Consider the following 62,139-nt stretch of genomic DNA (forward strand, 5'->3'; position numbering starts at 1 on the left):
TTTTCCTTTTTCTGTCAAGCTATACCCTAATCTAGGCTTTTTCCACCTCTGCCTTCAGAAGGAAAGTGACCCCAAGACTCATAGTTTCCCATTAGATTAGAAAAGTCATGGGGCTGGAGAGATGACTCAGCGGTTAAGAACACTGGCTGCTCTTGCAGAAGACCTGGGTTCAAATCCCAGCACCCACATGGCAGCTAACAACTGTCGGTAACTCCAGTTCCAGGGGATCCGACAGCCTCTTCTGTCCTCTGCGGGCAGTGCACAACATGGTGTACTTACCTACATGCAGGCAATACACTAAAAGTTTTAAAGTCACAAGAATGCCTCAGTCACTTTGAGAGGTTGATAGGTTCATTGCACTCCAGTCCCTGCATCAGCTAAATACACCGTGGGAGTCAGGCTTTTTGTGGCTTTTGAAACCACAAATCTTGGTTTCAGCTGCACTCATTGCTGTCCCTGGTCCTTAATGGATGGTAAGCTGAAGGCAAAGGTGCACGTTCACCTGTGCAGTAGCAGACAGTAGACGTTCAGAAATTGTTTCTTCTTGGGGATTATGCAGAGAACAATGCAACTTCTTGTTCCAGCAGCTAAACATGTGTCTGTCCCCAGAACACCCCTGAGCTGGAGTGATACAGAGACTTATAGCTGGTGTGGATCCTGTTTGGGATAGCACAGGCGTCATTCTGGAGGCTTAGAGACTAGTGTGCTTTAAACTGGGGAGTGAGGAACAGTGGTGAGAATGGAACCCAAAGTCTTATATGAGCTAGATAGGTGTTCTACCATTAGCACACCTGATCCATGCTTTGCCTTTTTTTTTTTCTTTTTCTTTTTGCTGGTTGACAAAAAGTAGTTGTCCTTCCTTAAATCTCTTAGTCTGGGCATGGTGGCGCACGCCTTTAATCCCAGCACTTGGGAGGCAGAGGCAGGCAGATCTCTGTGAGTTCAAGGCCAGCCTGGTCTACATAGTGAGTTCCAGGACAGCTGGGGCTACAGGGAGACCCTGTCTCAAAAAGACAAAAAAAAAAAAAATCTCTTAATCAGGTGGGCAGTTCCGCAGGAGGTCTAGACATTTTTGTGTATTTAATCCACCTCTCCCACAATACTGTTTAGCTTTCCCATTTTACAGATGAGAAAACTGAGCCCCCTATAAAGAGTTGCACAAGCTTTCATAACAAGTAAACTCGCTGAGCCTGTCTTTCTGAGCTTGAAGCTTCTGTCATCCCCTGCCTGGTTGGGGAGATGTATAGGCAAAGAATGAACTGCAGAATTCAGTGGTCTAACAGTGTTGCTGAGAGCTGGAGGCTTATCCTAGTGCTTATTCTCCCCACTCCAGATTCTGCCTGATCAACGCAGGAGTCCTGTACCTCTACTTCAGCAACTACCTACAGATCGATGAGGAGGAATATGGTGGCACATGGGAGCTTACCAAAGAAGGATTTATGACATCTTTTGCCTTGTTCATGGTATGTGTCACTGGCAGTTGTATAGCAGCTCTGTTCATTTCTTGAGGTGCCACTAATGGACTTGTGCTATGTGGCTGGGGTGCTGTTCTTTTTTTTTTTTATGGTTTCTCTTGAGGGTCTCCAATGTCTGAGGTACTGTATAGTCCCTTGAAATATGCAAATCCAGGGCCCATTGTCAACTACATATTAGAAACTAGGAAAACATTTTTAAGTATATTTATGGAGCCAAATCTGGTAATGCACAACTATAATGCCAGCAGGCTTGCACATTTGAGTTCAACCTGAGGTCCCTAGGGAGACCCTGTCCCCCAAAGATAAACAAAAAATATGTGTGCACACATTATTCCTAAGAGGGGAAAAAGTACCCCCCCACACACGTGACTGTTATCTGATGAATAAAATGTCCAAAGTATATAAGTCCATTGAGACAGAAAGTAGGTCAGTGGTTCCCAGTGGCTGAGGGGAGGGAGAAAAAGACTTGATCATGGAGCAGACTTACTTTCTGGAGCAATGTTTTGAGGACCGGATGCTTATGCGATTTTATATGCTAAAAATGCCAGAATTCTGTACTTTTAAAAAGTATACACTTGAAGCCGGGTGTGGTGGCACACACCTTTAATCCCAGCACTTGGGACCTATGTCTGAGTCAAGGCCAGCCTGGTCTACAGGACAGCTGAGGCTATAGGGAGACCCTGTCTCAAAAAGACCAAAAAAAAAAAACTTTCTCAAAAACAAAAAAAAAAAAAAAAAAAAAAAGTATACGCTTTAGTGAATTATATCTCAGTTTTTAAGAATTTATGTACATACCTATGCGTCCAGACCCTAACCCAAACCAGTAAAATAGAGACGTGGCATCTGTGTATTTTATAGGTAACTCCTCTGGGTAGTCCAGTTGGAGAGTTTCTGCTTTGATAGAGAGCTGCCTAGGTGTGGTGGGGATTTGAGTTCACATTTGTTACTAACCCTAAGGCCTTCTAGCAGTGCAACTTGCATCAGTTCACAGCTACACCTCCCTTCCCCCCTTGGGCTCAGGGTGCTGTGTGGTAAGGGAAGGGCTAGTTTGGTGGTCCCTCTGGGAGCATAGGATTGGTTTAGGAGAAATTGCGTAGACTTCCTAGCAGATTATGTTGATATCCTTGGGGAGTGTACTATCTATATGTTCGTGTGTCTCGTTTTCATTTTGTGGACTTGGGGCCTCTGTTGATCCAGGTGACATCGTAAACATTGCTTGTCTCCCCACTAGGTCATTTGGATCATCTTCTACACTGCCATCCACTATGACTGATGGTGTCCGGCTTCCACCTGCTTCCTGTCCAGTCCAAAGGACCCTTTTAATTATAGCACAGAAACATGCTTGTTGGAACACCGCTGCCATGTGGAACCTAGAAGAACCATGTTTCCTGGACTGAGAATCAGCGTTTTCTGCAAGGGTTGTGATTGAAACTTTTCAAAGAACCATCACCTTTGGGGAGGAATTTCTGAATTTGTCCATTACCAACCATTTTTTCTTGGATACCATCATGTGACAGCTATTTGCCAACTGGAGCTGCTGTTTAATCTGATGCACCTCTGGATCCGGATGAAACATTGCCTTCCTTGGTTATCCATCAGGTGTACAGTTTTTTTAAACTATCAGTGGCATTTCAAGTCTTCTGAAAACAGCATGTGCGTGGTCCATAGCACAGTACAAGCAGCCATCCAATTAACAGTTTCCATTGTAGAATGTTTTCAGATACTTGAATAAATAAGTCTTTAACTGAAAATCTGTTGGCAGTACCTGGTAAAAGCCTTCCCCACCCCACCTGTGGCCTCAAAACCTAGTAGGGAGCATTAGGCATAGTGCCTCCCACCCCATCCCTCTTCCTTCCCCTCCTGCTCCCTTAGCAGCTTTAACCTAGGCCTTTCTCTTTTGGGGCATCAGGGAAATCAGGCTAGATTGGTGAAGGCATTGTAAAGAATCTACTACTTGATGCCCTTGGCCATGCACTGAGTGGTTACTAGCCTACAATGTGTTAGACTCAAAAGGTGTCATTTTGTATTTGGCCACCAGATGGCAAAACTAGGGTGTTGGGAGAGCTTGGCCATGTTTGAATATTACACTAAATGAGATAGAGAGCTCAGGCTGTCAAGAGAAGGGCCTTGATGGGAGGAGACATTCAAAGATCTGTATTGTCAGTGGTCCTTCTCTGCTTGGGTGAGGGGCAGGCTGGATAGCCAGGATCTGCCATGGTAAGCCACAGCTGCTTTGAGCTGTTGTCCTACCACTGAGGTGTGTGGATTTCTGAATGAAACTTGTAAATATTCCTAAAAATTTTCATTTTCTCCTTTGTGTTAGTAGGGCTGGGTAACTCTTGGGATGGGGGATGGGAATCAGCAAGCAGGGGACAGAGGCCATGCTGGAACTCACTCCCAGGAACTGACTCATGACACCCCCAGAAGACATTTACTGTGGAGACCTATCCCTACTTTGAACTGTGCCGCATGTGGGCTAGAGGTTGTAGGCAGGGTTAAAGCCTTGGGAGGAGGAAAGTGGCGCAGAGCCAAGAGAAGGCTGCACAGAGGGCCCGGGTGGGACCCTGCATATGTCCATGTCCCGGCTTTCCGTTCTGCATCCACAGCCTTGTTTCCAGAGTGTGCATTCAGGTTCAGCCGGATTGGAATTTTAGGTGCTACAGGCTTGGTTCCCCTTTCGTTTTCTGCCTTTAGACTGGTCATTCTCCAAGGAAAATTCTTCGGTCAGACTGATGTAGGAACTGAGGGACTCCCGGAGCCCCTCGCTAAGGAGAGATGCCTCCCCAGTGGCAGGTGCTTCCAGAAACAGGCTGCTGTGGATGGGGGAGAGCAGGTAAGGAAGCAACTTCCTCTGTGCTCACCACACAGTTCATGAAGCCCTTGGAACAGTGCCACACCACTCCCAACAAACTTGGGCCTCCAGTTTCTTGTCAGATCAAACCCCACCTTGACCTCCCTCAGGAATCTCCCGAACCCACTCTGACCCTCACACCCTGGGCTCTGTGCCTCTTTTCCCTGACAATACCTTGGCCTCCACTGCAGTGAGCTCTAGAGGGCATAGCTTTTTGGTTCCCAGGTATGCCTGGATGTGACAGGCCCATTCTGGGTTATAGGCTCCCTGAGTGGGTCCTTCCTATTTTCTGCCTTCATGTTTGCAGGGGTCCCCTCACCTGTCCAGCTCCTGCCAGTTGAGTGATGACCTCTGCACAGTCACAGGTGGTGGTATGTCCTCGCTAGGTAGTGGGCCAAGCCTCTCTGGGACACAGGGCTCCCTAAGCACGCAGCAGATGTCATCCGCTAGCTCTAAGGAAGAGAAGGGACCCAAATCCTTGATGTGGCACCTGCCCTGGCTGCTTTCCATACTTGGTATGTTGGGCATGGTTAGCAATGAGATATGGTTAAGAGTTCATTTCAGGCTAGGTTTTGTAATAGTTCACCGTGATATTGGGAAGAAAGCTAAGGAATGATCACCCTGTAGCCCTGTCAGGGTCTACTGTATAGGGCAATCTTGTAGAAACTCCTAGTCAATTTTCCCAAAAGAGGTTTTCCCTTTTATCCCCTTGATACTACCTTGGGTACAGGACAGGCACTAGAAAACACTAGGAGAGGACTACCTTGCACCCAGAAATAGCACAGTGTAGTTCCTGTGGAGAGGACTCTGGGAACTTAGATTCCAAACCACCACCATGGCAGGTGAGGTACTGGCCAAGCTCACAGTTGGCCTGTATCTCCTGTCAGCATGGGATAGAGAGGCCCAGCTCGTACCCTCACCCCCACCCCCATCTCAGCATGAGGATAGAGAGGGAAGCTGCTTCTGTTGGGATATACCCCTGCAGGTCAAGCATCTAAGGGCACAACTGGTTACCACCTAGGCCCCTCATCCAGTCCACTACAGAGAAAAAGCCATACCAGAGTAATAGTCCACCAGGGCCTGGAGCGAGGGGAAGGTAAGGCGAGGTGAGATGTACAGCCAGCCATTGTCAAGACGCTGTATCTTATAGTGCCTGATCCGGTCCCACGATGCAGGGCGGCTGAGTCGGACAGACAGGGAGTAACAGCCTGAGGAGGAAAGGGTAAGTGGTATCTCTGTAAAAGAAGAGTTGGTTCTGTGGCCCTTGTGAATGAACATTAAATGTTGGTTGTTAGAATAAAGACTTAGGTGGCAGAAGTGTTAGAATGAAAAGGCGTCAGGTAGATGTTGACATGGCCCTAGAGAAAGCCACTTTGGAAAGAGTTTATCATTAACCAGACAAGCATGTGTGCTTACCTCCAAACCCAGCAGCCCCCACCTTAGGCAAGCTACCTTTGATACATATGAAGAAAACTTCACAGCAGTACCCTATAAGTACCACACTTTCAAACAGCCTGTCTGAACTCAGTAGTGAACAAAGGGCTGGGAGGTAGCTCAGTGGTAGAGTATTTGCCTACCATGTACAGACCCCAGGCTCAGTCCCCAACCATACACAAAGAACGGTGGACTAGAGAATGCAGTGTTACTGTGTAGCACACTGATAACCACTACACACATAAGCATAAATAAAATCTGTAAACTAATGAGCAGAGAGCGGTGCACACCTGTAATTCCAGCACTTGGGAGGTGAAGGCAGGAGGATAAAGAGTTCAAGGCCAGCCTTGGCTACCGTAGTAAGTAGAAACAAGCTACAGAGCACACATTCAGAATGATTCTATTTAAAATTAAAGAACAGGAGAGATGCCTCGGTGGTTAAGTATGGGGGTGCGGGGAATCTCGGGGCGCCAGCTGCTAGCGTGGCACCGGTCTCCTGCGCGCACCTGGGAAGAGGCGGGTCCCGCAGTGCGTCTGCTCTGCGTTGCTGGTGGGTCTCTGCTACCGGGGCTGGCCCGGTCGAGTTCCGCCCCAATTTCACCCGTGCACACTCTCTAAATTCGGGACCCGTCAGCTGCCGGGTCTCGAGGAGAGGTGCGGGACGGCTCAAGCTGGATTTCCGTGAGTCGATATCGGAAGGATAGCGCCCCCCGGGGAAGCTGGATCGTAGGCATTAAGACACAGAACTCAGCTCAGTCAGTGGTACAGCCCCTTTATTCAGTGACTTAGCTTGGCTCCAGGTCTCGGTGATCCAGCTCCGATTATTGAGGAAAAACCAGGATACTTTATACTGTGGGGGTGGTAGTAAAAACCTTAGCTGATAGGTACTTTGTGGGATACCCTATTTACATGTAGAGGTGGGCTCCTGCCAGGCTGCCAGACTATCTGAAAATCACACAGGAAAGGCTGGCAGTTTCCAGAGCCGGAGGCCATGTTTCTGTGATGGCTGCTTCAAAAGATGAGTCAGGAAGATGCCAGAAAAGCATCCTGCTGGAAAAGGAGTCTCTGCATTTGAATCCAAGCCCGTGGGCTTTCCGGACATGGAGAAACTGCTACTTTACACAGCAGGAGTCCCCAACAGTTAAGAGCACTGGCTACTCCTGCAGAGGACCCAGGTTCAATTTCCAGGACCCAAATGGCAGTTAACAACTGTAACTCCAGTTCCAGGGGATCCAATGCCCTCTTCGGATCCCTGAGGGCATTGCACAGGTATACATTCCTGCACCAAGCTGCCAGGCTTTTATATGGGTGTTGGGGACTGGACTCAGGTCCTCATGCTTGCATTGCACACACTTTATCAACAGCTATTTCCCCAGCCCCCCTCCCCTTTTAAAAATGTGCTAGGGATCAAACCCAGAGCTTGGCATATGCTATAGTGAAGATGCTGTACCAAGAGTTGCCTCTGCAGCCTGGATTCATTTCTTGTGCCAAATGGGAAGAGGTGCTGAGTGAAGGGACAGCACTACTCTGTTATCCTGTTGTCTCTCTTGATCTAAAGCTGTCTTGCCTTTCCTTACTGAGTACTTACTATGGCCTTTCTATGGATTATCTCTTAAATATTCTGTGAGGTAGATTCAGTTATCCCTGCAGCGCAGATGAGAAAACTATGGCATCTACCAGAAGAGGGACTGACACTGTCAGTTTTTTCCTCTGGGACCAAAATAAGCTGGGGCGTGGTGGTGCACACCTTTAATCCTAGCACTCAGGAGGCAGAGGCAGTAGTAGGTGGACTTCTGTGAGTTCCAGGCCAGCAGAGGTAGCTCATACCAGTAATTTCAGTACTTGTGGGCCTGGGGCAGGAGGTTCATCCAAGAGTTGGAGACCAGCTTGGGCTACAGAGTAAAACTTCATCTAAAAACACAAGGTGGGGTCAGTGGGGATGTAAACAGTGTTTCTCAAACTAAAGATACTTCTCAGTTTCAGGAAGCACTTGCTTTAGGGAAGGGATCTACCAATTAAAAGGTAGAAGTTGGGGAAACTTGAGGGTATAGCCCAATGGTAAAGTGCTTGCTTGGCATGTGTGAGAGCCTGGGCTCCATCCCAAGCATGGCAAAAATAAAAAATAAATCACATATTTTCAAATGATTTTACAAAGCAAAACCTAACGAGATTATAAACACCACATATTAAACCATAGATGAAAGTAAAAAGACAGATCATAGAACCGGCCAGGAAAGTTGACTATATTAATAACTGATGGTAGAATTCATGACCAGAAATATAACCAAAGATAAAGAGGAACACAAAAAAAGATCAATTACAGTGACTAAAAGTACATATGAAGGAAAACTGACAGAACTGACCTGACATCCATAACTACTGGATACTATGACACTCTTCAGTAGTTGATAGAACAGAAAAGCAGCCAGGATGTAGAAGACTGGGGTGACACAGTCAACCAATTTGACTTGACATAGAACCCAACGTTTTCTTGCAATTACACATGGAATATTCAAAATAGATTGTAATTCTGGTCATAAAAACAAAAATTTAACAGGCTTGAGATCATCTGGACATGGTGGTACATGCCTGTAATCCCAGCATTTGGGGAAGCTGAGGCAGGAGGATTGCTGTAAGTTTAAGCCAGTCTGGCTATATAGAAAGTTCAAAGACAGACTCTTTCTCAAAAATTAACTGAAATCATTGAAACTATATTCTCTGACCACCACAGAAATAAATTCAAGACTAGTAACAAAAAGAAAATTGAACAGGTTTATGTATGACCTCTGATGAGGTACGTTCAAGGTACAAGGCTCATGGCTCAGGCCCCAACATAAGACAAGCAAACATTGGAAAGAATCCATATTATCAAAGGAGAGACCATCAGCAAATATAGAAAGTATTTCTCTTATTTGAGACAGGGTCTCACTATGTAGACCAGACCAGACTGGCCCTTCAACTCACAGAGATAGGCCTGCCTCTGCTGTGCTGTCAGAGTACTGGTACTAAAGGCATGTACTGCCTTTATTTTATTTTCTTTTTTTCCTTTTTTTTTTTTTTGAGAAAGGGTCTTCCTGTAGCCCTACCTGGCCTGAAACTCACTATGTAGACCAAGCTGGCCTCACAGAGCTCTGCCTACCTCTGCCTCCCAAGTTCTATCTGACCACGGTAAACAGCTGGTAGAACACTTACCTGTCATGCTGGTTCCCAATACCAAAAACAAACACCCAGCAGAGTATTTATCTCTCTGCTTCCTAACTGGGGATGCAATCTGGCCAGCTGCCTCAGATGCCTGCCTCCATGCCTTCCCGCAGTGATGGACTGCATCCTGGGACTTTGCAGCTACACAAGAAGAGGCATTGTCAGATCATTTGGGAACAGCAGAGGACCCATGTGGGACAGTGGGGAGCAGAGGCTTCTCAAGTACAGTCATTGAGGTCATTTCTGATGACTACAGTATCCTCGTGAAGCTGCTTTCCTCTGGCAGGTTGTTTGATCTTGGTTTAATGGCTAAAGGTTTATAAAATTACAAAGGACTCAGAAACGAGGTGGGGGGCACCAAATTTTCTGGGACTAGTGCCTAAAGGTACGTATGTGACTTTAAATCCTTACATTAGAAGAAAAAATTTTAATTATTTAAGTTTCAATTTTATAATAGAAAATAAATTTATGTAGAAGAAAGGAAATAAATAATTAGTACTTAAAAGACAGAAGACTGGAGTTTGAATCCCAGTACCCACATGGCAGCTAACAACTATCCTTAACTCCAGTTCCAGGGAATCTGAGACCCTCTTCTGTCCTCTGGGCATTGTATGACATGGTGCACTTATACACATGCAGGCATAACACTCATAAAATAAAAAAGTTTTAAGATTTATTTATTTTATTTGATCTTTTTGAGACAGGGTCTCCCTGTAGCCCCAACTGGCCTGGAACTCACTATGTAGACCAGGCTGGCCTTGAACTCACAGAGATCCGCCTGCCTCTGCCTCCCGAGTGCTGGGAATAAAGGTGTGTGCCACCACACCCAGCTAAGATTTATTTTTTTAAAAAAAGATTTATTTAAAAAAGAAAAGCCGCTGGATGTGGTGATGCACGCCTTTAACCCCAGCACTCAGGAGGCAGAGGCAGATGCAGATGGATCTCTGTGAGTTCAAGGCCAGCATGGTCTATGTAGCAAGTTCTAGACCAGTTGGGACTACAGAGAAACTGTCTCAAAAAGACAATAAAAATAAACATTAAAACAAAGGCAAGTGTGAGGACTGGAGAGATAGCTCAGCGGTTAGAGCACTGGCTGCTATTGCAGAGGACCTGGATTTGGTTCCCAGCACCTACATGATAGCTGACAACCATCTATAAATCCAGTTCTAGGGGATCTGACACCCTCTTCTGGCCTCTGCAGGCATTGTACCACACAGTTGCATGTATATAACATTCAGGCAAAACAAGAGAACCCTGGAGCTCACTAGCCAGCCATTCTAGCCAAAATGGAAAGCTCCAGAGTCAGTGAGAGACCATGTCTCAAAAACTGAGGAGAAGCCGAGGAAGATGGCTCAGTAGATAAGAGCTTACTGCTCAAACACGAGGACCTGAATTTGGACCCCTAGCACCCACATAAAAATCCAGTTGTGCTGGGTGTGGTGGCGCACGCCTTTAATCCCAGCACTCAGGAGGCAGAGTCAGGCGGATCTCTGTGAGTTCAAGTCCAGCCTGGTCTACATAGTTCCAGGCCAGCTGGGGCTACAGGGAGACCCTGTCTCAAAGACCAAAGAAAAAAAATTCCAGTTGTGGCTGCACTTGCCAATAATCCCAGAACTGGGGTAGAGAGAGACAGGAGGATTATTGGGGCTTACTGGCTAGCTAGCCTGGGTGAAAACCAAGTGAGCTCCAGATTCAGTGAATGATGTCTCATTATTCCATTTCCTTTATCACTTTTTTTTGGTCTTTAAGACAGGGTCTCCCTGTAGCCCCAGCTGGCCTGCAACTTGCTATGTAGACCAGGCTGGCCTAAACTCACAGAGATCCACCTGCCTCTGCTGAGATTAAAGGCATGTGCCACCACACCCGGCCCTCTTTATCACTTTAAGAGAACAGAGAACCACCAAGAGAAGGTGATTTTTGGCCTCTGCTCCCAGTTTGAGCCTGTCCAGTAGATCTATGGTGGGGTCAAGAGCTTGCACTGTCAACTACGTCCAGCACAACCTGATGATTCCTGTGCATTCAGGTCTGAGAATTGCCACTCTAATGTCACTCGGGTCCCTAGAGCTTTGGTGTCAATTTTGGTTGTTGTTTTTTTTTTTTTTTAACACAAACCACAGAATAAAAATAAACACTGTAAACCCAAGGCTTTAACCCAGATTTAAATATCTGAATCAGGTCTGGTGCACCAGTACCCCCAGTCACAGTCATGCCCTGGAGTTTCTGCTCAATTTCTGTACAAACGTGCCCCTTCCAGTGGGTCCCACCTGTGAGTGCTTTTTCAGATTCCAAAACCCAGAATTCCTGACCAATTAAATCAAACTGAGCTTGGGGTGCAGATATCTAGGGGTCATAAAGTTCCCCTAATGTGCAGCCAAGGTCTAGTTCTCAAAGCGAGCTTACAGGCCAGCAGCATTAGAAAGGAACAGGCTCAGCTCCTGCCCCAGACCTACTGAATCAGCATGCTGGGTATGCACCCAACTGCCCTTTGCTCACCAGTACTGCAGGTGATTGCACCCCTGACTGGAGAACCTCAGGTCTGTAAGCAGTGAACTAAAGTGATCTCTATGCTCAGGTTAGGGTATGCCCAACAGTTTAACCAGCACAGCCCCAAAAGAAGCCCTGAGGAGAGGTCACAGTCAGTGCCCAGGGAGATAGAAACCATTCTAGAAGGTTAGCATGAGAATTTTTTGGTGTGTGTGTGTGTGTGCATGCATGCGTGCAGATGCATATGTATGCATGTGTGTATGGAGGTCAACCTTAGGTGTCCTTACTCAGGAGCTGTCTATCTTGTGTTTGAGACAGGGTCTCTCACTGGGACCTGGGGCTCACTTAGGCTAGGCTGGCTGGATAGCAAGCCCTGGGGATCTGCCTGTCCTGCCTTCCCAGTGCTGAGATATACAAGTACACAACATGCTGGGCTTTTTACATGGGTGCTGGGGATTAAACTCAGGCCCTCATGCTTGCAACAAAAACAATTTATGGACAGAGCCATCACTCCATTTCACCCCTGTTTTTGAGGTGAGGGGCTTACTCTGTACCTTTAGCAGCTAGCCTGGAACTTACTACATAGCCTAGGTTGGCCTTGAACCTCTAGATAATCTTCCTGCCTCGACCTTTGAGTGTTGGAATTAGTGCACCACCATGCCCAGTTTTCTTGTTGTTTGAGACAGGGTCTCGTGCAGACCACACATACTCTGAGCTGTTTATGTATTTGAGAATGACGTTGAAATCTTGATCCTCCTGTCTCCACCTCCCAAGTGCTGAGGTTTCAGGTATGCACCACCACACCCTACTCAAGGTCTTCTCTCTCTCTTTTTTCTTTTTAAATCAGAATTGCCTTCTGATTGCTCCCTTTTGGTACTGGTGACAGGGACATTGGTCCCAGCGATTATGATGCCTATAGGTCCTTGATCTCTGTGGACCTTGTTGGCTTTCCCCTTCACTACTCGAGTTTCCCCACTATATGTGCACCTTCTTGGTAAAGGGGGATAGAATGATGACAGCAAGGGGTGCTTACTATATTCTTGGGGCAGCACCAGGCCAGAGAAGGGGTGGGGTGGGGCAGCTGAGCACAGAGCACTTGTGGCTTTCTAGCTCACAGCAAGTCATTCTGCAGGGTGCCTGTCCCAATCAGCAGCACCACTAAGGTTTCCTGTTTGCAGCTGCTGCACCGCAGCCAGCCCCCTCCCCCATCCAGCCCATGGATGTAAGTGAAGGTGAAGGACCAATATTGCTTGGAAATTAGTAGGAAAGGCAAGGGGAGAGGTCAAACCCACAGAGCTCTTGAGAGAAGGGGAGGAGAGGCAAAGGCATGCAGAATGTGGGTAGAGAACCTGGGCCACTATAGACTGTTACAGTAGGTTCAATTTAGGGCAAACATAGGCCTGCCCTCACGCCCATGTATCGCCTCCTTAGGCTGTGACTGACAAACTCTACATTATTTCCCCTTAGGTCTTTCTTGGGAGCCTTAATTGAGATGAATGTTTTGCCAAGAGATCAGATCATGCCATGACTTGTGAAGGAAGGCATCACTGCTGGTCAAAGTAAATCCCATTTGCCAAAGTGTTGGCTAAGCCTGGATCCCTATGAGTGAATGCTGGGACATTCAGTCTCACTTTGCCCTGTTAAAGGACTCTCATGGAAACAACGTGGCCCAACTCCAAGGCTAGATCCCCACACCACGAAGCCTCCCAGTTGTTCCAGGTAAACTGTCTTTCCTCTGCCCTCTTAGCCTGGCTTCACCTCAGGGCCCCTTACAGGCAAGACCTGCCTGGACTCAGAAAATGGATGACTGTGAGGAACCACTCTCCTCTAATAGGCTTCTGTCCTGAAGTCCCTCTGGGTGAGGACAGGGGCACCTACCTCTCCTGGTCTGGCTCTCCCGGATGAGGAAGGCCCCTCCAGGGTTCCCAGGCAACAGCAGCAGTTCCTCAGCTTTCTCCCGGCTCAGGCCCTCATATAGCCACCTGAGGGGACAAAGGACAAGGACCGGTAAGCCTGAAGGCTTTAATGGAATCCTTCCATCCCTCTATGTGACCTTGACAAGATCGTCCCTCCCTTGCTTCCTGGGCCCCAAAGTTCTCTTTATACCATGAAGAAAGAGCAGGTCTCAGGGGCTGAGATGCGCCCCCCAGGTCTGTCCTCAGGGTCCTGACTCCAGAGGTTTCAAGGGTCAGCTTCAGCTTTTCTGGAGACAGCATTCCCAAGTGGCCTTGGAGAGGCCTCTCTCCTTTCACTGCCCCGCCCCTAGAACCACTGTCTATCCTTTCCAAGCCTTCACTTTTCCAAGAATTGCCCCTCATTTTCCTACCTCAGGATGTTCACATAGACTATGCCCATCTCCTGTGGGTCCCCTTCAACATCCTCCACACTTGATTTTGGCCACCCTTCAAAGCCCACACCACGACACTGCCTCTGCAGGGCCTTCCCCAGGCTCCTCTTGGCTCCCAAGTCTCATGAGCCAAGCTGAGCAAGACATGACTGGTTGTGGTCTGCTTCTCTGGAGAGCAGGGCCCAGACTCTGAACAGCACATGGCTATCCATAAAGATAACACTTGTGGGGAGAGAGAGAGAGGGTTTGTATGAGAATATAGTAAGTCCAGAAGGCTGGCCTAGGCACTCACCCATGGGAGACTTTGGCCACATGCACACTGGGGATATGGTACTCTCTGCCTGAGACTTCTGATAGCACTGCCCACCAGTCTCCATCCCTGTGGAGAGATGCAGAAGGGCACCTCCTTCATTTGGGGCTTGCAGGAACCCTGTCTGGCTGGATCCTGCAGCACCTGTCTTACTCATTTCCCAGAATTCCTCACACTAGTTTGCCCAGGCCCCTCACTGGCCAGGGCCAGGCAGGTAGCAAATGCTCCAAGGCTTCCTGTTACAAGGCCTGACCTACAGCCTCTCCCTGTAAGTACATCAGGCTGCCTGGCACCTACCGCAGGGTCATGTTTACAATGGAATAAAAAATGGCCTGTGCTTTCCTGCTAGTAGTCGAGGGCCTCTTCTCCTGTAGTACAATCTCGGGTTCAGTGCCTTGGACTTACTCAGAGATGATGGTCAGTGGCTCCCCCAGTCTCAGAGACGGCTCAGCCTGCTCACCTGCCGGGAAACTGCCCAGGGCCACTGCTGTGACTATCTTCTTTTCTGGATGGAGGGATAGAGGCAGTTACTCTCTTGGCCAGTCCTCCCTTCAGAGGTCAGGTCTAGTGGAGTCTATGGGTCTGGCTCCCTTGTTCACCCTCCCACAGGCACCCTACAGGAGGCCACCCTGGAGTCTGAAATTCTTTCAGCAGGCTCTGAAGAATTTGGGAGAGCCCAGATTGCTTTTAGGGTCCCTATGGAGGCCTTAAGCTCATGTATCTACAGGAAGAGGCTCCTGGCTGTCTGTGCCCCTTGTATATAACCTTCACGAGATTTTGATGAAGGGATTCTGCAGTTGTGAAACTAGGAACCTACAGCTCTGGGCCTGGGGATGTGGCTCACTGGTATGGCACTCGCCTAGAATGTCGAAGGTTCTGGATTCCATCCCTGGTACTATGGCAAAACAAAAACCACCTAGACTATAAGCCCATATCAACATGGGCCTGAGTTGGCCTCTGGAATGTTCTGATGGACAGCATATTAGCTCTTGAAGCTAGGGAAGGAACTCAGGAAGGCTCACAGCTCAGCCCAGGGCCCCAGTGACTCAGTGCTAGGATGGATGTAACAGAGCACAAGTGTGCTGGACAGCGTCAGTGATCAACTTGACACACCTGGGAAGAGGGAACTAATTAAGAAATTTCCTTCCTCTATTGGATTGGCCTGTGCCATGTCTATAAGGCATTTTCTTGATTGCTAAGAGATGTGGGAGGGCCCAGCCCAATGTGAATGATGCCACCCCTGGGCAGGTGGTTCTGTATTATATTAGAAAGCAGGCTGAGCACAGGTCAGAGGAGTAAGCCAGTAAGTAGTTCCTCTATGATCTGTGCTTCAGTTCCTGCCCTGAACTCCTGCCCTGGCTCCCCTCCATGACGAACTGTAAACTGTAAGGTGAAATAAACCCTTTCCTCCCCAAGTTGGTTTTGGTCAGAGTAGTTTATCATAGCAATAGAAAGCAAACGAATACAACCAGCACCTGGAGCAGGTGCTGCATGGGTACACGTGACTAAGGGTCCTGCCAGCCCTGGATGTGCCTCTGCACATTGGGCCCTGCCTGAGATTTTATGCATCATCTTAGCCCTCACCACTCCCCCTCTCCAGGTGAGTGTCTCTATATCCTCACTGCAGAGGTCTCAAAGCCCTGATGGGGCACTTAGCAAGGGAAGAGGCATAAATCTTACATCATGCCACCCTGTCTCACAGGCCCAGGCTGTGGAAGAAGGTTGTGGGGAGGGGCTGGTGACAGCTGCACCTTGCAGGAAGGGCTCTGACTCCCTGGGAGGCTGAGGTTCCAATGGGGGAGTGACTGGCCTGGGTCATGGAGCCAGATGGAGGCTAACGCCCCAGACACAATAGAAACTCTCCAAAGGACTTGGTGGACATGAAGTCCAATTTGGAGGCTGGACAATCAGGACTTGCACCCCAGGTCATCCCACCCAGTCTTAAGAAGTCCTCCCAAGCCAGGCGTGGTGGCACATGCCTTTAATCCCAGCACTCGGGAGGCAGAGGCAGGCAGATCTCTGTGAGTTCAAGACCAGCCTGGTCTACATAGTTCCAGGACAGCTGGGGCTACAGAAAGACCCTGTCTCAAAAAGAACCCCCCCCAAAAAAAACCCTCCCTATGCCTTTGGGGCCTGCTAGTGGCTGCTGAAAACCATGCCACCTGCCCCATCTCCCTTTCCTTCCTTGTCATTTCCCTGAAAGAGATACTTACTACATGGAAGCAATAGGCCAGGAGTAGCAGCCAAAGCCAGTAAGAAAGGTTGTCTCCAAGGAGCTCCGAAATTAGCCAAGGCCCCACAGGACTCTGGGATGCCCTCCAGAGGGAGCTGAGAACCCCGTCCCTTACCCCCCACTCCAGGAATGAGGGTAGGGGAAGCAGCCAATGGACGAGGATCCATAGATTCCCTGGGGACTGAAGTCTTTGCTGTGGGTAGGAAGGAACCTGTTCCCACATGTTCAAGGAACTCCCTACAGTGGGCACTCCTCAGACCCCAGGGTCTGAGGCCTACCCAGAGCCCTCTGAAGCACAGCCCTGATGTGCCTGCAGCAGGGAATGCCCAATGCCTTTGGGGGAGGTTGCCCTCAATAAGGTGGAACGAAGAAGCAGGATGAGGCTCCTTCCCTTCTAAAGCTGTGGCTTTGCATGGCTAGAGGGCAAATCTCCCCAGTGGCTCCAGCTCAGCCTGGTGGCCCACCTTCGCTCTTCACTGTCTCAGAAAGTCTGCCGACTTGCCTCACCACATACATCCTCAGCATCCCTGAACACTGTCATCAAATCTAACACAATGGTCACTAATGATGGTTTATCTCCTGTCTCTGGGGCAGGCATTGCCTGTTTTGTCCATTTTGTGTCCTTGGCTCCTGTCACATGGCTTGGCACCCTCAGTAAGTTCAGTAAGCTTAAGATGGAGGCAAAGCTAGTGGACAAATGGTTCCCAGACTGGGCTACCAAAAACTCAAACTCCTGCTGAGATAAAGCAGTTCCACTGAGCAATGTCCTCCCTTCCTTGGCAACTGCATGGAGGGGAGAAAAAGGCTCCCTTGAGGCTGGGTACACTGCCAGGGGTCTTCACCACCCTCAGCAGCACCAGCATGACTTGGCAACTTGGGGCCAGCAGCTGGCTTAGAGTGAAAGGGGAGGTTGGCGTGCTTTCCAGGTCTCTTCCTGCGGGCTTCTCCCTGCAGATGAGGTGGCTCCAAGGACTCCTGTGAGGGTGTCATGATCCTGGGGAGTCTGGTATTAGGGAAGAGGCTGCCACCACGGTATGGGGAGGAGATCTGGGGGCTGAGGACAGCCCCTGGCCAAGCCTGGATGTGTAGACATCTTGGCTCAGCAGTCTTTAGCGTAGCCTATGGTCTATACTGTCCTAACTGCTGCTGAGTTTGGGTGACCTTATTATCTGTGATGGTTAATTTTCTGGATTCATCACAGTTGCACATAGCATTTTAAGTAACATAATATTTGGTTAAATACCAGTCTGGATATTTCTGCAAAGATATTTCTTTAATGAGATAGCTTTAACCTAAAATAATAAATCTAGGCTCTTCCAATGTAACCCAGGCTATCTGTAAACTCCCTCTGCCTTCTGGATGAGGGAATTAGAGGCTTAATTCTCTAATTAAGCTGTCACTGCAGCTAGCTTGATGCCCAACTTAAAAAAAAATTTATGCATGTGGTAGGAACAGAACCACAGCCTCCTTCTGCTTACCAGAAGCTCTGCCACTGAGTTCCACACCCAGCCCCCCATATTTCCTCATTTATTTGGTTCTTTAATGTGCTTACCACTACTGTAAACTCAGAAGCGGGGAGCCCTGTCTGGCTCACTGGAAGGGTATTCAGTAGACTTTCACTGGAGCTTTGTGCTATGTTGGGGTTGTTGGCCAAGAAGGCCAGTGGTGGTGAAGCCCAGGCTTGTGTAGTCTCATGATGGCTGGGAAGGGCCTGGTGGCCCCAGAGACATGACCTACCTCCTTGTGTGGACATATGTCCTTGGCCTGGACCAGAGGAGCTGGAACTAGAGCTTGTGTTGGCCAGGCTTCTCTCTCTGCTGGGCAGACTTCCCATTGTTCCTCAGCAGACTCTCAGAAACACACTGTAGAGAGAAACCTAAAAGGGATGTTGTGGGGCCAGGGCCCATGGCTCCCAGCCTGGATCCAGATACTCTGCCCTCACAGGAGAATAACCCCTCCCATCAGGACTAAGCCCTAGCTCTTGTCCGGGGACTGCTGATGAGCTGGAGGCTATTTTCCTGTATCCCACCCTTCAGAGGCTATGGCTGTGCTTTACTGGGTATTTGCCTGAGTCCCCTCCCACGGGATAGCCTGTCCTCCATTTCCGTTTCCTTTGGGCCTTACTGAGGAAGCTTCCTGGGAATCTTCAGCACGTGCTAATCCTCCCTTGAATTCCCGTGACCCACTTAGAACCATTCTTCAGACTGGAGCTCACATTCTGCCACTTGTGGCAGGGACAGTGACAATACACTGAGTGTCTACAGGCAGCTAGGAGTCATGACCAGGGTTAGATGGGTGAGGGAGGGTGGAGGGGGTTGGGAATGGAGTCACAGCAAAGGTGACACTCAACACAGGGTCAGATTGCTGGGGTCTAGGTCAGTTTGTCTGACATAGTGGTGACTTGCAAGGCTCTGAGGGACTGGTAGTGGTGCCACTTCCCTTCTTGGTGCCTCTTTTCCTCAACTGAGAAGTGGGGATAAGCACACCCAACATTTGGGTCTCACAGATAAGGCCCTGGAAAGCCAGGCCTGGGACTGCATTTCTGCTCTGGTCCCGAATGTCCCTAGTTACAAGTTCTCCCAGGATTTCCTCTTTTTTCATTTGCTGTTGTGTTCTTTCCAGTTTTAATTATGTATTCATTTCTTAAAGATTTTTTTTAATTATTATTTTTATTTTATGTAGATGAGTGTATTGCCTCCATGTGTGTAAGTGCACCTGTGTCATGCAATGTCCATGGAGGTCAGAAGAGGATGTTGGATTCCCCTGGAACTGGTGGTTGTTAGTCACCATGTGGGTGCTGGGAATCAAAGCCAAGTCCTCTTCAAGAGCAGTCAGTGCTCTTAACTGCTGAGCCATCTCTCCAGCCCCTCTTAAAGATTTTTTTTTTTAATGAGACTATGGACTTGAGGCTATATTCCTCAGGCTGTTCCCAAATTCCTGGGCTCAAGCCCTACCTCAGCCCTGTGACTACTACCATGCCCTGTTTGGTCCTGTGCCTCTGTCTTCAGCATTCAATGAAATCCCAAAAGACCCTTAACACACATTAACAGTGAACAGGTGTCCTTTTCTCAGACTAAATGAATCCTTAGGTTTCTAGAGTAAGGCTAATTGTCCCACATTGTAAAAGTACCATGGTGAAGGGTGTTGAGTATTTCTTTTCAGATGGTCTCATTGTTTTCAGTAGGGCAAGGAGTAATTTCACCTATTTGGTCCCATATGCCTGGTATTCAATGCATTCCTGCCCTGTGATAGACATTGTCAGGCAGGGGTCCAATGGAGGATGGTATGATGGGCGGACGTAGTGGGCACTTTGCTTCTCCTTGGGCCTCACACTACCTGGATAGATGTTGTCCGTCAATGCCATAGGATGCCGTTTATTGCCTCCTGGGTCAATCCCCTCTGAGTGGAGACCCATCCTAGCAGGATGGACCACCCTGTCCCAGGCCCTGTCCTTGCTGTTATGCAGCTCCATGTCATCAGTTGGAGAGATACAACCTGACTCTGTTGCCTCTATGTGAAGGCTCAGTATACACAGAGACAAAGTTGAGTAACCAACAGGTCTAGCCCTTGGTGTTGGCTCTCGTCAGGGACTTTCTGACTTTGGAGATCTGGCAGCCTTGGTGAAGGTGGTGCTGCTGCTTCCGAAGGGCTGGGATTTGTTCACTGCCAGGGTGGCTTCCAGTTCAGCTGGCTCACAGGCCTGATACCTCCAACCTTGCTGGCCCCTTTGAGTATGAGGTCCACGTTAAATGCTTGACTTTATGGCTGCCATAGGCCAGTTGTCTGACTTTAGGCAAAGCATGTAGCTTGCAGAGTGTTTCCTATGAATGAAGAATCATAATACTGGGGCAAAAGAGATGGCTCAGTGGTTAAGAGCAAACAGTGCTCTTGCAGAGGACTTGCTTTCAGTTCCTAGCACCCAAGTTGGGTGGCTTACAATCTTCTGCAACTACAGCTCCAGAAGATCAGATGCCCTCTTCTGGTTTCTGCAGGCATTTTCACTCACATGTACATACCCACACTCAGACACACTCAGACAGACAGACAGACACACACACACACACAGTTAAAAATTATGGGGCTGGAGAGATGGCTCAGTGCTTAAGAGCACTGACTGCTCTTGCAGAGGACCTGGATTTGATTCCCAGCACCCACATGGCGGCTACAAACCGTCCTTAATTCCAGTTTCAGGGGAATCTGAAACCCTCTTCTGACCTCTGCGGCATTGTATGACCTGGGTGCATTTATCTACACAGGCAATACACGCATACACATAAAAATAATAAAATATTTTTTAAAAATACCAAAAAAAATCATAATACTGATTCCACAGGGTTGACAGAACTGGAGGAGCTTGGACAGGGATAAGGCTTGTCTAACAAGGCCACAGCCTCCAGGGCCCAGGGCCACAGGGGACCTGCTCGCTCCAGCACTCTGCAACCTTCACTTCCTGGTGTGTTCAAGGCTAGGAAACTCTTAGGGAAGATGAGGCCCAAGCAGTGGCACAGAGGTCTAGGACAGGCAGGAGTTGGCCAGATTTTCAGAAGATCAAATCATTTTGCACATCTGTCTGAGTAACTATGTGCTAGGCACTGTGTGTAGTATCTGGGTAAGGAGGTGGAAAGAGTGCTGGCAAAGGCCCGAAGACACTGCACACTGCCCAGGCTGTTTTGTTTCAGCTGAATTCCATTTTCAACGCAATGATCAAATCCACAAATGACATCCTTGTGCTTTACATCTGAGAACAGAGCTCAGGAGCCCAGTGAACTCCACCCATAGCCTTACTCCCTTTTCAAATTTACAATCTCACCCTGTAAGAGCAACCGTAGATGCTACAGCTGACTGTCTTTGAGGAAAAGCCAGAGTCTTCTTCAGTGACCTAAGACTGTGACCCAGACAGAGGCCAATAGTCCACATGGCCAAGTAGACAGATTGGAAGGGGCCAGCAGGCACAGGAGCACATGCTGGAAAGAATGCAAGTCTCTTGGAGGCAGTCAGGAGGGGAAAGCAGCCTGTTTCTATGGAACCTTAGAAACCTTTTACAGCCCTCCCCCACCAGGCCCTGTTCTTAACTACAAATAAGGCCCACTCCCAATCTCAAAGGGACCGTTTTTTTCTCACCTGCCATAACTCCGTCAGAAAACAAAGCCAGTATACTTACCAGTTTCTTGTCATCAGAAGTTTGGTGAGAGCGCTCAGCTAATTCTCAAGCTAGCCTGATAGGTCAGAACTTTGCCAGCCCTTTCTGCAAGTTGGCCAATATCTTGGGTCCTAGGACATCCAGATCTGAGCCCAGAGGATCATCAGACTTACTCAGAAGAGGCTTCGGTAGCTAAGTCTGTCAGTGGTCAGCTATCTCCACACAACTGGAGCAGGATCCTTTGTTCCTCAGGGAAGTGACTGGGCAGTCCTCCCCAGTTCAGCAGGGCCAGAGAGTAAGGCCCAGAGATCTGAGCCCTGTGCAGACACAGGTGCAGCGCCTCAGAGCTCCAGCTCCCATCTGCAGACTGTGGTTCTCACAACCTCCCCACTCTCTCCGCCTCTGTTTCCTCTGACAGTATTGCAGACCATGGAGGCACCACCTTGCCCTTTTCCTGTTTATGGGGAGCAGCTGCTGCTCTTCCCGAGCCTGATGCAGGCTTTTGTGTCTTGATCTGGTCCAAGGATGCAGAGGGGTGAGCAAGAGTTTCCTGTGAGGGCTTGACCACAGCAATCACCAGAGCACTCAACCTTAGCGATTTTTGGAATCTTCTCACAGTTTCTGAGTCCAGGTAGCCAAAGAGGAAGCCTAGGTATAGGAATCACCTGGGATCTTGCTCAACTACAGATCTTGTGACTCTGAAGTGCCGCTCATTTCTGAGCCGATGGGATGTTCAGTGGGTAAAAGTGCTTGTCAACAAGTCTCATGACTTGAATTCAATCCCAGGGCTTGATGGTAGAAAGAGTTCCACAAGTTGTTCTCTGACCTACACACACACAATAAATGTAATTTAAAAAAAAAGAATCTGCATTTCTAACAAGCTTGTAGGTGATGCCCATCTTGGTGTGGGGACTAGCTTTTGAAAATCCAGATTTGGGAGCTGGTGTGAAGTTTAGAGGTAGATGTGTGTTTGGCACACTCCAGGCCCCAGTTTGAATCCAAGGACCAAAAACCAAAAAAAGTTTGGAGAGTGGTCTTCTAAGTGTGGGCCCAGCCCAGCAGCCTCAGTGTTATCTGGGGGAATTTGAGCATGCACACTCATCTCAGACCTGCTGAATCAGAAACATCTGGCTAGGGCCTAGCATCTAATCCCAAAGTTTTTATAAGTATTTCAGGTGATTCTGATGCATGCTTAAGTTTGAAACTCCTAAACACGCTATACAAAATCCAATAGAATTTCCTGGACCTTGGTCCACTATACTGGACACACCTACCCCCTGCCTGCCCGACAGCAGCTGCACTTTACCACAAATGGCCCGTCGTGCTGAAACACTTGAGTCTAGTTCAGATACCATGGCCTTTTCTGGAAACTCCCTCAGTCTTTCCCTTGTTCCTGGGAAGGTTGGTTGGATCTTTAACTTCTTGGTCACTTAGCATGCAGTTAAAGGACTTGCAGTGGTGGCATATTTTCTGTAAGGAAGGTAAGCTCTATTTATTAATTTAAACAAGGTTGTTGGGGCTGGAGAGATGGCTCAGAGGTTAGAGCACTAACCTTAGCACCCACATGGTGGCTAAGAACCATCTGAAACTCAGGTTCTGGGTGATCTGATACCTTCTGACCTCTGTGGTGGTGCACTTATATACATGCATACAAAACACTCATTACCATAAAATAAAAATTAAAAATAAGGTTGTTGGAGAGAATTTGGTGTGACTCCCCCTCTAACTCCTACCTCCAGACACCTCTGAAGTTCATCAGACTAATGTGAGGGTATCCGGAGACTCAGAGATACAGCTCTGCTGCAGCCACCTGCATCATGAACATTTCTATTCTCTCTCCTCTCTCTCTCTGTGGGGGTGGGGGGTATGGGTGCCACAGCCCACGTGTGTAGGTCAGAGCCATACTCCTCCCTTTACTGGGACTGAGGGATGGAGAACCGCTCTCCATCACAGACCTGGGAGGCACTTCCTACAGACATGGGCATGTTTGGTAAGTGGTATCAGATGCTGCAGGGACAGTAGTTTTGCTCTGCAGAGTGGACCTTGGGTGTTTTGTTTTCCATCTTCCTGGGCTAAGAGAATCTAACAGTTAGGCTTCTCCTTTGGAGAAAACTCCATGGTGTAGCAGACCTCATCACTCAGGGGCTTCCAGCAGGCCGCATTCTCTCCTTTACTTACACAATAGCAGATATGGATCCATTTGGACAGAGAAGGCGGCTGCCACCCTGCCTGCCTATCTATGGAACTGGTCATAATCAATGGTCTGGCCAGTAATTACAACGTCCCACTTCCTCAGACCCGCTCTCTCCTAAATTCACTCTGCAAATCTTGTTGCCCACATGGAACCAAAACCAATCTTGTGTCCTAAATCACCTAGATATCTGCTCTGCATCTTTCCCTTAAAAACACCACCAAGAATGCAAAAAAAGTCCCTTTGTTATTTGTGCAGAAGCCCTACAAGAAAGCATGTCTAAAATCACAGAACTATGCACACACAGACACAGACACATATGCTTGCACACACATGTAGTTGGGAGTCAAAGAATCTTATCAGATACATAGTTGAGGGAGCATAGGGAGATCAGATCTGCTCAAGATGCTGGAATGTGGGACCAGTGAGATGGTTCAGTGGGTAAGAGTGCTTGCTGTCAAGCCTGACAACCCAAGTTGGATCCCCAGGATGGAAGGCGAGAACTTGTAAATGCTGTCCTCTGATCTCTGCATATGCAACATATGTATACACACTCACACTCATGTACAAATAAACAAATGTAAAAATAAATTTAAAATACATTAGAATGTTACAGTAATGGCATGGGTGTGGTTCTTGGTACATAAAAAAGGGGTGTAGGCAGAGAATGACAAATCCAGGTTACTAGAGAGAGGTTCTGTGGCCATGCATGAGTAAAAGAAAGTAGAGGCCAGCTGACAAGATGAAATGTTCTATTATGGAGTGGTCATTTGAAGGAAGAGGGACTTGCATGGTCCAGGGAAGAGTATTTGCTTAGCAGGAGACCTCCATGGTCTGGTGTCTGTCTAGGACATTGGGGGTCCTACAGGATTCTTGAGTTCCATTTGACAGATTGCTGGTCACAGGCTGGCTGAAATAAATCTGTCCAGAGCTGATGTCACTCAGGGTGGAGTAGGCTCGTGATCGGGGGAGCTGGGTCATGCTGGCAGATGGTACTGTAACAAAGAACCGAAAGACTAGACAGAGGAGCCTCATAAAGCTCAGCTAACCTACAAGGTTCACCAAAGACTTGCCCTTTCCCATCCCACCTGAGGTGACAACCAGGTTGAACTATTTGCTCTAGGTGAGTGAATGTATGTAAGGCTGCTTTGATCCTCTGTGTCTGGATTCACTCCAGATAATACTCCAGAGCAGGCTGGGAAACCCGAAGGAGAGAGTAAAGCTTTTTAGCTGTGCCCAGGCCATTCATACAGTGATTAGGAAGGTGGCTTTGGGAACCTATATTGGTCACCAAAACCTTCAGCGAGTAGGAAGATGTTTTACAGTTTAAGTTCAGTATAGTGGGGCTGCTGTCTGTGCCCACATGTGCTGTCTGACAAATATAAGTACTGTTGAGTGTCAGTCTAACTTAAATGTAATGGATGAATTCTCTACAACCTATTGTTATCTACTTCAAGGCTCACTAGGAGACAGGTTGTATCCTGATAATTGTGGCCTCTCAGATGTTAAACTAATACCATTACCCATAAATCTTAGCTAACTAGAAAGTATATACTACTCACTGTAGCCCATTCCCTGCAGAAAGTACTTGAAGGCCTCAGTGAGCTTCCCAGGCTGGGGGACAAAACAAGAAGGTGTTATTCTTTGCAGAGGTAGAGAGGTAGCAGATGGGGGGCAGGGGGAGGAGAGAGAGAGAGAGAGAGAGAGAGAGAGAGAGAGAGATATTGACTTAAGAAGGAGCATTAAAGCAGGAGCTTTCTTACCTGAACGACTTGGGGCAGTCCTCCACAGTCTGCCATCTAGAAGAGGAAAAATATCACAGTCAGCAAAATATCACAGTCAGCCTGGGCTTCTTCCAGAAGGCCAATGTTCTCAACATGCCAAGTCTTTCAAAGGGGTCAGGAATGAATTTGAGTTCCTTAATGCTTAGCTGCATCCACGCTGCATCCCTTCAGTACACAATGCACAGTCTTAAGTGTTAGCAATGACCTTGGCTAGAAGCCTGAGAGGATGCTTCAGAGTGCTTCTTCCTCCACAAGATGCTGGGCCTGGCTTTCAGGCCTGTGCAGGGTTTCTTGTCGGGTTGACAGTGATGTAGTAAAGCACCACTTTCACCCTGGCTCTGCCTGCACCCAAAGAAGTTTACTTTCAGAGCCCTCAACAGCCTGTCCCGACTTCTCAGTGCTTCACGCTTTCTGAGAACCCCCGACACACCCCAGGAAGTAGGGGACAGGGTTTTGTTATGTTGCTCAGACTGTGCTTCAATCTGTGACCCTCAGCTTCAGCCTCCCGAGTAGCTGGAATAGAGGCATGTGCACCTTGCCTTGCTTTCTGATCCCCTTTCACCTCCACACTGCCCTCGGCCCATGACGAAGGGGAGTCATCTCAACGAATCCCGCCAACTCCCTGGTCAGGTCCTGTCCTCCCTAGCTGCATCTGGTGGGCTCCTGACTTCTGAAGCCTTTTCACTGGGCTGTCCTAGAGTTTCACTAGTGTGCACTGGAATTCCCTGTTAAACTCTGATTTCTGGTCACTGTCTTAGGTAATTGAGTCAATAGGTCTGTTGTGATAAGGCTCAAGAACTTGCATTCCTAACACTGCCAGAGAGGCAGAGCCTGCTAGTCTGTGCATGGGAAGGTTCCCAGGGCAAGGTGGCCAAACAGAAACCAGCCTCTTCAGCTGTTCTGTGACCTCAGAGAGGGGTCTAATCAGCTGACTTCCCTCTACTTAAAGTGACAGGAATCTTCAGGTTTCATTGCCAGAATTAAAACCTTCTTTAAGGGGCTGGAGAGATGGCTCAGCAGTTAAGAACACTGGTTGTTCTTTCAGAAGACCCAGGTTCAAATCCCAGCACCCACATCGTAGCTAACAACTGTCTGTAACTCCAGACCCAGGGGATCTGACAGCCTCTTCTGAAATCCTCGGGTATTGCACATGGGTGTGCTTACCTACATGCAAGCAATACACACATACACATAAAATAAAAATAATAAAATTTAAAAAACAACCTTCTTTAAAAGGAGCTATTATTAGCCAAGCATGATGGTGTACACCTTTAATCCCAGCACTGGGGAGGCAGAGACAGGTGGATCTCTGTGAGTTCAAGGCCAATCTGATGTATATAGTGAGTGCCAGGCCAGCTGGGGCTGCAGGGAGACCCTGTTTCAAAAAGACAAAAAGAGAAAAAAAGGAGGAGGGGCTATTATTTAAGATAGGGCAATGCCACAGAAGGTATAAAAATGTGAATTGGGGCTGTAGATGTAGCTCGCTTGATAAAATGCCTGCCATGCTGACATGAGAACCAGAGTTCAGATCCCCAGCACCAAAATAAAAGCCAGGAGTGCTGGGAAACGGTCAGAGACAGGTGGCTCTGTCTCTGGAGCCCACTAATGAGCCAGCCTAGTGTAATTGAGGAGCTCCAGGGTCAACAAGAGACCTTGTCTCAAAAGGTGGAGCATGCTCAAGGAAGACTCCTGATGCTGAGCTCGGTGCTGCCCCCCATATCTGCACATGGACCTACAGGCACGTGGGCATACAAACACATACAGTTACCACACCGCACCAAAGTATGAGATTAGCAAGAACAGTCACCTTATAATTCAAGGACTAAGGTGAGCAATATTTAATCTCACGAATATCTAATAGACCTAAGTGGCACAGGCTTTATTTTAATGAAGTTTAGGACCTAAACCCTGATTAGATGCATATAAGTCCCCATATATAAAGAGAATACTGGACAGTGCTATATGCTTTATTTCTGATTTTGCATTGTTGTTGACCAAACTCAAGACCTCACACACTCGAGATAAACATTTTTTAAATATTTTATTATTTTTATGTGTATGAATGTATTGCCTGCCTCTAGGTAAGTGCACCCATGTTGTGCAATGCCCGCGAGGACAGAGAGGCCATTGGATGAAGTTACAGACAGTTGTTAGCTACCATGTGGGTGCTGGGATTCAAACCCGGGTCTTCTGCAAGAACAACCAGTGTTCTTAACCGCTGAGCCATCTCTGCAGCCCCGAGATAAACATTTTATCACTGGAATACCTTCTTAGCCCAGGAGAAACTATTTTTTTTAATTAATCTATTATTTGTGTGTGTGATACATGTGTGGGAGTACATGAAATGGTGAGTGTGTGCAGGTCAAGACAACTTTGTTGCCGGTGCCAGCCAGCTAAGATGAACAGCACCTGAAAGGGGGAGTAAGGATGAAAGAAAAACAAGAGATAGAGAAAGGATACTTGGGAGGACTGTCAGTAGAGACTGCTGCCTCGGTTTATTTTGCTTGGCCTTTTTATACAGTAGAACATCAGACAGCCACCGTTTGCTTAGCTCAATTAGCTTCAACAGCTGTTTTTTACCACCTTTATCTGAGGGTCAGGGAACGGTCAAATACTTGTTGTGAATTCCACCATTTAACCATCTTCCCTAAGTTATCAACACATTCCTCCTGACTTGGCAGAACAATTCAGTACTGGTGTGCAAAACACACAAACTCTTGAGTCAAGGTGAAAGATCATAAAGTAAACAAGCAAGCCTGCCACAGCTCAACATACATAATGGCTGTGCTTATACTAATAGCTCCCAACACTTTGTAGAGTTGGTTCTCTCCTTCCTCTTTCATGTGGGTTCTGAGAATCAAACTTAGGCTGTGAAGCCTGAGTGGCAAGTACCTGTACCCACCGAGCCATCTCCCTGCCCCAGGAGACACTATATCATACATTAATACCCATCAAATAATTCAGTGTCTCATCAGGCTGCCACAGGAGTGATCTGCCTTGCTCCATGCTACTGTGGATGGGACTGTGTACCCAGAAATAACCTCATCTATGGCTATTGTACAGTTATGTTTTGTGGTTTTTGATATTGATTCAAACCTACAATGAAAAACTAATTTGAAAGCACAAACTTTTAATTCATGTTTAGACAAGCCCATTAATCATCTGGATCCCAGAGCACTGTGAGCCTCCCTGCCTCAGAGCACTGAGCCTGTGGTGTGATTGCTCCCAGTGACAGTGCTTCCCTTTCAGGTACACTTCAGACAGAAAGAAAAAGGTAAATATCTTGCAGGTGGAAACCAGGGCAGTAAGCAGCAGACCAGCACCTGAATCTCCAGTAGTCCAGGCAGGAGGCAACAAGTCAGTTTTCTAACCACATTAGCAAAGCTAGGTTCAGACAATGTTAGGCTGCAGCTCCTGTTTGGTGGACACTCGAAAATGGAGAATCTTAATATTCATCTAGAAATTTAGGTCAAGAGTTGCTGTCGAGGCCTGGCATGGTAGCATTCACCTTTAAGCCTGGCACTTGGGAGGCAGAGGCAGGGGGAATCTCATGAGGCCAGCCTGGACTACATAGCAAGTTCCAGGCCAGCTGGAGCTACAGGGTAACCCTGTCTGAAAAAAATGTTTATAATATTATCCAATATTGAGAGAATTAGATGGAATCTTTTTTTTACAATCTCAATCTTGCTGTATGGGCAATAAAGCTTACAAGAATATTCTGGTAATTAGGATACATGCACTTTATTTCTTAAGTAGACAGCAACTATTTTTTTGGAGAAGGGGGAACAGGGTCTTATGTAGTCCAGGTTAGCCTCAAAATTGCTGTGTAACTGAGGATGACCTTGAACTTTTGATCCTCCTGACTCCACCTCCCACATGCTGGCATTACAGGTAGGTACCACCAGTTCAGTTTACCAGTGCTAAGGATTGAGCCCAGGGCTTTGTACACCTTAGGCAAGCACTCTACCAACTCTGTATCTCTAGGCTTAGGAAGTGTGCCACCATGCCCAGCCCTGTGCAGTGTTTTATGACCTGGGGAAATGCCTGTGTCATTAACGTGAGGAAAACAAACATGGAACTATAAATAGCTTCCAATCTTAATACTATAAAATGGTACAGAAAAGATATCAATTTTTTTACCATATATAATCTTTTGGTACTAGTACTATGAACAATTAAATTTTTTTATTCACTGGTTTTTCCTATTTTTCATTTTTATATGAGAAAAAACTATATTAAGGAAATAATTTTAAAGCAGAGAATGACATACTCATATGGAGATGCATCACTATGCGACCATTCCAGAAAATGCTCTAATTTGAACACGTTAACTCACAAAGTGGTTGAGAGTTACAAGAGGCACATTACCTTTAGCAAAGTTGTGTGCCTAGGGTCAAGACGAGAATTACATTCAACCTTAAAAAAAATAGAGAGAAAACAACTTCATAAAGTGCCATGAAATCCAGGTCTAGTTTAGTATCACAATGATCCCACAAGATTAACAGCTCAATTTGCCAGTGGCCAAATTGGCCAAAGATCACCAAAATACACAATGGCTTTTAACTGTTTCTTGTTTTACCTGCTATTTCAGAGTGTATCTAAAAATCTGATAATTAGCTGGAGAGATGGCTCAGTGGATAAAGGCACTTGTTGATAACATGAGTTTGATCTCCAGAACCCACATGATGGAAGGAGAGAACTGATTCTTGCAGGTTGTTTTCTGATCTCCACATGTATACATACACACACTACATAAATAAATAAATAAATAAATAAATAAATAAATAAATAAATAAATATCTGGCAATTTCATCTTCTGAATTTTTTTTTTTCTTTTGGTCTTTTTGAGACAGGGTCTCCCTGTAGCCCCAGCTGTCCTGGAACTCACTATGTAGACCAGGCTGGTCTTGAACTCACAGAGATCAGCCTCTGACTTCTGAATGCTGGGATTAAAGGCGTGCGCCACCACATCCGGTCCTGGATCTCTTATTCTTTAAAGAACAGCATGCTGAACCTAAAGATTCTTCCTATTGGTTATATAACACGTGAGCACGGTACCTTCCTTCTTTGAGAAGTGAACTGGATGATAGCCCTGCCCTGCTGGATCTCCTCAATGCCTTCCCAGCCCAGCTGGCCTTATCATCTGAGCCTGTGCACCTCCCCCACCTGCTTGCTCAAGCTCTCTGGGCCTGCCATCCCTTATCCCTTGACTCTTCTGCCTCAGAGTCTTTGGCTCTAAGGACAAAGCTGAGTTCCTCTGTGATTCTTCTCTCGCTGTGTGCATCATAATTAAGGATGACAGCCTGGTGCATCTCCATGCGTGGGATTGTGTACCTGTCTATCCATGAAGGCGGGGACCTCAAATGTTTTGGGGAAGTAATTTCTGTATCCATCAATATTTTTGGGTGTCTTGATGCTAGGTATTGAACCTGGGGCCATGTGCATGCTTAGCAAATGCTCCTTTAACCCTGAATGCTGAGGCAACATCTGGTTAGGTTTATTATGATTTGTTACCCAGCAGCTTCACTTCTGAAAATATACCTGAAGGAAATAACCACAGATTCAGTCAAAGACTATAAAGACTCTCAAAAGCAACAGGAAAGGTGGTGTAAACTCAGAAATTACACACAGGAGAATAAAGTCAATAACGGTACACCTTCAAGACTGCTGAACATTCTGCATGTTTCATTACAGAAACAGGCTGTCAGGAGTGTTGAGTAACCTGGCCTCCAAGCCTGGCTTGATACATTAAGGAAAATAGTTTGTCTTTAGGCAACAGGATCATGACTCCCCATTCTACTTTAATGCTTTGTTTCACACTATCTGCCATGAGCATCTTCTAGCAATGTGCTTCAACCACTGCTGTCAGTGTGCTGAGCACTTCAGAAAGAGGCAGGGAGGGTCACAGGCTCTCAGCAGCCATCAAGCCGCTGGATTTATGGTGGGAACTTACTCCAGGTGGAAGGCTGTGAGCCAGAAATCTCACAGGAAATAGTGTTTCACTGTACTACTTGCCACAGAGTGGACTGTGGCACACCAAGACATCAAGGGCCACACCGATCTACCCCGATGAGACCTGGTGACTGGTGAGGACTTTCGAAGTGTCTAACAGTAAACCTGATAGGTACAACTACACACAGCACAGCACAGTATTTACCCAATTTCCAGTGTGTCAGCGGTATGCCACACACAGTCCTCCTCACATCAGTATATACTTACCACGGCCTCAACAGCAGGTGAATTGTCCCCTACCACCAGTAAAGTAGAACACCTAGGTACAGGTAGAAGAAGAGGTGTCAGCAAGTAAGCACTTATACTCTGCTGAACACTGGGTTAGTCAGGACAGGCACGTATTTAGCAATTTAGGGGAAACTGATAAACTTACTTTAATGTTTTCAGTTTGTTATCATTTTGGCCTGGTTTGGGTCTTTAAATTTTCAGGTCTCTGCGTCTAGAAAAACAAAGCAGAATTAATGTCTTTTGAAGGCAAAATTATGGCACCTCGAGTTATTTCCTGGACAGGTGATCCAAAGTATTAAGGCCTATGAGCACTGTTTCCTTCACACCTGGGGAGGGGAGGGCCCTTGAGCTGTGCTCTTGTGTAGCTATTTCAGTGGCATCCTGAGTGATACAGAGCAGGAAGAGGGGTGCTAAAAAGGGAGACAACCTTAAAACTCAGCAACACTACTGAAATCTTTGAGTCTAATCATTGAATTTTCCAAGTGTTTTACAGGAACAAATTGCTTAGGAGTAGGGAATAATATATTTTTATTATTTGAGGGGTAGAAAGGACAGGAAATAGTGTTTCACTGTACTACTTGCCACAGAGTGGACTGTGGCACACCAAGACATCAAGGGCCACACCGATCTACCCCGATGAGACCTGGTGACTGGTGAGGACTTTCGAAGTGTCTAACAGTAAACCTGATAGGTACAACTACACACAGCACAGCACAGTATTTACCCAATTTCCAGTGTGTCAGCGGTATGCCACACACAGTCCTCCTCACATCAGTATATACTTACCACGGCCTCAACAGCAGGTGAATTGTCCCCTACCACCAGTAAAGTAGAACACCTAGGTACAGGTAGAAGAAGAGGTGTCAGCAAGTAAGCACTTATACTCTGCTGAACACTGGGTTAGTCAGGACAGGCACGTATTTAGCAATTTAGGGGAAACTGATAAACTTACTTTAATGTTTTCAGTTTGTTATCATTTTGGCCTGGTTTGGGTCTTTAAATTTTCAGGTCTCTGCGTCTAGAAAAACAAAGCAGAATTAATGTCTTTTGAAGGCAAAATTATGGCACCTCGAGTTATTTCCTGGACAGGTGATCCAAAGTATTAAGGCCTATGAGCACTGTTTCCTTCACACCTGGGGAGGGGAGGGCCCTTGAGCTGTGCTCTTGTGTAGCTATTTCAGTGGCATCCTGAGTGATACAGAGCAGGAAGAGGGGTGCTAAAAAGGGAGACAACCTTAAAACTCAGCAACACTACTGAAATCTTTGAGTCTAATCATTGAATTTTCCAAGTGTTTTACAGGAACAAATTGCTTAGGAGTAGGGAATAATATATTTTTATTATTTGAGGGGTAGAAAGGACTTTCTTTGTACCAGATTTTTTCCCCAGTGCTGGGGATCAAACACAGGGCCTTGCAGACTCAAGGCAAGCATTCTACCATTCTACTTAGTGAACTGCATTCCTGTCCTTTAGCACAGGATGTAGCTTTGTGATTTCAACTAAAACTAAGAATGTCTGGAGAGTTCTGGAGAATGTCTGGAGGTTCAAACCTGGCTGTGCAGCTCTGGGAAAGTTACAGCTGACCCATTTCCTCAGCTTTTTTTCCATCCTTCCAGAGAGGGAGGAGTAGCTGGCATTTCCACCTTGAAGCAGGTGTTCTCAGGACACAACCATAGTGCCTCCCTCACCCTGTGTGGTGAAGAGGGAGATGTGACAGTAACTTCTACAGCCCACAAACAAAAAAGGATCGACCAGCACGGCAGGCTAGTTCTGCCTTGTGAGAGATAACCAGTAAACAGCAACTAAGTCAAGATCCAAGTCTTCTCTTTGGCTTTCTGGGAGTGTGGTCAAAGAATACATATAATCTGTCACACAATATGGGAAATGTTCCCCTTTCTCGCATAGATGTCAATCATCTTTTTCAAACTGGTCTCCAGTTAAGTGAAAGAATGGGAAATAACTGTACCTATCATAGGAACGCAGGAAAAGCTCTAGGTTTCCTTAGTTAATATCTTGAGTAATGTGTAGTCTGTAACTTTGAATCAGGTCCAGGTTGGTCCGTAACTCTTCCTAGAACAAGCAGAAAAAATTGTCTTCTAAGCTACAGAGCATACACACAAACATACACACACACACACACACACACACACACACACACACACACTGTCCTAGTTTGTTCTTCATTACTGTGACAAAACACTCTGACCACTACCAACTTGGGGAGGAAAGGGTTTATTTATCTTACATCTCCTGGGTCACAGTTCATCAGGGAGCCCAAGGTAGGAACTCAGGGCAGGAACCTGGAAGCAGGAGCTGGAGCACAGGCCATGGAGGAACGCTGCTTACTGACTTGCTCCCCTGGCCCCTGCTCAGCTTGCTTTCTTATGCAACACAGGCCCACCTGCCCAGGGGTGGCACCACCCACAGTGGGCTGGGCCCTCCCACATCACTCAATAATCAAGAAGATGCCCCACAGACATGGCCACAGGCCAGTCCAATAGAGGCAATTCCCCAATTGCGGCTCCGTCAACCCAGGTGTGTCAAGTTGACACTGAAACTATCCAGCACACATACACACACACACACAAAAACCAACCAAACAAACCAGTAAGCAATTTTAAGCAGATGGGAAATTTTTTGCACTGGAGGGGAAAAAAAGTAGCAGAGATAGTTGGAAAGTTAATAGATATAGAGATATGTAGAGAAACAGAAATAAGAAGGCTTATTTGCATTTTATACCACTTGGGTGAAGTGAGTCAAGGAGACAAAAACTAAGGACAATCTTCCTGAAACTGAACACACTGAAATAAATCACCCTCAAGAAACACAGCTGGGGCTCCAATCTCAATCTAAAGATATTATAATCATGAGAAAAAAGAATAATGGGGTGAAAAGACAACTCAGTAAAGTTCTTGCTGTGCAAGCATAAGGATTCCAGTTCAATCCCCAGAACCCATGTGAAAAATTTGGACATGGAGGCACACCATTGTAATCCTCATCCTGGGGAGGCAGAGACAGGCAGATCACTGAGGTTCCCTGGCCAGCCAGCCTGGACTAATCTGCTAGAACCAGATCCCACAAGACAACCTGTTTCAACAAAGTGGATAGCTCCTGAGGAGTCACAACCTGAGGTTGACTTCTGGCCTCCACACACCTACACACACACACACACACACACACAATAAGAAAAAAATGACAATAACAGAGTGAAATAAGCTACCAGCTTCCCTTTTAAAGATCTAGAGAAGAACTTGAGCTGCAAACTTGGAGGTAAAAGAGGGAATAAATGATACTGGAAAGATGGGAAGACACTGATGCAAGGGGACAAGATGCAAATAACTGAACTCTTCACCTATGATCCATTAAAGCCTGCCTTCAACAGCTTTGTCATTAAACACCAGATTCAGTCACAGGCCGGAGTGTTTACAGACCAGGAGATCCTGTGTTTGGATGAATCTACAAAACTGGTGGGGTTTGAGATAACCACACAAATGTCAAAGGCAAGGGGGAGTTGTCACCAATGGGAAACCAAATAAACCCTCTAGCTCGTTAACCTTAGTTGACTTAAACATCACTGATTTTAGAAGGCATGCAGGTTGGCAGTACATTATTGCTATAGATGGCACCTCTGATATGTGGGTTATGATAACAGTTGCCTAGGTAACTGCAGAAACGTGAAGACTGCTCTTGATGAAAACACTGACCCTTCATTTGAGCCTGTAGCTATTTGATGGGCAACTGAAATGGGACAGGAAGCTTGGGATCTGTGTCTGTTGCCTTTGCTGTTTTAATATTTGGATCAGGTCCTGTTCAGCTCAGATATGTTGGTCATCTGAGAAACGTTTTGCAGCACAATCATACACAGTTACCGTGGAGATTGCATGTGCTTCTTCTACCCAGCAGCTGGACTCTTTCAGAGGTTGTGGCAGCTCAAGTCCTTCAGCCCTACATAAGACCCAGACCAACTAACTACAAGGCCAGGATGTTTATGCAAGACAATGTTGTCAAAACAGGAGAGACTGAACAGTTCCTGGGTTAAGCCACTGGCTGCAAACATTAAGGCCAGAATGTTTACAAATGAGGGGAAGACCTCTCTGGAAATGATGTCTGTAACAAGTAGAAAACCGCCAAAATTTAGCCCGCCCCAGAAAACACAAAGCTTGCTGCTCTTTTTGTTCATTGAGTGAGAGCCTGACCCACTGTGATTCCTTATGCTCAAGCTGAGGTCAGCAGCTCTGGCCAATCCCAATAAGACCTTGCCTGTCACAATCGTAATATATGGCCTTGGTTTTATTTGTCCTGTCTCCATGCTACCAGATCACACTGCCTGGCATCACGGGTATATGAAGGGCAAATCCAGACAGGATCACTAATGGAAATAGTTCAGGCAAAACTGAATTATAGAAATTCCCCTCCCCTTACCAACAAGCATAAATCTTTTATTTATTTATTTATTTATTTAAAATTATTTTGGAGGGACTGGAGGAATGGCTTAGCTGTTAAGAGCACTAGCTGCTCTTGCAGAGGACCCAGGTTCCATTCCCAGCACCCACATGCAGCTAACAACTATCGTACCTCCAGTTCCAGGGGAATCTAATGCCCTCTTCTGACCTCCACAGGCATTGCACAACATGGGTGCACTTACACATATGCAGACAATACACTCACATACAAAATAAAAATGAATATTCTGGGCCAGGCGTGGTGGCGCATGCCTTTAATCCCAGCACTCGGGAGGCAGAGGCAGGCGGATCTCTGTGAGTTCAAGGCCAGCTTGGTCTACATAGTGAGTTCCAGGTCAGCTGGGGCTACAGGGAGATCCTGTCTCAAAAAGACCAAATAAATAAATAAATAAATATTCTGGGGCTGGAGAGATGACTCAGCGGTTAAGAGCACTGGCTGCTCTTGCAGAGGACCCGGGTTCAATTCCCAGCACCCACATGGCGGCTACCAACCATCCTTAAAATGTAAATTCCATTTATAATATGGATAACATTATATCTGGTCCTTAGTTTCCTTATCTTAAAATTAGGCCAACAAAACCTGAGAAAAATAATTGAGTTTGGGTATCCAAAGCATTTTCAAAGTGCATAGCACATAAATAATCAGTACTTGGTAAAAGCTTGCTTTCTCCCAACCTTCTGTTCCTTTCAGAGACTCTGAGAATTAGGTGCACATACTAACCAGCTTTGCCCCTTTCTGGACTGTTCTCTCCACACTCCAGCCACCTCTTGACCTCACTGCTCATTTTTTCCACCACTGCGTCACTTGAAAACAGCACTGGAGGTGCCTCCCCCAACTGACAACTATCCACAGACAACAGTCATTTCCGCTGCAGATTTTCCACCACTTCATGGGTGTTGAATAACATGATCTCCAAAGTCTGTGCACCACTCCTTGCCCCCCCCCATTTCTTCTTGAATTGCTATTTCTGTGAAGGCTTTCCTAAACCTCCCGATGGCTCTAAAGATGTTTGGTGAGCACGTGGTGTTGTCAAACATTAGCAGATGGCATGCTGCTTACAGCGGACAGGTGGGGGAGATGCTGTCTTCTGTCACTCTCTTGAGTGCCAAGATCCATGAGGCTGAGCGAAGCCTCTCCCATAGGCTTGGCATTTGCAGGGCCACATGCACCACTGACTGCACAGGAAGTGTTATCTGCTAGGATCTGGTAGACTTAAGGTAGCCCTTCTCTCCTAAAGCTTAACAAGGCTTTGCACATGAGCCAAGAAACCCAGCGCATCGGGTTGCACAGGTGCTTACCTGCCCAAAGTGATGAGCCAAAATTATGTCCACAATGTTGGTTGTCAAGCCTGAGAGCTAAAAAGATAAAAACACTGTGTTAAGAGAGTAAGCACATGTAAATATTTTTGCAAGGTGTTCAGTGAAGTGCACTTATTGTACATATATTATCCCTCAACAAACAGAACACAATTGCATGTCATGAGATGGTAGTTTCAAAGAAATGTGAGGAAAAAGCAAAAGAGTTGGGGGGAAAAAACCCCTAAGTACCCTTTCCCCATTAAGAGTAGAACTTATTTTGAAATAGAGTTGGAGGAAATGGGGAGCATTCCTTAGAAAACTTGAGACCTGGAACTTACAGCTATTTGCTACTTCATTCCTTCTGGATTTCTGCATTTACACTGGGTTGATGGCAGAAAGAGATCAACTCACATTGTGCCTAAGACAGCCAAGAGCCAAAAACAAAAAAAAAATTTTTTTCTTTCCAGTTTTAGCTGTCTTTGATTCAGGGAGTGGGAGAAATGGCTCTATTTACAGGATGTTCTTACATTTTGAATATTTTTCTCCTAATTATTCCCATTTCAAAATGACACACCTCACAGGCTAATAAATGCAGCAATCTGTATAAATCTGGAGACAGGCTATTTTCAGAAAATTTTCCAAACTGAATGTTGCTGCTGATCCCCCCAATCCTTCCTAAGGTTTAGATGGAATTCCTACTGAGGCCTTGGATCAGAGTTGCAGGTAGGATGGAGAAGAGGAGGTGCGGGAGACAGGCATGGACATGGGTGAAAGATTACAGAAGATGGCATGAAATCTTCCCATGGGTCACCAGAGACCCACAGGTCAGAAATTAAAGACAAGGAGGATGAAGAACCCACCTCACTTCCTGTGAGGTTTTTGTTGTTGTTGTTCCTTGGTCTGAGACAGGGTCTCCCTGCAGCCCAGCTGTAGCCTGAAACTCGTTATGTAGACCAGACTGACCTCTGCCTCCCAAGTGCTGGGATTAAAGTCGTGTGCTACCATGCCCGGCACTTCCTGTGTTTAACACAAGAATTCATACTGCTCATAGACCCAAAGTGTTCTATGAATTTCATCAGATTGTTATACACCATTAAAGTGTGTGTGTTAACATAGCCATACTAGACAGGAATGAGCACACAGTTTACATAAGTCAGGCTGAGAGAGAGTATTCCACAGCAGCTGGCAGTAGCTTTTTGATGAAAAAGGGTTTACTCTCTATCCCCAGGCTGGCCTTGAACTCACTATGTAACCCAAGCTGACCTGGTACTTCCAGCAATTCTCCTGCCTCAGCCTCTTGAGTATTAGGATTGCAGACACGAGCCACCATGCCTAGCTCAATAACATTGTTAATATATTCTGTGCAAAGATAGGGATGGTGTTCCAAGTTTCTTTTCAATTGCTGTGACAAAACACTCTGACAAATACCAACTTGGAGAGGAAAGGGTTTATTTTATCTTACATCTCCTGGGTCACAGTTCATTACTGAGGAGCCCAAGGTAGGAACTCAGGGCAGGAACCTGGAGGCAGGAGCTGAAGCACAGGCCATGGAGGAACACTGCTTACTGACTTGGTCTCCTGGCCCATGCTCAGCCTGCTTTCTTTTCTTTTTTTTTTCTGGTCTTTTTGAGACAGGGTTTCCCTGTAACCTCAAATGACCTGGAACTCACTATGTAGGCCAGGCTGACCTCCATCTCAGAGATCCACCTGCCTCTGCCTCCCAAGCACTAGGACAGACTAAAGGCATATGCCTCCATGCCCAGCTCAACCTGCCTTCTTATTCAATACAGGGCCACCTGCCCAGGGGCGGCACCACCCACAGTAGGCTGGACCCTCCACATCATGCAACAATCAAGAAAATGCCCCACAGACATGGCCACAGGCCAGTCCAATGGAGGCAATTCCTCAATTGAGGCTCCCTCTACCCAGGTGTGTCAAGTGGACAACTAAAGCTTTCCAGCACAGATGGCATTATTTCTCCAAAACTTAAGTGTAGAAAGGTATAAACAAACTGTTTAGAATTTGATCTTTTGGTAGGTAGGATATTTTTAAATAGCTACAAAAGTACTTATTATAGAAAATTATGAAAAAAGAAAACAGGAAAACTGTCCTTTGTAATATTAACAGTGAAAGATGTAACCACTAGTAAATTATTTTCCTTTTTTAATGCATGTATATATTTAACAAAATTAGGATGTTATATATCCATTTTCGAATTACCATAAGAATTTTCAGCTGGGCGTGGTGGCGCACACCTTTACTGTCAGCACTCAGGAGGCAAAGGCAGGTGGATCTCTATGAGATCAAGGCCACCCTGGTTTCCAAAGCAAGTTCCAGGCCAGCTGGGGCTATAGGGAGACCCTTATCTCAAAAACATCAACAATAAAACCGACCAAACAAACAAACACAAAAGGAATTTTCTCATTTTCTTAAATAGGCAATTAATACTTTTTAAAATTTGGGGGATATGGTATAGTTATATAGCTAAGACTGGCCTCAATCTCACAATCTTTCTGCCTTATAAGCACTGAGATTACAGTATATGTTACCATTTTTGGCTCAAGTAACATTTTAAAAATTATTTATTTTCAGACTAGGTCTCATGATGTAGACCAGGCTACTTCAGACCACTTTTATTTTATGTGTATGAGTGTTTTGCCTGCATGTATGTAAGTGTACCATGTGCAGGCAGTGCTCATGGAGGCCAGAAGAGGACACTGGATCACCTGAAATTGGAGTTACAGATGGTTGTTAGTGATAGGTAAAAAGTTGGTGGAGAACGAGCGAATGGAGAAGGCACCAGGACACAGATAAAACTCCATCAAAATAGGGTTTATTAGCAAAGGAACACATGGGACAGATTCCCTTCTGGGCAAGGAAAATGTCTGCCCGGGTCTTGAGCTAGGGTCCTTTAAAAAGGGAGGCTTCTGCTTCCTGCAGAAGGCAGGAAGATGTATTTTTTTTAAAGTTGTGGGGGGGGGGGGGGGGGAAACGGGACGGTTAAAACCTGTCCTCTTTAAAGATCAAAGGGGAAGCCTGCTGTGTTGGCCAAAGGGTGGAGAAAAGTCTGCTTCTCTTGACTTCAAAGACCAAGGTGCTTAACAGCTAGGTTCCCTTTTCTCAGGAGCATGAGAAGTCCTTGGGGTCCTGTTGGTGAGGAGGCTATTTGAACCTTAACAGTTAGCTGCCATGTTGGTGCTGGGAACCAAACCCAGGTTCTCTACAAGAGCAGCAAGTGATGAGCCATTTCTGCAGCTCCAGGTATCAGTTTTTGTATTAAAAATATAATTGGAGTTCCTGAGGTGGCTCAGCAGGTAAAGGTGCTTGCCGTTAAGCATGAGGATCCTGTACCCCACATAGTGGAAGAAGAGCGTCAACTCTCGAGAGTTTTCTTATATCCACTTGTCTGCCATGACATGAGTGTATCCCCACACAAATACACAAATAAATGTAAAAAAGTATTGTTGGGGCTGAGGAGATGGCTCAGTGGTTAAAGTGTTTGCTGTGCAGGTGTGAGGACTAGAGTTCAGATCCCCAGAAACCCACATAAATACTTGCTGGACATGGCAGCTCCTGTAATTCTAGCCTTAGAAGGCAGAGACAGGATCCCCAGAGCAAGCTGACTAGCAAGACTAGCCATATCAGTGAGCTCTGAGTTTGTTTGAGAGACCCTGTCTCAATGAACAAGGAGGAAGAATGATAGAGGATGATTCCCAACATCAACCTTGGGCCTCCACGTGCACATGTATACACTTGCACCTGAACACATGCAAAACATGCATACACACAATACACACACACACCACATACACACACACATAAAATGAGAAAAGGCCGTGTATGGTGGTGCATGCCTTTGGTCGCAGCACTCAGGAGGCAGAGGCAGGTGGATCTCTGAGTTCAAGGCCAGCCTGGTGTACATAGTGAGTTCCAGGCCACCTGGGGCTACAGCAAGACCCTCTCTCAAAAAGACCAAAAAAAAAAAAAAAAAAACAAACCAAAAAAAAAAAAAAAAAAAAAAAAAAAAAAACTCTACTTCTTTCCTACCTAAAAAACAATGAATTACTTTAAGCAATGTAAATATGATATAATAAAATAGAATGTTTTGCCTGCATATATATGTGTGTACCATGTGCATGCCTGGTACCCACAGAGGCAAGAAGGACATCAGATCCCCTGAAACTGGAGCTACAGAGGGTTTGGGCTGCCATATGGGTGCTGGGAACTGAACCCAGGTTCTCTGAAAGTTAGTACTCTTAACTTCTGAGTCATCTCTCCAGCTCCCATCTTTTCTTAAAGAATTTTTCATTTACTTATTTGTTAATTTGAAACAGGGTCTCAGTGTGTAGCCCTGACTGGCCTGGTGGCATTGAACTCACAAAGTTCACCTACCTCTACCTTCTGAGTGCTGGGATTAAAGGCATCAACCACCAACTCCTAGCATTTCTTTTATTTTTATTTTTTTATTTGTTTAAAGTTTTAAAAAAATATTTTATTTATGATTTTTATTTTATGTGTATGAGTAGATTGCCTGCATGTATGTGAGTGCATCCGTGTCGTGCAATGCCACAGAGGTCAGAAGAAGGCTTCAGATTCCCCTGGAACTGGAGTTAAGGACGGTTCATAGCCACCATGTGGGTGCTGGGAATTGAACCTGGGTCCTCTGCAAGAGCAGTCAGTGCCCTTAACCGCTGAGCCATCTCTCCAGCCCCTCTCTTATTTTTTTAAAACTGTGTATATATGTATATGGGTATGTGCACATGAGTGGCAAGTGCCTTTGGAGTCTAGAGGAGGGGTTAGGATCCCCTGGCATTAAAGTTATAGGCAGTTGTGAGCCTTTTAATGTGGGTGCTGGGAACAGAATTTGGGTCTTCTATAAGACTCATAAGCACTCTTAACCGCTGAGCCATCTCTCCAGTCCTTTTTTTTTTTTTTTTTTTTTTTTTTTTTTTTTTTTTCCCCAATAATGTAGATCAGGCTAGCCTCACTCTCACAAAGATCCACCTGCCTCTGCCTCCCAAATGCTGCTGGGATTAAAGGTGTGTGCCACCGTGCCCAGCTCCCCCCTCCTTTAAAAAATATTTAAAATTTCTGTGTGTGTATGTGCTTTTGGGCATGTGCCTATGAGAATGTGTGTGGGTGCATGTGTGCCATAGTGTGCATGTGGAGGTCAGAGGACAACCTGGGAGATCAGGCTTGATGGCAAATGCCTTTACCTGCTGAAACCTCCTTATCTCTCTCTCTCTCTCTCTTTTTTTTTGGTCTTTTTGGGACAGGGTCTCCCTGTAGTCACAACTGTCCTGGCACTCACCTGGCTCCTTATCTCTTCTTAACTCTAGTTTAGCATGGGGAATGCTTATATAAATAAACAGACTAACATGCTTCTTTAGTTTCCCATCTCCTTGCTCTCATCTTAAGGGTTAATTAAATTCCTTCATTTTTCCATATAACAAACATCAACAATTATCTTATTAAAGATAGTGATCATTCATTCATTTTATTCATAAAGGGAAGAAGAATACAAGCCACAGACAGAAGACATTTGAGATGTAAATACATGATGGGTAGTTGGGTGTGTTAGTTGGGTGATGCCAGCTTGGGTGTGTTAAGGAAGGGCTAGGAAGCCAAGCATGGTGGCGGACACCTGTGGTCCTAGTGCTCTGGAGGCAGAGGTGGGAGAACTGATGCCATTTCAAGGCCATACTGCCCTACACAGCAGTACCAGGAGAGTTAGTGCTATGTTGAGAAGCCTGTTTCAAAATGAAGTAACAAACACAGAGAGACAGCTCATCAGTTAAAGGCACTTGTCACCAAACCTGATGATCTGAGTTCAATCTCTGGAACTCACATGGTAGAGGGAAAGAGCCAACTCCTGCAAATTGTCCTCTGACTTACACATGTACATAGTGGCACACATGCCTCAGTAATAGAAATAGTAATAATAATAATAATAATAATAATAATAATGAGGAGGAGGAGGAGGAGGAGGAGGAGGCATTTTTCCTACCACTGGGGCCAGGAGATGGCCTAGCCACCCAAGTCTGATGACCTGAGTCAATCTCTAGAGTCCAGAAGAGGGGTAGGATCCCCTGGTGTTAGAGTTATAGGCAGTTGTGAGCCTTTCAACATGGATGCTGGGAACCGAATTTGGGTCTTCTGTAGGACCCACAAATACTCTTGACCACTGAGCCATCTCTTCAGATACAGAACCCATGTAAAAAGCCAGATGGTCTGGAGTAAGTCACATGGTGGTAGAAAGAAAAGAGACCATGCCTCAGCAAGGGGGAAGGTGTCCTCGGATCTTAATATATGTGCTGGTTGTTTTAGGGGTGGAGCATGGTGGTGCAGCCCTGTAATACCAGTCTCTGGGAGGTGAATGCGGGAGGAACAGGAGTTCAAGGGCATCCTCAATTAGATGGGGAGTTCAAAACCAGACAGGGCTACATGAAGCCTATGCTAAAGAACAAAAGATAACACCCCCTGCCCCACACATACACTAAGTAACTGAGTGGTGGCTCAAGCCAATACTTGGGGGGCTGAGGCAGGAGGAATGACACAAGTTTGAAGCTGTCCTGGGCTACAGAGTAAAACCTTGTCAATATTACAAAAAACACAGAAAGGAAAACTTATTAAAACTTACCTTTCAGTGTCTCTCTGACAGACCTTCCCAAAACAACTAGATCTGAGGGCGCTGACCTAAGGAACAAATGATCTTGTTGCATGCATAAAATGATCGCAGAACTGGAAGGCAGTAAATGTAGGAAAACAGGCCTCTGAGGGGGTGCCCGTGGGGACTCTATCTTGCCTGCTTCTTTTCTGTCATCTCTTCTTCCTTCCACCATGTGAGTGCTCTGTTCTTCCACCCCTTCTCTGTCATAAAAGACTCAAATGTCTGAACCCACCAGCCATATAAATCTTTCCTCCCGTAAGTTTTTCTCTTGGTTATTTTGGTCACAGGAACATAAAACTAAGTAGTACATGTACCTAGCAGAGGACTTATATGCAGAATATTTTTCAACAGGGTACACACAGGGGATGGGTAAAAGACATTTACAACAGTATATTCAATAAAGGTACTCAATGATATCACTCCTCAGGGAGATGCAAATTAAAACAGGATTATTTAGCTATGAGCATAACTTAAAATTTAGATGGTAGGCAGGCAAGGTGACCCACATCTGTAGTCCCAGAACTTGGGAGGCAGAGTTCAAGGCCAGCCTGGTCTACATAACAAGTTCTAGTTCAGCTGGGGCTACAGAGGGATCCTGTTTCAAAAAGACCCCCCCAAAATTAGTTTATTTTAATAACTAAAGGAATATTCATGGTGGGTAATGAAATTAATATTATATGTAAAACATCTTTTTAATAACAGTAAAGGAAGGGCTGGAGAGATGGCTCAGTGGTTAAGGGCATTGGCTGCTCTTGCGAAAGACCTGGGTTTGGTTCCCAGCACCCACATGGTGGCTAACAACCATCCTAACTCTAGTTCCAGGGGATCCAACACCCTCTTCTGGCCTCCAAGGCATTTGCACAACATGGGTGCATTTACATACATGCAAGCAATACACTCATAACACATAAAATTTAAAAAAGAATGTTTTTTTAAAAAAGAAAAGGACTATCAATGTCAAATGTCTGAGGATATGCAGCAATCAGAATGGGACTGTGCTGCAGGTGTGTTGAGAGGAGCCTAATTCCTAAGAGTGAAACATACTAGCTCATTTTATGCTTTATATACAGACTAGCACAGAATAATTAAAAAGAACCACTATACACGACAGAGATGAGTCTTACTGACAGTGAGTGGAGAAAGCTAGACACAAAAGAATATGTAATCTATGCCCCAAATTAGATGACATTTCAGGAGAGATAAAACCAATCTGTGCTGACAGAAGTCAGAATAAGTTCATTACTGGGAAAGAAGTGCCAGACCTGAAAAAGCCCAAGGAAATCTCCTGAAGAGATGGAACTATTCTATGTATGGGTTGGGTAATAGTGATCCTTATAAACATTCATCAGGCTGTACACATCAAATGTTTGACTTAAATTTTTATATAGCTCAATAAAAAATTTAAAAGCTAAGCTATATTCACAAAGAAACAAGAGAAGTCTAGTTTGATGATGGAGGCCTGAAATCCAAGCTATTCAGGAGGCTGAGGTTAGAGGATCACAAGATCGAGGCCAGTCAGGGTAACTTAGTGAGACCTTGTCTCAAAATAAAAAGTAAAAAAAAGAGGGCAAGGGATGTAGTTTGGTGATAAACTGGTACCCTAGTGTGCATGAGGCCCTGGGTTTAATCTCTAGTACCACCAAAAGAAGAAAGAGGGGATGAGTTGAAGGAAGAGGAGGAAGAGATGGGAAGGGGGAGGGGAAGGAGGACGAGCCAGAAGATGGACACCATCATCTGGCACTTACTTTGGAAGCTGCCCAGTCAATCCAGCCTTTAGCACATGGGTCAATGTTAATGAGCACAAGACCTTCTACAAGCTCTGGATGGTTGAGCTGAGAGAGAGACAAAGAAAACTGTAAGAGACTTCCACTGCCCCTGCTTCTTCTAAAACAACTGGAATGTGTTTAGCAGATTTGTGCTATGCCCAACACCTCATGTTTAAAAGGAAGACTTCTGGAGGTGCTAGGGAGAAGAGACTTCTTGAAATCTGAACTAGCATCTGGAAACCAGTCTCTCAGAATGCTATCAAATCCCTTGTATGGATGCATAGGGAAGACATGATCTTTGAGCATGCTGCTGTTGTTCAAGTCACAGGGGGTCTTCCTCTTATGTTGAAATCCTTGGTGTGAGGCTGCTCAGGTTTACAGGGGCTGCTTTGGCCAACAAGGGCTTCTGAAAGTTTTTTCTTGAAACGATTTGAACTGGTAACGTCACCCAAAAGGCTTTGTCGCCTAGGAGGAAATTCAGTGGTCTCCTACTGAAAGCCACAGTCCCACATTCCTCTGGTGGTGGGCTGATGGTGGAGCAGAGCAGAGGATGGAGGACTTTCTGATGTTTGGCAGCAGTTTCAGCCTCCTCTGAGTGACTTCATTCCTTACAGCCCCCTCCCCTGAGGTCCCAGGTTATACATGGCAGTGGCTTTGCCTCTGTGCTGGGCTTATGCTGGAGACAGGAAAGATCTCTGCCATTTGAAGATTCTGGTCCTGGGAAGACTGATTTTCTAGAATAGACATCCCAACCACCCTGAGGGCTGGCTATAGTCTTGACTCCATATATGGTCCTGGGCATTCAGGAGGACCATTCCCATTCCCAGGAAAAACCAAGAGGTTTTCAATTAGTTTTCCACTACTCTTCTACAGCTCCAGTGTGCCTTCACCTGTGCCCTACAGAAAAGGCAAAACACCTCATTGAACTTCTAGAGATCAAAATCACAGTCTGGGAAGTTAAAAAAGGAAAGTACTGTAATAACTAAATTGATACAATTCTCAAACTAAAATTACATAATTGTATTTTATAATTGTAAATTCACAATCCTTTATGTCTACTATAATTTTTGAATATTATTTGCTGACAAAACTGTGCTACCAAGTTTCAACAATAATGTGAAATTTCACTGTTACTGTAATGTTAGTTCGCCATTCAGTCCCTTTCCAAATTCTTCAACCTATACACATTTTTTTTTCAATGTAATCATGTTACTTTTTAAAGAAGGCAATTCTAATAAAAATTATATTTTGGTCTTCTTGAGACAGGGTCTCCCTGTAGCTCTGGCTGCCTGGAATTCACTCTGTAGACAAGGCTGGCTTTGAACTCACAGAGGATCCGCCTGCCTCTGCCTCCCAAGTGCTGGGATTAAAGGCATGCGCCACCATGCCCGGCCTAATAAAAATTTTTAATGTAATAAAAAATTAAGTTTTACACACCCATACACACACACACACACACACACACACACACACACCCTGCAAGACCAGAGCAGTACCTTGCTATTTAACACGGCACTCATATCTGTGACCCACTCAAGACCCCAGGGGAGTTGAGACCTACCCTCCTCATACTTACTGCAAATCTACTGAGGATATAGGCTCCTGCTCCAACTCCAAAACCAATGATGTTCTTCACACTATGAACAGGAAAGACAAACAATTGCCAGTGTCAACTACATTCAGTGGAACTGCATGATGGTAAGAATACAACCTGGGTGCATATCCTGGCACTGACAGTTACTAGCTATGAGAATTTAGGCACAAATTTCAATACCCTACCTATATTTACCTACTTTCAAAATTTGTTTATAGTTCAGTGAAATATACCTCAAACCTTAAATTTATCTTCATTGTCCTACTACCTCAAGATCCATCAGTAATCCACTGATTACTACTTCGAATTTGCTATGTAGACCAGGCGGGCCTTGAACTCACAGAGATTTTACTGTCTCTGCCTCCTGAGTACTGGGACTAAAGTCATGCACCACCAGGCCTGGCCCTTTTAAGGATTTTTTTGTTTTGTTTTGTTTTTGAGACAGGGTCTCCCTGTAGCGCCAGTTGACCTGGAACTCACTATGTAAACCAGGCTGGCCTCAAACTCACAGAGATCCGCCTGCTGCCTGCCTCTGCCTCCTAAGTGCTGGGATCAAAGGCGTGCGCCACCACACCCAGCTCCTTTTAAGGATTTTTAATTAAATTTTTTTTTTTTTTAGACAGGTTCACACTATGTATCCCTAGCTGGTCTGGAACTCGCTATGTAAAGTAGGATGACCTCCATTTCACAGAGATCCACCTGCCTCTGCCTTCCAAGTGCTGGGATTAAAGGCCTGTGCTACCATGCTCAGAAAATTTTATTTTCAATAATTGTTTATGTGTGTGCCTGTTTGTGACTTTGTCCAGTGCAGTTTCTATGAAAAACAGAAGAGGTCACTGGATCCCCTAGCACCTGATGACAGTGCTGGGGACCAAAGTTGGATCCTTTGCTATAGCAGTACTCATTGTTAATGACTGAGCCATTTCTCTAGCCTCTACAGTGATCATTTAAAATGACTAACTTATGTATCATTCCAGGACTAAAATCCTTCAGTGTCTTTCCTTTAAACTAAAGAATAACAATGCCAACCTTTGATCTCTTAGACCGATGTAATCTGGTCTGTGTCTGTTTTTTCAAATTTTACCATATGCCTTCCTCCCACTCGATTTTATCATTATTTTTTCCCCTTGCCTTGGCTCTCTGTTGAGCTGGATCTCAGTTTGCATGACCCCTTCTTAAAGAGGCATTCCCTAGCCAACCTCATCTATGAGGATCCTGCTCACAATCTACAGTACCCAAATGGACTTCTTTGTGTTGATGTTGCTTGGTGCAGAAGGTCAATCCCAGAGTACAGTGCATGCTAAACAGGTGCTCTATCACTGAGCTAAACTCCAGCCCCACTTTGTTAAAGGCATTTTTTTGTAATTGTTTATTAAGTGTGCCCATCTCCCAACTAAGCCTGATGAACATAGTGACTACTGTTTTGCTCATGACTTCATTTGCATGAACACAGACAATATAAAGGGTCAAACTAAAACAACAAAGTGATGAGGCTGGATGTAGAGCCCAATGGAAGAATATCTGTTTATCAGGAGTGATAGAATGATGGGGAAAAGGCTACAGAATGAACTTACCTTACGTGTGTAAGAACAGGAGGCAGCATTTCAGCCAGCTCATCCATAGTGGGGTACTGATACCTGAAATCCAGAAAGATACCTCCTGAATTAGAAGCACACATAGTTCAGTCACTAAAAGACCTTGACCAGTCTAGAAGTCACAGAGAAACAATCTTTTTCCTAAGTCTCAAAGGATGTGATGTGGAACTAGAAACAGTTGACATGTTGCATAATGCTCCATGTTAAAAAGATAGGAAGAGGGGTCACGTGTCTAGTACCAGAGGAAACAACAGGAAAAGAACTGGTTAGATGGCCCACTCCTCTGTTATTTCCAAACCTTAATGTTCACTTCCAAGCTCAGGAAACTTCCACAGTAAGAGTCAACCTAGGAAATAGCTCTCAGTCTGCTGATCATAGAAAAGTAGCTGACTGGAACAAGAAACCAAGCTTTCCTGGGCCTATGCAACATTATAAAACTTGGGTTCCTCGGCAATATTGTTCATTTATTTCACTTAAGCATAGGTTATTTTGTTAATTGCTTATTTGTGAAATGATCTATCTGATCCTAAAGTGGTCAGGAAAGTCTAGCAGCTGACTAAGAGGAAGAAGAAAAGGAGAAAGTCAGAGAGATGACTGAATCAGAGATGGACAGGACCTTCTAAGACGGCATTATATATATTTTACACACACACACAAACACATACAGACACACACACACACACACACACACAAACACATACAGACACAGACACAGATACACACACATGTATAATGACTAGAGCAACTCCATTTTGTACAAAGTAGCCACCTAGACTTTAAAAATCAGAGAAGCAGCCAGTTCAAGGTCTGAACTTAGTTCCAGTAAGTCACTTCTCCCCAGAAGTTTTTTTTTTTTTTTTTTTTCTTTCCAGAAATAGCTGACCATGGAGAGGAATATTGCCACTCAGGCATTGCAGCTATGTTTCTTGCCCACCCAAGGGAAAATAAACTAAACAATATCCTGTCTTTCTTGGTAGTATACTGAAATAATAACAATAATCAGAAAGCCCCTTACTGTCAAGGTCTCTATACCTCTGTTAAGAAAATGACTAACAGTTGCTTGCTTTTGGCTTCTGTACTTGCTTATTGCTGCATTTAAGGGTCAGTGTGACCCCACTGTCTGTGCAACTACTAATTCCACAGGAATGAAGCAGCTGTGTGTTCTGCCTTTAAAAGCCCCCTTCCCCTCCCTGCTTCACTGCAGTACCTTCTCTGGCCTCTGGTGACTGTCAGTCTTGCTGCACACAGAGTAAATGGCCTCCCATATGCCATATGAGGCAGGATCTGCTCTACAACCAACAGGGAAGTCAGCCTAGCTCTGTTAAGGACAGATGCAGTGTTCTCAAAACTATTTGTGCACCATCAGAGAACAGCTGGTTTGATATCCAGTGGCCACCAGAAAACTCGCATTTGAGAGGCACAACAACAAGGAGAGAGTAAACAGATTCTGCAGCTATCCTATTTGGGTTGAAAGTCCAGCTCTTCTCCTTATTTGTGTACTGGTGTGTGTAGCCCGTATGGTTGTGTGAATCAAGTGAGCTAAGAGACAAAGCATTGAAGCAGTATCTGGAGGGTTCTAGGCAGGTGCAGGCTCTTCCTTGCCTGCAGTGTGTATTCTACCACAGTCACTGGCCAAGGCAGCACACGATTCTGGAGGAGTGGAGGAGAGGAAGCATGAGCCCTGCACAGCATGTGCTCCCACTCCTCCTCCCAAAGCCCTCTCCATTGACAACATGTCCGATTGGAAGCCTGGGACTCTGACACGCAGAGAAGGTTTAGGATAATGTTGAGTGCCAAGGCCAGTCAGGAGGTACCCCCGGCTTCAGAATAAATGGTTACCCAGATACCCCAAATCCATCCCTAGATGGGAGCTCAGATGGAGAGGTCCTCCCAGGGAGGTTCAAAGGAGTCTGAGTCCAGGCCTATGTAGTCATCAGTTCTGGAGACACAAAAATGACAGATGTAAAAGAGATGAGTAGGGGACAGACCAAAGTCAGTGGAAGTGGGTGTTTCAGACACATTAAGCTTTCTGATTATAGAAACCCAGGTCCCACCAGCTGTGCAGAGACATTCCTGGCTATGGGAAAACATCCAGTATCCCCCAGCAGACTTACACACAAGCTTCTGAGACCAAAGGCAGAAAACAGGAAGACCACAGGCAAGGGACTTCACCTGTCAACCGTGAGCCCATCAAGTGGGAGGGACACACAATACTGCTCTCCCTTTAGCCCAGCCATTGGCTCTTTGGACTGCATGCATCCGAGATCTCCCCTGTGGTCTTACCCTGTTGGGAAGGAGGGTGCCCCTTCCTGTTGGCCTGGGGCATCCACATGACAGACAGCAAAGTGCTGGGTGATCTCTTGCATATCCTCAAAGTTGAAGAATGTGTTGAAACAGGATTTATCTATAAGATAAAAATAACCGTAGATCACAAGTCCTCCATCTCTCCCCAGTTTTCCTCTGCTCAGGCAATGTTGTGACATTGTTCGTTCACTTCCTTCTAATCACAATTCCATTTATGTGAGGAGTCTGGACAAAGTGTGTGCTTTAAGCTGCCGGAAGACTCAATAGGAGGCACTTTGGTGGTTGGAAAACAATTCATTCTCAACTCCATGCAATGTATGCAGAATAGAAACCACTTTGTGGATGTTTGTTGGGTCTCTTGGTGATCCACAAAATGATCTCATATCCATAATGCTGTTTTACATGCATCTTATTCCTGGCTCTGACAAGAAGATGCTGACCATTCCCTATGACCCTGGCTAGAGGGATATCCTCAGCTGCTGACATTTCCCACACGGGAGCATGTCTCTTGCCAAAGGTGCTGTGGTCTCAGAGAGGATGCTGTGCCATTTCTACCCTCTTAGTGTAGGGCCTTCATCACTTCTTGTGCTAAGGTCCAACCCTGAACTGTCAACTCAAACTTGGACCATCTCTGAAAGCCAGAGCAGACACACATTTTCAGACTCTACCTGTGGCTAGAGCCTAATTCTATACTACTTGTTAGGTATGCTTGTTTTGAAATCCTTGGTAGCAGATATGGTATGGATTTCAGATTTGAAAATACTTTTATATACATAATTTGATGCCTTAGGGAATGGAACCCAAAGCTGAACATAAAAGATTTATTTTTATACCTGGGAACATAAGCTAAAGTAATTATTAAAATTCACTGCTATGTTTTTGTAATAAGGGGACTGAACCTGAACGTGAACATGTTGTGCCCCTGGCTCTCCTACCAGCATTGAACATAATTTCATAAATTTTTTTGGTTTATCTGTGTGTTCTCTGTGGAATCATATCAGCTCTCAGTTTCAAATATATAGCATTTAAGATTTCTAGTTTTTTGATTAGTCATACTCAATCTGTACCATACAGAAAAGTCTGTAGAAAGAATACCTTTATTACATCAATCAAAACAGTTAAAACTCTGAAACATGAAAAAAAAATCAGACTTCATTTCTAATGTCTTTAAAAAATATTTTATTATTTTTATTTTATGTGTATGAATGTATTGCCTGCATGTATGTAAGTGCCCCAGTGTTGTGCAATACCCACAGAAGTCAGAAGACAGTGTTGGATATCCCCTGGAACTGGACTTATAGACAGTTGTTAGCCACCATGTGGATGCTGGGAATCGAACCTGGGTCCTCCGCAAGAGTAGCCACTGCTCTTAACCAATGAGCCACCCCTCTAGCCCCCATTTCTAATGTCTTTTAAAAATTAAAATATAGCTGGGTGTGGTGGCACATGCCTGTAGTCCCAGCACTTGGGAGGCAGAGGCAGGTGGATCTCTGTGAGTTCAAGGCCAGTCTGGTCTACATAGTGAGTTCCAGGACAGTTCAGGCTATAGGGAGAAACTGTCTCAAAAAGAACCCCCCCCCAAAAATTAAAAAATATATTTTATTTATTTGTATTTCTTATGTATGAGTGTTTTGTCTGCATGTGGGTGCTGGAAACTGAACCCGGGTCTTTTGCAAGAGCAGCCAGTGCTCTTAACTGCTGAGTCATCTCTCCAGCCCCCATTTCTAATTTCTTAATCAGTTTATCAGATAATCTTCAATCCTTTAGCAGGCATAACACAAAGGTAAAATGTAATTCCAGTTCCCTCTAAAATACTTTTCCCTACATACTTTCCCAGGAATGTTAATCCTATCACTAATAAATGTAGCAATAAAAAGGGAATGTTAAGTCAGAGAGGAGGAACATGTCTGTTTTATTAGAACACTGTTATTGCATTTTTTAATATACAAAGAGTATGCATGAAAAAAGTGAAGTTATAAATCAAATACATACGGTTGAGCCCAATGTCGTGATATGACAGGATAACTGGTCTGTTTCTCTTCAATGAGCCCCTTATGGTGATGTGGACCACACCATGGGGTGTTTCTATGTCATGTTTCTGTAACAAGACAATGGTAAATTCTCAGCAAAGGCTTAATGAACTCTAAGTGCGCCATAGAGATGCTGTGTTATATATAGTTTTTATGCTTTCTAATCCTTCTAGCTAGATAGATAATAAGCAAATATGGGGGAAAAAAGACCTCCTGTTATCTGCAAAACTCTCCTAGGAGTCTAGGAAATATCTGTTGACATTTGCAATTGGCTTTTGGAAGTTGATCAGCAAGATGAATAAGGAGCCAGGTAAGACTTGGGTGAAGAACAGTTAAAGAAACATAAGATCCTATTGTTTCTGGGTAAAATGTCAGAAGCTTCAAAGCTTCTGAATGTCTAGCTGCAGATAATTTCAGTAGTACAGGGAATGTAAAGTTAGAGTCCAGCTGCTTATGCAGCTGTTTCCCCTCTCACAGATACAGAGAGGGACCTTACTGCTGGGACATTATCCTGAGTCCCTAACAGATATCCTGGTGTCAGGATTTCTCTACTGGGAAGTGAATTAACATCAGAGAGCATATTAGTACTATTGGCACCATACACATCCTGCTCCTCACCCTCTTCCCTGCATCCTGCCTGGGAATCGGAGACCCTGGCTTTCAGAATCTAGCTGTGAACCTCCCCCATCCTTAGAAGCTGTAAGAAGAAGCTCCCTCTTCCAAGTGGTCTCTAATCTCTCTCTCTGAAAACTCCTGCCATGCTGTTACCTTTCTGTCTTTCCGTAGCATAATAACTTCTAATAAACTCCTTATTCCCCAGTAATTTGTCCCGGTGCCTTTGTGAACTACCCTTCTATCCAAAACCTAACAAGTAGACACCAAAAGGTATGTCTGGCCAGAATCTCTTTCCCCTCTTGGCCCATCTTTCTACAACATTTATGCCAACATCAAACTACCCTTTACAGTAGTGGCTCTTGGCTGCCATGTTTGTAGAACACAATCTTTTGGCCATGACTTCTGGAGGTAGGAAGGCATCTGGCCATGTGGTATCAGCATCCTTCCTTAGGAATTTGTGTCTGGGACTGAAAGACTCCATCCTGGGCTTGGTGTTTACAAGTAACCGAGGAAGCTTTTAGGAGGCATGCCCACTGCCCACTACTCTAACTCCTGGTCTTAGCTCTGTGTGTGCTCTGAGCACAGGGATATCTTGGATTGCTTCTGGTTTAAGCTGTACTGACTAGTTTGCTCCATATATCTCATAAGATGTTAACCAAGGCAAAGTTAAGCTTTAGAAGTAGTCAGAACAGAGCAGAGCTCAGCTCAGCGAACCAAGTAAAGCCAGAAGGTTTGTAATTGGTGCTGCTGGGAATGCCTGCAGCACTAAGAATGGTGCACGGGAAAGAGACATGGCAGAACACGGAGATTTATTCTAGACCTCTCCAACTTTTACATTTCTAAAAAAAAAAATTAACACCTAGCCTCACGAATTTGTGATGATGAAGTCTGCATCTGTCTCAGAAAGTCTCACATTAGGTAAGATGAGATCTAAAATGCAAAACACACGGGGTAGTGGTGAATGCCTTTAGTTACAGAACTTAGAAAGTGGAGACAGGAGGCTCATTTTTGGCTAGATAGGGAGTTCAAGGCCACACTATAAGAGAGAACCTATCTCAAACAAACAACAAACAAACAAAAAACCCACAGGGATTCTAACGTAATTTCCTCTGAACTTCATCAGAGATTTGGCATTTTTGTTGTGTGGGGCATAGAAGAAAATTTCAAGTGTATTTGACATTAATATATCTCTATGGTACAGGCTGGTGAGGTGGCTCAGCAGGTAGACACTTGCTGCCATGCCTGACAACTTGAGTTCGATCCCCAGACCCCACATAGTGCAAGAACTGACTTCTGCAAGTTGCCCTATGACCTCCACATGTATGCCATGCTCCCCTAAATAAATTAATTAAATTTAAATAATTTAATCTCTATAGTATTTCACTGTGTAGCCCAGGAAGACAACCCTCCTGTGGGTTCTAGCCATGAGCTACCACACACACCTGGATTCACAGTCATTTTTTTATTGTTTTGCTTCTCTTTTGAGATAGTCTTGTCACATAGTCCAGATGGCTTCAAACTCATGATCCTCCCTCCTCAGCCTCCTGAGACCTGGGATTACAGCTTTGAAACACCATACCCTGCTGGATATGAATATATGGAATCCTAGCCACCAGGTTGGAGTAGACAGATAATGATCAGGTCAAGGCATACAAAAGTATGTCTATTGCTTCTGTAACTGATTTCTTTGATTGAAGACTATTAGATAGTATAAGCAATTTTTTAGTTACAAAAAAGATATGACCATAGCATTCAATAAATATAGGCATGATCAAGAGACCAAACCTAGGAATTCATGCGCTAGAAGGAGCTGAGATAAAAACTAAAAGCATAGCCAGGAGTGGTGGCGCACACCTTTAATCCCAGCACTTGGGAGGCAGAGGCAGGCAGATCTCTGTGAGTTCAAGGCCAGCCTGGTTTACATAGTGAGTTCCAGGACAGCTGGGGCTACAGGGAGACCCTGTCTCAAAAAGGCAAAAAAAAAAAAAACAAAAAAAAAACCCGCCAAAACAAACAAAAAAAACCTAAAAGCATAAAAAAATTTCAAAAGACACTTAAAGGAATACTATACATACAAGAGGAAGAAGAATTTCAATAGCAAGAGCACAAGAAAAATAATTTCATGAGAAAAATATTTCGACAAAAAAAGGACTAGGAAAGAATCACTCATGTCCAATTCAGTAAACCAGAAAACTGCTCATTTGAATAAGGAATGAAAAACAAATACTATTCAAACCAATCACGGAAACAACCACCAAAATTATAAGAATCAGCAAACCCAAAAATAATAACCTTAACTGTAAATAATTTTAACTTACCAATAAAAAAGATACTAGGTGATTAGATTAAAAACAAGATCCGGGAGCTGGAGAGATGGTTTAGTGGTTGGGCACTGGCTACTCTTGGAGAGGATCCAGGTTTGGTTTCCAGCACCCACATGGCGACTAATAATTGCCTGTAACTCCATTTCCAGGGGCTCTAACGCCCTCTTCTGGCCTCTGTGTGCATTGCATGTACATGGTACACTTACAGAAAATATACTCATATATATAACTTAAAAATAAACCATGTGCATGCCTTTAATCCTAGGATTCAGGAGGCAGAGGGTTTCAGGCCATCTAGAGCTATAGGGAGACCCTGTCTCAAAAAACCAAAATAAAAATAAATAAATAAATAAACCAAAAAAATTAAAACAAAAACCCAAAATCCAACTTCTGGTTGATTGTGGGAAACATATCTCACTAAAAACATAGAGATAGAGAGGAAAAGGGTAGATGCTGATATACCAACCAAGTGGAAGTCATAAGCAGGCCAGCATGTAGCTATATTCATAACTGACAAAGAGGAGTTCAAGCCAGAATTATACTACAGAACCATAGAAATAAAAACAGCATGGTACTGGCCCAAAACCAGACATGTAGTTCAATGAAATAGAAGTCCCAGAAGTAAATCCATATAACTATAGCTACTTGATTTATTTTTATTATTTTTTAAATTAATTTATTGCTGGGCATGGTGGCACAGTGTATGCTTTTAATCCCAGCACTCATGAGGCAGAGGCAGGTGGATCTCTCTGAGTTCAAGGCCAGCCTGGTCTACATCATGAGTTACAGGCCAGCTGGGGCTATAAGGAGACCCTGTCTAAAAATATATATATATTTATTTGTTTTAATTTTATGTATTTGACTGCTTTGCCTGCATGTATGTAAGTGCACCTGTGTCATGCAATGCCTGTGGAGGCCAGAACCAAACCCAGGTCATCTACAAAAGCAACCAGTGCACTTAACTGCTGAGCCATCTTTCCAGCCCACTTTTTAAATTTTTTAAATAACATACTGAATGATTAAATTATTTTTACTTACCTTTTTATTTGTGTGTATGTATGTAAGAGGACATATTACAGGAGTTGGTTCTTTCCTTCCATTATGTGGATCCCAAGTGGCCACCTGATTTTTGACAAAGATGCCATAAATGTGCATTGGAAAAAAGAGCATCTTTCAACAAATGGTACTGGGAAAACTGGATATCCACATGTAGGTAAATGAAATACACTTCCTATAGCTGACCCTGTACAAAAATCAATTCAAGCCAGGCATGGTGGCGCACATCTTTAATCCCAGCACTTGGGAGGTAGGGGCAGGCAGATCTCTGTGAGTTTAAGGCCAGCCTGGTCTACATAGTGAGTTCCAGGACAGCTGGGGCTACAGGGAGACCCTGTCTCAAAAAGACCAAAAAAAAAAAAAAAATCAATTCAAAATAGACCAAAGACCTGAATGGAAGATCAGAAACTTTGAAACCGCTTCAAGATATAGGCATAAGCAAGGATTTTCTGAAAAGGACTCCAAACAGCTCACGGAACAACAGCAAGAACTGACGATGGGGTTGCATCAACCAAGAAAGCGCTGGACAGCAAAGGAAGCAATCAGCGGAATGAAGAGGCAGCCTACTGTGTGAGAGGTCTTCAATGACCATACAGCTGACATAGACAAATAGCTAGAATATGTTAAAAAAAAAAAACCCTCAGGAAATTAAGCTTGGGTCCAGTAAGATAGCTCAGTGGGTAAAGGCACTTGCTACCAAGTCTGATGACCTGAGTTTGATCCCCACAATTCACATGGTGGAAGGAGAGAACTGACTCCAGTGAGTCATCCTCTGACCTGCCCAAGTGTCCAGTGGCAGAAGACCATCCCCCACAAATAAGCATATAAATCTAAAAAGAATACAAAATTAGTAAATGCAAAATATAATAAAATTTTAGGGCTGGAGAGATGGCTCAGCAGTTAAGAGCACTGATTGCTCTATCAGAGGACCCAGGTTAGATTCCCAGCACCCAAATGGTGGTTAGCAACCATCTGTAGCTCCAGTTCTGGGGGATCTGATGTCTTCTTCTGACCTCCGAGGGCATTGCACAACACAGGTGCACTTACATACATGAAGACAATACACTCATACACATAAAATAAAAATAATAAAATATTTAAAAATAAAATTTTAAAACATTAAAGCAGGCATTTTGTGTAAAAATCATAAAATCAATAGCTGGGCACCTGAATTGGGCAGATATTAAAAGAAATACAAGGTCAGCAAGATGGCTCAGTGGGTAAAGTGCTTGCAGTTCAAGCTTGACAACATGAGTTTGATCCCTGGGACTCAAGAAAAGGAGAGAATGGATTCCACAAAGTTGTCTGCTGACTTTGTGGTGGTTTGAATGAAAATGTCCTCCATAGGCTCCAAGTGTTTGGACATTTTATCCCCAGATGATGGCGCTGTTTGGGGAGGTTTTAGAAGGTGTGGCTATCCTGGAGGAAGCACGTCACTGGGGGTGGACTTAGAGAGTTCTTAAGCCTTACCAGATCTCCAGTTGCTCTCTTGCTTCCTGTGCCTAAGTGATGATGTGAGAGCTTAGCTTCTGCTGCTCCTGCTCCAGCAGCCTCCAGCCACCATGCCTCCCCGCCATGATGGACTGTGATTCCCCTGGAACCGTAGGCTCAAACAAAGTCTTCCTTCTACAAATTGCTGTATTAGTCAGAGCAACAGAAGTGACTGACACAGACCTTCACAGGCACCCTGAGGTACCCAGCCTCCCCCACACTATACACACAATAATAACAAAGAAAAGAAACACAGATGGCCCTCAAGTACGTGAAAAATGCTTATCATCCTCATCCACCAGGGAAATGCAAATAAAAACTACATTGAGATTACATCTTGCCTCAGTCAGGTGGCTATCAAGAAAATAAATGACAACCAACATGGGAAAAGATTCAGGGGAAAGGAACCCTTATATGTTGCTGGGGGCTGTAAACAAGTGCAGCCACTTGGAAATCACTATGGAGGTTCAAAAATCTAAAACTAGATATATGATTCAACTAGAAAGCTCAGTCTACTGCAAAAGTACTTACGATGTTTATTGCAGCACTATTCATGATGGCCAAGACAGCCAGCAATAGATGAATGAATACAGGAAATATTATATATATATATATGTGTGTGTGTGTGTGTGTGTGTGTGTGTGTGTGTGTGTGTGTGTATGGAGGCCAAGGTGGATGCCCAGTGTCTTTTTGATCATTCTCCATTTTTAATTTTCAGATAGGGTGTCTCACTGAACTCGAAGGTCCTTGATTCACCTAAGATGGCTGGCCAACGAGCAAGAATGAAATTATGTTACTTGGAGGAAAATGAATATTGTCCTATTTTGGTCTGTTGCCTTGTGTTCTCAATGTTCCAGAGTTCCTCTTCCTTTTCAAAGAATGTGAATGTAAATAGTCTGAGAGGAACAAGTGAAAAGAAAAAAAGCACTCACCTCCATGGGCATTTGTACATATAACTGTTGTAAATTAGTATCTGGGCAGCTTGGAGGAGACTTCATGAGGGAAGCAGTGCAGAAGCTGGCTGTGGAGCTGAGTCAATGGTCAGACCACCAAGACTGCACGCTGCTGCCACCTTTGGCCGTAGTCAACCCTCATCTATCTTACTGGCTTTTTCTCTAGTAACTTCTACCCTCCCCATTCTAGAATGTGACCCCACAATGTGCTTAAAGGGATGTAGCCCAGGGTGACATCTCACAGGCTCTGGTGACTATCTCCACGGTTGTATAGTTTGTGAACCCGATCCCTTCATACTCCAGGCTCGTGAACAGCCTGAACTCACACAGGTCCTGGACATCCTTCTCTGTGCTGGACAGCCTCTCCCTCCCAATGCAAGATGACATCTTAATCATTTTAACACTTTGAGTTGGGATATTACCGATATCTCATAATCAATTTTTATCTTTTGTGAAGTCCTCTCCCTTTAGCTAGACATGCTGCCTCTCATCATTTGTACCAGTTAAATTATGCTCACTTCATGCCTGTTGATACTTCTTCCCCCTCTAGGACATGTCAACATTTTTGTTAGCAGGAAATTTTAATTTTATTCTGTTTCCAATATGGCTACATGTGAGCACACGTGTGTGTGTGTGTGTCTGCGGAGGTCAGAAGAGCGCGTCGGATCCCGGGAAGTGGGGTTGCGGATGACTGTGCCCCACCATGCGGGTGCTGGGAACTCAGTCCTCTGCTGGTGCAGCCGGTCTCTCCCCGCTGAGCTGCCCCATAAAACATATATAGTATATATATTGGTCTTTTTGAGACAGGGTTTCTCTGTAGCCCCAGATATCCTGGAACTCACCATGTAGACCAGGCTAGCACTGAACTCACAGAGATCCACTTGCTTCTGCCTCTGGAAGGCTGGGGTTACAGGCGTGTGCCATCACTCCTGGCTTCCATTCTATTTCATGTCTTTAAAAGGACCTGATGAGTGTGTAACCTAATGAGTTCTGTGGCTGCTTTTAGGAGCACAGGCATTTTACCAGTGGCTACAAAACTGAAGAAAATGTCTCTTCCTTCCTCAGAAGCCATTAACTGTCTACAGATCCTCATGGAGGAATGGGGTCTCATGAGCCCCTGTCCAAATTTTTGATAAAATATCCCACTACCTTATCCCTTTGTAGAGGTATAATTTTTACTTTCGCAGTTGTGTTTAATCTCACATAATTACCCATTACTCAGTCTCTGGCTTATTAGTGGATTGTATTTTCTCTGACTTGACCGTGACTCTTACCTTCTTTTCCTCTTACTCCTCTCAGCCTCCTTAGGAAATAGTTTCAGACCCCTGCCCTGCCTTTCAACACTCGCAACTCTCAGCCTTCTCATAAGTGACACTCTTCATATGAAACTTGTTTTATAATGCCAACCTAAAACATGTCTTTTCTTTCTCCAAACCAGCTCTACATAGACTTAGTTGACAATGAGGAGAGAGAGTGAACTCTCTGTTTAGAACTCTGTCTGGCTACAGTGAGTATTTTATGGGTGTACATATGACCCTTATACACTAAACTCCATTGTGCTGGGACTCAGGATGGGTACACCAGCTCTCTCCAGGGCTTCATCATGCCCACCGATTGGAGTCCTTACAGCCAATCTTTCTATATACACATACCAAATGCATAGTCATGCCCACACAAGACCGGCTCTGCTTCTCTAGAGAACCCTAACACGTTATTCAAACACTAAAAATTGAGAGGTGACAAGAAAACATTTGTGGGCTGTTTTGAGTAACAAAAGCTAGATGTAGACCTATAGTTAGTTTTGACATAAAAACATTAAGATTTCTAGCATAATTTGATTATGCAACTATCTTAAATCTGGGATTTTTGCTCAGAACTATCTTAGAAAATCATGATTATATGCCTTCATATATACTTGAAGAAGTTTGTCTATACCATAGAGATACCTGCACATTTATTGCAGCACTTTTCACGATAGCTGAGTTATAGAATCACCCTAAGTATTCATAGACAGATGATGGATAAAAGTATCATATATATGTAATGGAGTTTTCATTTGTCCAAAAGGAATAATTTATTTCATTTGCAGGAATTAAAGATCATCATGTTGCCAGACTTAGATAAATGTGGCAGGGTTTCTCTCATTTGTGTAGCTTACATCACACACACACACACACACACACACACACACACAAATGGGCTCTTGGGGCTGCTGCAGAGCTGGTCACTCTGCACCACGTCCGCTGGGTTCTGGTGTTATTCACCAGGGACACCAGGATTGAGGCTCATTG

General features: G+C 45.1%; 3 protein-coding genes and 1 long non-coding RNA gene across 5 annotated transcripts in view; 2 read left to right on the forward strand and 2 right to left on the reverse strand.

Moving 5' to 3' along the window:
* Rab5if (RAB5 interacting factor) overlaps nt 1-3,226 on the forward strand; it is a 7,902-nt gene extending 4,676 nt beyond the window's left edge. The window contains exons 3-4 of the mRNA XM_008851158.3: nt 1,334-1,463; nt 2,707-3,226. Coding sequence (XP_008849380.1) covers nt 1,334-1,463; nt 2,707-2,748 — 172 coding nt within the window. The 3' untranslated portion in view covers nt 2,749-3,226. The remainder of the gene's footprint in view (nt 1-1,333; nt 1,464-2,706) is intronic.
* Nucleotides 2,924-18,254, reverse strand: Sla2 (Src like adaptor 2). Its single transcript, XM_008851162.3, has 7 exons — nt 18,073-18,254; nt 14,508-14,607; nt 14,085-14,171; nt 13,324-13,427; nt 5,385-5,534; nt 4,646-4,778; nt 2,924-4,288 (listed from the first exon to the last, which is right to left on the reverse strand). Exons 1-7 carry the CDS (start codon nt 18,167-18,169, stop codon nt 4,126-4,128), a joined length of 834 nt encoding a protein of 277 aa, XP_008849384.1. The 5' UTR covers nt 18,170-18,254; the 3' UTR covers nt 2,924-4,125.
* On the forward strand, nt 4,175-13,331 carry LOC115067385. Of its 2 annotated transcripts, XR_003846801.1 has the most exons (4): nt 4,221-4,308; nt 4,634-4,841; nt 5,477-5,548; nt 12,913-13,331. It is a non-coding gene; the product is annotated as an uncharacterized LOC115067385 (long non-coding RNA). The 2 variants fall into 2 exon arrangements; XR_003846800.1 differs by lacking the exon at nt 4,634-4,841 and having other exon boundaries at nt 4,175-4,308.
* Nucleotides 18,255-24,419: 6,165 nt separating the features above from the next.
* On the reverse strand, nt 24,420-59,833 carry LOC103748523 (protein NDRG3-like). Its single transcript, XM_008851173.1, is given in 15 exon segments — nt 24,420-24,661; nt 25,229-25,280; nt 25,430-25,465; nt 29,819-29,866; nt 32,477-32,528; nt 32,643-32,708; nt 33,655-33,758; nt 37,451-37,507; nt 45,866-45,952; nt 47,463-47,523; nt 49,055-49,117; nt 51,359-51,479; nt 53,372-53,477; nt 54,178-54,273; nt 59,828-59,833. Coding segments are annotated over 15 exon segments (1,137 nt in total). The 3' UTR covers nt 24,420-24,479.
* Between the last annotated feature and the right edge of the window lie 2,306 nt (nt 59,834-62,139).

This window comes from Nannospalax galili, unplaced genomic scaffold (genome assembly GCF_000622305.1).
Source record: "Nannospalax galili isolate Female #2095 unplaced genomic scaffold, S.galili_v1.0 scaffold2126, whole genome shotgun sequence".
Classification (NCBI taxonomy): Eukaryota; Metazoa; Chordata; class Mammalia; order Rodentia; family Spalacidae; genus Nannospalax; species Nannospalax galili.

Bases quoted from the DNA above. Each gene is read 5' to 3' on its own strand.
- Sla2 (XM_008851162.3), bottom strand. From the start codon at position 18,169: ATGGGAAGTCTGCCCAGCAGAGAGAGAAGCCTGGCCAACACAAGCTCT. The intron at 14,608-18,072 runs GTAGGTCATGTC...CCCTCCATCCAG, and splicing joins ACATATGTCCACACAAGGAG to AAAAGAAGATAGTCACAGCA. The intron at 5,535-13,323 runs GTAGGTGCCCCT...TTTCCTCCTCAG, and splicing joins GGAGAGCCAGACCAGGAGAG to GCTGTTACTCCCTGTCTGTC.